The sequence below is a fragment of the Diplotaxodon limnothrissa genome, linkage group LG7, assembly GCF_057381915.1.
Source record: "Diplotaxodon limnothrissa isolate DT_005_m linkage group LG7, D_limnothrissa_male_GT1.1, whole genome shotgun sequence".
NCBI classification, from domain to species: Eukaryota; Metazoa; Chordata; class Actinopteri; order Cichliformes; family Cichlidae; genus Diplotaxodon; species Diplotaxodon limnothrissa.
Window position 1 is genome coordinate 54,645,121 of NC_140602.1, and position 70,908 is coordinate 54,716,028.

Genomic DNA, 70,908 nt, shown 5'->3' on the forward strand with positions numbered 1-70,908 from the left:
CAAATACAGGCCATTTAGTGCTCATCTTCTGTTAGTCTTTGAGAGTTGTAGCCTCAGTTTGACAGTTTGGTGTTTGACATCCTTGGCATATACTGTGAATACTGTCTGTCAACTTTTAAAAATCCAGTTTTATCCCTTGCAATACACCCATCAAATCTGATGCAATTTTTATTCTTAGCATTCTGATCATAACATAAAACGCAAGTATCTACGATCTGTGCACAGAGTTTGTGTGGCTTAGATTTTTGACTTTTGGCTTATTCTACACTGTTTGCCCATTTTACTTACCAAATTCATCACTGTGTTAAAACTAAATTCAGCTCCCTAAGTAAGGATTAATCGTATTCTTCTAAATTTATTTATTATTTTTGAGATCAGGGTGGATAATCTCAATTTATTTTAAGAGCAAGCAGTGCCATTAATCTTTCCAATAGTAGTGAGTAGAGGTCAGGATCAAGGTATTTGTGCCGGTCCAGGAAAAAGCAGCAAACCCTGCAACAGCACACTAGGAATGAGGAATGTTTAGCCTGTAGAGGGAGCTGTAATCTACACAAACTCTCACATACAAGTCTCCAGATAAGCATGTAGCTGATCATTGGTGAGCTGCCTGTCCTGCAGCACCACCATCAGGTGGAAGAAACTGCAAAGAGGCAGTCTGCACTCTTTTCAGCATATCATCGATCAGTTTTGTGGAAATTATTTGAAAGAGATGTTTTAATAAATGCTTTGGCATCACCAGCAATACAAAATACAATCCTTCTGAGGATTTTACTTACAATTTAGCCAAAAAGCATGTTCATTAAATTGCATTTTTCCTTGATTAATCAGCAAAAACAGATGATGTTGCTTAGCTCTGAGCTCTCATGTAGAACACATTGGCAATCAAAATGTGTTACATAGACTTTTAAAATAAACTGTTCTACTTTTGAGTGGATTTATTCCAGTGTCTGATTATCATGATGCAATAAATGCGGCTCTAAGTGCCCACTACGCGTGACTCATTTTTTTGGTATTGCAGATCCCATGTCTATTTTTGTTTCCCCTTCTGTTTCTCCTCTAGTTTCCATTATCACACACTGCAACATGAAAGCGGTGAACCCCTCGTGGTGGCGGTAAGCCTGATTTTCTCACTGTTCACTTCACAAGAATTTGCTTTCAGCCGGGTTCGATTCTTTAAGTTCAGCCACAGCTATCGCTGTGAGGGGGGTTAAGGCGAGGGTTAGATGAGGTGAAAAGAGAGGGGAGTGGGGGGTCAGTGTGAGGTTGCAGTAGTGCTATTTACAGTGGGATTAGAGGTTGACCCGTCTCCTCTGTTCTTCCCTCTGAAGCTCTGATGCTTTGGGGGACAGAACAACAGCACCCATGAGAAACTGGTGGGAATAAAAGAGGAGAAAGGACTTCTAATCTGTTACTAACTGGTAACAGCAAAGTTATTTTAAAACTAGTCATATATTTTTACTCTGCAAAGTTATTCTTTCTCACTTGATGGCTGTTGAGAAGGTGCCCGATTTGTCAAGCGCTGGAGTCAGTGAGGGGAAATCCTGTAGCACAGCAAACATAATGAATACAGTCATAGTTAAAGAAGCCCTATCTAAACTTGGTAAAGTGCTCTCAACCCACCTCCACCAAGGCCAGTGTGCTATTACTTTTAAAAGCATCTTAATCTAAATAGATTTGTTCAATGGAAGTAGCACAGGTTAACCTCTGGTTAATTTAGCTTGTTTAGCAATTGTTGCAGTATTAGGAGCACATTTATATCAATTTATGAAAGGCAGCCCTCTCACAGTTGACTACCTTGAAGGACGTTTGCAGCTGATCTGCAGAATCAGGGAACTCTTAGTGTTTCCTGTCAAGTTAATTGATAAAAACAAGGAAAGCAGCACAAATATATCGTTGTTACATGTTAATTTTCCAGCTGTTGTGCTGGTAAACACAAATGATCTATCCACCATAAATCCCACGTGTGGTCCAACTAGACCCCACAGTGGAGCTAGTCCTGGTTTTGCTGGTTAGTTTAACTTTTTGGGATAATTATATCATTTCTTTCTATTTTTGCCTATGCATGCACATCCCACAGTGGATTTTAAGTCATATTTTAAAATTTGTCTTAAACCAGTAAATAATTTTAGATTCAAAGGGTTTTACAGAGGTATTGCATTTACTGTTTGGGAGTTCCACTCAAAATGACGTAACTGCAGAGCTGCTTGACAGGCAGCTTCAAGGCCACGCAGGGTCTGTTTTCTCAATATTTCATCACAAGCAGATAACAGATCTGGAGAAAGATGTGGAGGTGAATCCAATTGTCAAACTGGAGGCTATCGTTCTGCTTATTTATTTATTTTTTCATCTGTTCATTATTATAAATACCCTTAATCAGTTATGTTTGCACATCTGAAAGCTGCAATAACAATAACGATTGTTAATATACCAGCAGAGTAAAAACATATTGTGACCATTTTAAAATTAAGCTGCAAAAAATGATCCAGGTTACACTCTTCCCAATCAGGCCTTGCACTAGTTGTCTTAACGTGCTAAAAAAAAGTTTATGTCAAGCTGAGGCAGGAGGCGACCTTATAGGACATGAAATTTACATTATCTGCACATTATTTAAGCAGGTAAAATCACATCACATAGTCATCACAATGCAGAAATACCAAGAATGGAATAGTGGCAAATATATGTTAGAATATATGTTTATATGATAGGAAAAAAACCCAGTAATGGTGGAAAATAGCTAGTTCACTCATGAATTTCACTTTATGTTATGACATCTAGACACATTTTTGAGACATTTAAAGATGATAAAATGGTTAGGGCTAGGAAGCACCCTAACTGTGGTCTATCTTTAGCAAGATTTGAATTCATAATTTAAGCCCATAAACATGTCCTTCTTTGCTTTGTGATTTGAGGAAACACAACATCAGGAGAAGGAAACTAAACTGACTGCTTGGAAGACGAAAAGACAAACGACTGACAGGGAAGGACAGATGAAAGTATGCAGAACAGGGGCACAGAGGTAATCCAGAACTGAGAAACAGAATAAAAGTGTAGGATATGAGAGAGAGAGAGAGAGAGAGAGAACAACGAGAGGTGTAAAAAAAAGAAAAAAGAAAACCACATTTTCCTTAAATTTCCAGAGACTTAGCTTAACTTAAAAAAAACCAACTGGCTTTAAAGTTTCATGATACGTTGTTGATTTGACCAAGTCAAAGCAGTGATGCCTCACACTGGTTTAGGATAAACTTTGAAATGGATATTTACACAGAGTGAAAGTTGCTTATATAAACTTTTATTAAAATGGATCTGGAAACCCATCTTTTAACATTTAATGTGAAGACGTGGCATCAAATTCCTTATCTTTCTGTAGTTCACTGCTCTTCCTGCTCCCAGAATAGCTAACAAGCCAATCTAAACATCTATTTAAGCAACATAATTTATATAGATAGAATCATTATTTACAGCAGAAAAAAATACTTAACTTTATTGAACATTGTCTTTCTCTCCCAGGTCCTTGTTAATAAATTATTTAATATTTATTCTATTTTGAGTGTTAATTTCTTGAAGGAAGAATATGTTGGTTTAAAAGACCCATTTCCTACTTAAAAGGAGTAGAACTGGCAACAATCCTTACTGATGAACTAACCCTAGACAGAGATGTAATTGAAGATGTAATTGATTGTCTTACCATTATTTGGGCTTTTATTTGAAATATGATCAGTTTATTTTAATGAAAAGGCCAGATAGGTTTAAATTTGTTGTAATTAGACCATTACATAGTCAACCTTTGTTTGATTCAGATGCCTTAGATGGTCATAGACCAATTTCTCACCTTTTTTTAATTGCAAAAATTCACGAGTTGTTTTGAAACAGCTTTGCGATCACATCAATGGTTTATTTGAAGACTTCCAGCCACAGTTTAACATTCTAATTACACGACTGCCTTAACACTACATTAAATTGATTAATAGACTCAACTGGCCTATCTCAAATTCTAAATGAGCCCACCCATCATCTTAATCACACTCTCAGTCTTGTCATGACACATGGTAGAGAAATGGAAATCCTTCCTTTGTCTAAGAATTTCTTAATAACCTATTATCAGACTTTTCTGAAAACTGTGTGAGATGCTTCTAGTTCATCCAAAACACCACAGCCAGAGCGCTACCCATGACTATCCAGACACTCTTTTTTTTATAAGATTGTATTTAAAACTTTCTTTTTCCATAAAGTTTTTAGTCAGGGTAGATTAGGTGACCCCTCCTTTAGTTATGTCAGATGCTGTTAAACTGTCTTCTCTCTCCTATAGTTTGTTTTTTTATTTCTATGCTCTTCTTTTTCTCCTGCCAGTCTGATCACCACGGTAGTGTGCAGATACTACCATGGTGATCAGACTGGCACTGGAGTGCAGATAGATGCTGAGTGCTCAGCTCTTTGAGGATCAGGATCAAAAAGACATCAGACTACCTTCTTCCTTAGGTCCACCTGAGGCCTTTGTTTCATTATAGCAGAACCAGAGCTGTCATATTTATACAATTAAAAATAAATATCAGTGCAAAGATTGTTGTATTGTTTCTTTTTTATTTATGTAAAATGTTATATTACGTATACATGAATAGCTTACAATTCATTTTGTAAGTGCCAGAATTAGTAAAAAAAAGAAGAAAAAAAAAGAGTTTGGATGTTAAACAGATGTTTTACTGGACAAATGGCTCTGTCAGAAGTTCAGTGAATTTTGCAATAATTTTGAATGGTCTTTCAAAACTGTCATATCCTGATTTAGTCTGCAGCTGAGGTCAGTGATTTTCCTCCATAACTGTTATGCTGTGGGAAATGTTTGTGTTTGGCAATGCTCTCCACCAAAAGACCAGCTTCACAATACACAAGACAACAAAACAATATATAGTATATATAAAATATGGCGGCCTCTCCTTGGTACCAAAACTATCCTGATTTTTGACAAGTCCAATGTGACCTGGGGATATTTGGCTTACTGTAACATATTGTAAATAAAGACCTAATGTGAAACCATGGAGGAGCTTTATGAGCACAATTCCAAAGACCACATAGTGTGGAAGAATATTGTAAAACACAAATATTTAAAATTAAAAAAAAAACAAAAGAAAAAAAGAAAGAAAAAAAAACAAAAGGAGTGCACGTCCCTGCAGGAGTCACTGACTGCAACATCCGGACCTGGGAGAGGCAGACGTCACGCGCGAATTGTCAATCCTGCCGAAAATAGATAAGGAGAAGAAGACGCAACCTCACCTTTGGACCCATGACAACCGCAGCGCCACCTTCGCCAGCTGACTGTATCGAGTTCACTCACTCCGCTCACAGGCTCCCTGCTTTTGTTTTTTCCTACTCTGTTTTATGAAGCGGTGACATTTGTGAGAAATGAAGCCGAGTACGCGGCACATCCTGCTGCTGTGGATGCTGGTGTGCTCCGGCACGACGCAGGCGATAGAGCCCATTAGCACCACCATAGCTGTCGGCATGGCTGCGGCTCTCACCGGGATTTTGGCTAGGTATCAGAACATTTTTTACTATTTCCACGAGTGCTGCCGACCAGAGTGGATTTCTTTCAACAAGACAGGTAGCATACCCACCAAACACCCCTGAACCTATTCTGAACTGCACACAAACAACACCCCAACTGTCGCTAACTGCCGCTTTAACGTTAGCTGAGCGGGGGATGTGCTACATGATAAGCTAGCGATACGACTAGTTTATTGGTATAAACATGTATAGTGCTTTTCTCTTCTTTTCTTGTCTTTTTGCATCTTTAAACTTGATAAACATTTTTTTGCCTGCTGAGCGTAGAGCGACGCATTTGTCACGTGTTCGTGACGAATAAGGAAGTTCTGCGTTGTAGAGCAAGAAGCTAGTTGGTTTACATGTTTAGCGCGGTATCACCGTGGTGCTATGACTATTTTGCCACAGAAAACGACTCATATCCGAAATTAGTTAGTTTTAACGATGAGAGCGAGACACGTATATGTTCTTTTGCATATTTTTTTGACTGTCGGCGTGCTAGTTAAAGCATTTGATCCGATCACAACAACAGTGGTTATCGGTATAGGCGCGACTCTAGGGCGGACTATCTACAATTACTTTCGCGAAAGCTGCGATTCCAAATGGATCGCCTTCAATGCGACAGGTGAGCAGGTGCCCCGTGCAGTGTAAACATAATAGCTCTGTGCACATGGTTTGTTTGACCTCGATTAAAAGTGCAGGCAGCTGTAACGTTAATTAGTTACGTTATCGTACGGCGCCGACGTTACAGTGCTATCGGTGTGGCTTATTTTAACCCTCGAAACTGAAAGCTAACTATCAGAGTAAAAGACTTTTAGATCACCTTTCAGCAGTGAACATTATGTAGACCCATCGGGTAACCTGATCTAAGCCAAAGACCGCCACTGCTGCCTCTTTAAATGTGAAAGGACTGAAGGAGCTCACTGTAGATGTGTATAAATGTGCTGTGAATGTTTACATTAACTTTTTATCAGCCTGTAAAATGATGGAAATGTTTGCTTATGTTTGACACCACTGTTCTAGGTAGTCTTAACTGCTCATCTCGTCTCCGTGCAGTGTATGATTAAGAGGGTGTTCTAAATGAAGTTCTTCTAAAAGGCACGATGTTAGCCATTTTTTATCCTCCAAGCTGGTCAGCTTGAGGATCTGGGAGCAGCTTAAAGTACTTTGGTCACATGAACCATAAACCTAGTTGCAGCTGGAGTTTGATTCAGATCTTTTATGGCCATAATACAAATTTAATTATCCATCCGCCTTCACAGATTATCCAATGGAGAATTGGAGGTTACCCAAGCTGTCAGTGCACTTAATTAAAAAATTTTAAAGTATTTATTCAAATTTTTATCCATTCTATTTTTTAACCATTTGATCAGTTACTCTTTCTTGCACACAAAGTTTGTACTGTCCTGTCAGGTACTTGTTGATATATCTTTCCACTAACTACATGAACATATGAACTTATAAATGGTTTATGATAATGAAGAAGGTGAGACTTTTAGCAGCCCTACTGCTGTGGCTAAGGAATGCAAGAAAATAGTTTTAGACTCATACATTTAGCCGTTAATTCCTTTGACATTCTGCTGTGTAGGTCTCCGAAATGACCTGGATACCAAACTCTTTGGGCAGCACATCGCTTCACGCATCCTCTTAAAAGCTGTGAGTGGATTCATGAGCAATGAGAACCCGAAGAAGCCCCTGGTGCTCTCCCTGCACGGATGGACGGGCACAGGGAAGAACTTTGTCAGTAAGCTGATTGCTGAAAACATTTACAGGGAGGGAATGGACAGCAGCTTCGTTCATGTGTTCACATCCACACTTCACTTTCCACATCAAAGTCAAAGTGCATGCTATAAGGTACGGAGAGCCACGCATTTAGCTTTTGATTGAAACCCAGTGGTCTTGCTCTGTTTGGTCCGATTTATTCTGCTGCCTCTCTCTCCTCAGTCTCAGTTACAGCAGTGGATCAAAGGCAACGTCACAAACTGCGAACGCTCCATGTTCATTTTTGACGAGATGGATAAGATGCATCCCGGCTTGATCGACAGCATCAAGCCCTACCTGGACTACTATGTCAAGCTGGACGGAGTTTCTTACCGCAAATCAATCTTCATCTTTCTCAGGTGAAAAGCTGAATGCATTTCCACAGGACTAAGTCACTTTAAGCAGGTTCTGTATCTGTGTGGGTGTTGCACAGTGCATGTGAACAGCAATGCTCCTACTCCTCAAAAACACATTTGGAAAGAGGTTTCTGAGATGGTAATGGCTAATGGGCTCTTATTGTTGTTATTAAATCAACTGAATATGAGCAGTGCTGTCCACAAAAAAAAAATCCCTAGCAGTATAAGGAGTGTGCTATACTTATTCTCAACAATGAAGTAAATAAAGGTATAAAGGCTGTGAGTGATAACAGACAGTTGAACGCTAAATCTTATGTTTCTAATCTTTGTCATAGCAATGCTGGAGGGGAGAGCATTATACAGACGGCGTTAGATTTTTGGAAACAAGGGCGAGATCGAGAAGAGATTGAGCTCAAAGACCTGGAAACATCGCTCTCTCTGTCAGTGTTCAACAACAACCAAAGTGAGTGTAAACGACACTAATATTTCTGCCTTTATCCTTTATAAATGAGTAACTGCTCCACATGGAAATCTTTGTTCCAGGTGGCTTTTATCGTACGAATTTGATAGACAAGAACCTGGTGGACTTCTTCGTCCCTTTCTTGCCTCTGGAGTACCGACACGTCGTCCAGTGCGCCATGGCCGAGATGAAAGCCAGAGACATCAAGCCAAACCAGGACGTGGCAGACATGGTGGCCAGAGATTTAGTGTATTTCCCCAAATCGGAGAGGGTTTTCTCTGTGAAAGGCTGCAAGACGATAGAGAGCAAGCTGGACTACTACACATAATGTCAGCATCTGATGGATGCCGGGCTTGGTCACTATGTGCACTTTTTTTTTCCCCTGAGGAAAACACTCAGCCAAAAGACTAAAGAGCTGACTCAAGAGGTCTTTGTGACGGTTTCTGTGTCTGGCCTTGTGGTCATGGAGATTATATCAGGAGGCCTTCTGTAGTGTTACATGTCACTCGCACTGAATGAAGGGCTGATGAAGAGCGCAGTGCCAGCTGAATGAAACATTAATAAGAATGAAATACTTTCCATTGCAACTGATCAAGGAGCTTGATGTCTGCTTTTATGTCGCAAGAATCTCAAAGAGAGATTTTCCTGAGAGCTTCTTGGTTATTAAGGGTGTCCTTCAGTCAGTGAAACTGTCACTGTGGTGCATGAATGTGTAATGCATCCATATAGATTACTGGAAAACACCTGCCTTACTACTTAATTTTAAATTCTTTTTAGTACTTTTAAAGTTAGGTTTGTTTTTGTTTTTTTACCCACTGGTCCACTGTACATGTAATTAAGTCAAGGGAGGACTTTGTAGGTGAGATCATCACAGTGAAGCTGTTATAGAAAAGGATTACTGTGCAGTCCAAAAAGTAATGACGCAGAATAGTTTTACATGTGTCATATTAAAATTAACATTTGCAAAACATGTGTGCTACTGTTAATGTCTTAAATTAGCTTCATGTGATTCATTGCAAATATATTATATATGATAATATATTATGAATGTTTGTAATGCATGAATATAATCTCACTTGAAAGGACACCACAGACTTCTCTTTTTTTTTTTTTTTTTTTTTTTTGCATCACTGGAGCTGCAATTGGGCCCTGCGTAAACTCAGGATTTTTATTACTATTGTTTTGGGTTTTTTTGATAATTCAAAAATGTGGTTGTATGTGACTGGTTATCTTATTTTGATTTAAAGAAAGTAAAAAATGATTCCCCTCATAGCACAATACTGTCTGGGAAAGATGAAAGGAAGAGCATGAGAGCATACACTTGTGTTATCGTGACACTTTCCACAGGAGGAAATGATCTGCTAGTTCCCCCAAATCTGACACTTTATTGGGTTTTGAAAGCATTTCAAGGATCTTTTTCATATTCTGCACAGCTGTTTATGGCTTCCTCTCACTCTGAGATAATTGGTGCTTATGGAAACTTACCTTACCAAGCTTCTTGGCTGCAAACACCACCAGAGTAGCAATGCACAAATAAAATATCCAGTTTTCTTTGTGGGACTGTTTTGTTTTTCCACATTTGGTTAGAACATAGGCACATAGCAGGACACAGTGGTATACAGATTGTATAAGGAGTATCTGAAAGCCATGCGGAAACCAATTAAAATAGCTAAATGTTAATTGTTACAGTACTCGTTATTAAAAAAGAAAAAATGTTAGTGGTTAAGCCGTCTACTTGCAAGGTCTTTATGAAGTCGTCATTCCTTAATGAAAGTGGTTTGACTTTTTAAAGCAGGGGGTCTAAGCCATGAGTTGCATAATAATCAAACAACTTGCAAAACCTGACTGTGCAAAGTCTAAATGAGTGAACCTGTCTGAGTGAAGAGGAGCGTAACTTGATATACATTCAAGTACGACCTTGCTCTTGTGCCAATATAAAGTCTAGTAAAATGTGAAGCTAAAAACACATTACAGAGCAAAAATCATTGTTTTATTGAAAGAATTAAGCACTGCAAAAGTAAAGTGTGATGTCAACAGTTTGAGGAATATTAACTAAGCTTTATGATGCATATGTGCAACTTTATATTGCAACAGACAAAATTTCAGAGTTCAAAGTATATGTGTCCCATTTCGTGTACTAGAGACAGACTAATAGTGAGTTTTGAAATTAATCTTTATTTATGGGCATTTTATTTCAGGATAAAACAGTATAGTTTGATTTATCTGAGAATAAAGTTGAAATGTGGAGATTAACAGTGTTAAAGTCAAACAACTTTATTCTCAAAATACAATTTTGGGTTCTTATCTCAGTCTCTACACCACCACAACAGGTTTGTAAATCAGTCGCCTTTAACTTAAATTCAAGGGATTTTACAGAAGTATTGCTGTTCTAGAATTTCAGCCATTTTTCTACAAGGTCTCTCATTTCCAGAGGCCCAAAAGCAACTGGACAACTGACTGACAGGCAGTTTCATATTCCGGTAAAGCCTGTCCCTTTGTTTGATATTTATGGAATTGATTCTATACACTGAATTTGCATTTGGCATCTTCTAGCTGGAGCTCTCAATATGAGGTCCAAAGAGATGTTAATGCAAAAGAAGGACGTCCTCATGTTTCTATGATGCTTTTCAACAGCAAAGGGATCCTGTTGCTAGTGCTTAATTATTATCTACCATACACTGCTGTAAACTAAGCAGTTTGTAAGACGTTAAAGCGTCATGAACACATAGCACTCATATGTCTGATTATAGCTGTGATCTGGCTTTATGTAACAGCCCGTCAGGATCCCACACAGTCCTCCTTTGTTGAACACAGTATCTGAACCCTCAATATTATCAGCAACAACCAGTATCCCTGTTTACCCAGTGGAAAACATCATGACTACTTTACTATTTTTTATGTGTGCACACAAGTATGCAAGAGTCAAAAAGGATCTGGTGTCATTTCAAGTTTATTTATTAAATTTCACACAGTAATTGCCACACTTTTTCCCCTCAGAGTGTCCTTTTTGTTACAAACAATGTTACCAAGCTCAGCACCAAAATCTTCATGAGTCTGCAGATTTCATTGCTTGTTGCAAATTTAGGTGGATACACAACAGCTACCAGGCACGGTCAGAAGGCAGGTCCAAAGTCTTATACCAGCAGAACTGCATTAATGCAGCCGTCGTTCTCTGGGTTATTTGTCACCTGAGCATATTTACCTAAGGAGTGAAATAGATGACATTTAAATATTTAGCATTTGTAGCCTGAAATACAGTAAATATACACACCGCTGCACTCATCCAAGAATATGTAACCATTTGTCAACACTGATATTTTGTCATCATTTACCAAGACTGGTGAGTGATCGGACTGTTGCAGCACATGTAAATGAGCTGAGTTTAAAGACTCACCCCAGATAACTTTTCCTCCTTGTGTTACCAGGCCCAGCTCACTGACATTGACTTCTATAACTGTTCCTTTTGTGATGACTCCTAGAGAGGTGTAGAGGGGTGAGGAAGGGTTCTTCTTCACTCCCAGGATCGGAAGACAGAATGTTGCTTTCAGCTCTGGGTGTGTGACGTGAGCCTTCTTAAATCTCAAACCCTGAAAACAGAACAGAAAAATGGCAATAAACAATGAGCATGTGAAAGAAAGGTGTTTCCTTCAAGTGCAGAATATAACGTGTAACACGTGCAAACATTTCAGTCTGTCATCTGCTTCCATCTTACCGTCGGTCTGATGAAACGTTCATACTTTGGAGGTTTACGGGTAAAGCCGTCGCCCACAAAGCAAACTTTTGTGACCATCCTCTTCCAGGCTTTCTTTTGTCTCTTTCCGGTTCTGATAACTTTAAGCACCTCTGTCTCTCCTTGTGCGCGCACCTTGGGCAGAGGCACTTCCCATTTGCCCTACAGAAATGAATCAAGGTGGAGTTTACAAACAGTGACAATATTTCCACACATCACACATCGCAAAATGAAAGATGGCCCTGAAAAAACAAACTAGAAAAGCTGCAGCTGATGAGCAGATATTTGCCGACACTTACGGCCTTCTCTTTCCTCTTCTGTTTGATCATGTTGGAGAGAACTTTGGCACGAGACTGTCCCTCTCTGTCCAGCAGGTAGGCTGGCACTGCTCCCTCGGGGGTCTTATCATCGTTCTTCTGCTTCGTCTTTCTCTGTTCGTGCATTTTGATGCTGCAAAGACACATTAGATATTTGGATGTTTATGGAAGTTGTATTTTTGTGTTTTGTATTTGACTTTCTTTTTTTTTTAAACTCACGTCTTCTTCATCTGGATCTTCTCTGCGTGTCTCTGTTTGTGGTACAGTTTGGCCTTCAAACCTATCATCTTCTTGGCTTTGTGAGACCGCTCGTGGGCCTCACGGCTCTCCTTCTTCCTTTTCCTTTCATGGTGATCCAAACGGTAGCCGTGCCGCTTGCGGTGTAACTCAATGTGTTCGTTCTGGGGCTACAAGAGAAACAAAACAATCATGAAAATCAATTGAACCCAATTAAAACATATAATAAGAGCATGGCTTCTCTTTGCAATTTCAAGTAAAATCTACTGCACAGGATTCAGCACACTGTAGCTCCAGCACTACTGATAACAGCCTGTTCAGTGATTTAACTCCACAACCGTCTAATTCTAAAAATAAAAATCTATAAAGAGTACCAGAGGCTGTGAAGCAGGCACATCTGAATTTACTGCTGAGCTATACGAGTTTCTCAATGAAAGCAGATCAGTCTGGTGGTATTTCTACAGCTCTCTGAACCACCCCACCAAAAATAAGATGTAGAAAGCACAAGGTTAGCAACAAAACAACAACAAAAATAAATAGGTCAGCACATATTGTCAAAATGAGTGTGTGTTTTCACAGATTCTTATTAAAGGGCAGCAGGCTGGAGATGTTGTCCCACACACCTCTGATCATGGAGGTCAACAATATTTTTCTGATTCAAAATTCATGATTTAAATAAGTTGTAAACAGCTGACTCTGTGACAGCACTGGTTCAGATGGCAGAAACAGAAATGCCAACAAAAATTCAAACCTTAATGGTTTCATCACAACACAAACGTTTCATTTAACTTAAACCTCCAAAACACTACGTTGGGCTGTGAAGTTATTTAATTTACATTAAGAAGCTTAGATCTACTTGAAATTTAATGAAATATGTTCATCAAATATTATATCAAAGAAAAGGGCCAGAAGGGTAAAAAAACAGAAAAAAAAACCTTGTAACTGATTGTTTACATGTAACGTTTACTCATTAAAGGCTAAATTATGAATTTGTTTTACACAAAACAGGCAGGTTTGTCCAGATGTAAAAAGACAAGGGGAGATTATTTCAACACAGAAACGCATAAGAGGTATGACAGTTCAAATGAACTTCAGTCAGCTTCACTGTCTAAAATATAAAAGCTCTACAAAAGCAGAGCGAAATGTTCTTTAGCTTCACCTAACATAGCTCTTCCACAGATAAATACCCGAAAATGTTCTTAATTTTAACATTAGAGGGAATATAACGCACTCGGTTAAGTAGTATCAAAATGTTTTGACAAGGTAAGAATCACAGTGCTGTTCAGAGCAGCGGAGCGCGTCACTCAGCCACATGTAATCCAAAGCTAACGCTAGCACGACATGCTAACGCGTTAAACTCCCTGATAGAAGCCAATTTGTGTATTTTAAACGATTTGATTTCTTACCATTTTGTGTGCGCGGAGTTACGTGTTACGATAAGCGTGTCGTAGAAACTAACAGTTGGTAAAGACGCAAAGTTTCGGTGTTTTTTTGCTTCAGGCTGGGGTCCTTCTGATGTTGTTTTCCCCGGAGCCGATACTTAGAGGAAGGACGTCATCGTTCTGTAACCACTTGTCCGTTCGTTTCAACTGACCGGCCTCAGTTTAATGTAACACACGGACGGATAAAGTTTACTGTACACGCTGCGAATAGAAAAACTTACAAAACCGCTATTGTAATTTATAAAAGTATATAAAATGAGCTACAGCCGCAAATATGGACGGAAACGGAATTGATTTCATAGCCGGAACTATGTTATGACCTCTAAGGTGTCCCGGGGATGCATTTTGACGTGTACCAAGCGTGAATGTTTTGAGAGGTTTTTCATTTATGTAGGGCTTCTTTCGGTTTTGGGTAAAGTTCAATAATCGGCTGATTAGAACTACAGTCTTCCCGGCTCTCCTGTTTTAAATGTTGTGCTGCATCCGTAAAGAGTCGGCTGACATTGCTTCGTTCAGTCCTCTTCTGTCTAATGTTCCTCCAGTATGGCTCAAGTCTTCTCTGACTCTGAAGAAAAGGCAGCTCGGATAATAAGCAGATATTAAAAATGTCTCTCAGGGGATTGCAGACCTTTAGCAGGATGATTCGGGTGAGACATAATTCCCCCCCCCCCCCCAAATCAGTACTGCCAGTGATTAGATATATGAACTCTTATGATTTGATAACCTGGTTTTGGTCCACAGGGGAGGCGTTTATTCGCTGCGGGGCTGCAGTGCTGCAGATGTAGACTAAGCTGTCACGTAAAGAGACATTACAGCCTTCTTCCAGGTAAGTTCTCTTATTGGATTCATTGGTTAGGTGAAGATTCGTGTTATATTTAAGATATATTTTCATATGAAGTGCCTGTCATTGTGTGTGTTTTAGTTTGAGATTGTTAAACTTAATTATTGCTCTGCATTTAAAAACAGTTTGAGACCTTCTTAAATAAATTAAATTATTTTGCAGAATGTGAAAAAAACAACTGGTTCAGAAATCTTGGGTGTATGTTTGTAAAGATATCAATAGAAAGCGAACTAGGCCTTTGCTGTTCTTTCCTGTAATACAACAGTCAGTTGCAGATAAACTAGTCAGTGATAGACTTTAATGTGGCAGCAGTGAAATCCTCATAATTGTGCTTCCTGTTCCTGTCATAGATGATGTCAAATCATTACGGGCTCTCGTCAACCCTGAAGTATCCAGGTGAGTAATTTAATTGCATTCTGCATCTGCATTAAAAAGTACCCGGCAGATTCTGCTGTGTTCTTAGAGTCCCATCAATTCGTGTGTCTACAGAATCCGAAACATCGGCATCATGGCCCACATTGATGCAGGCAAGACGACAACCACAGAGAGGATGCTTTACTACGCCGGTTACACAAGGGCATTGGGAGGTGTGCAGGAAAACAGCATGCAGCAGTGATGCAAATTCTTAATTATCCAAACCTGACTCTGATTCTTTTTTTTAAATGTTTTTTTTAAACAATTTGATTTCATGTCACTGTTGTTTTTAGATGTTGACGATGGGGATACAGTGACAGATTTTATGGCCCAAGAGCGAGAGCGTGGCATCACCATACAGTCAGCAGCAGTAACCTTTGACTGGAAAAGTCATAGAATAAATCTCATAGACACACCAGGTAAGAATAAAGAAATAAGGCAATTTCTTGTAGAAATTTAAAAAATGACTGAATGACTGCGTCACTACAGGACACGTTGACTTCACGCTTGAGGTGGAGCGGGCACTTCGTGTGCTTGATGGGGCTGTGGCGGTGTTTGACGCGTCGGCTGGCGTTGAGGTTATTTCCCCTTTTGCAAACACCTTCTTTTTTTCATTAAAAAATTGGTTTCAGGCTCTGATCATTGTGGGGGGGTTTTTTCCTTTGAAAACGCCAACAGGCTCAGACTCTGACCGTGTGGAGACAAGCAGAGAAGCACCACATCCCCTGTGTTTGTTTCCTCAATAAGATGGACAAGCCTGCAGCGAAGTGAGGGACTCAGTTTAAGTTTTCCCATTTAATGGAAGTTTTGTTTTACTTTTCTGTTGCAGTGTTAAAATAGAGACTCTTTCATTTTGTTTTCTTTCAGCTTGAGTTTCTGCATTGAGAGCATAAGGCAGAAATTGAAAGCCAATCCAGTCCTCTTGCAGGTAGGTCATCAGAAAATTTTAACAGCTCTTTACGTTCCTGAAAAGTTTTTCTGTTTTATTTTGCCAATTTTATTTACACATAGTTTTGAGTGTCCAGCCTCAACTGACATCTACACATCAGCAGCTATTTAAATACATACATACATACATACATACATTACATTTCACAGTTTAAACACTGCACCAGTGTGCATGTAAGCCTAGGATATTAAATGTGATCAAGTTTAAAACAAAATGTACTTACTGGATGAACTGAACAGAGTGTCTTTTAGTACAACAATACAACACAGCAGCGATATTTCAGTCTATAAACCCCTATGTCATAGATTCCTGTTGGCAGTGGAAAGAACTTCACAGGTGTTGTTGACTTGTTAACCAGTCAGAAGCTGATGTGGAAGATGAAATCTATGAGAGATGATGGCAGAGTGTTTGAAGTCAAAGCTCTTGACCGGTCTGATGATCCAGACCTCCTGCAGGTGGTCAGCGATGCAAGGACAGCTTTAATTGAGCAGGTACACGATCAGATTGGAGTAACGTTTTCCAGCATTACTTAAGGTGCCTCCGATTTTTTCTTCTAGTTTACACGTCTTTTCTCAAATCACAGGTCGCTGATCTGGACGATGAGTTTGCAGAACTGTTGCTAACCGATTTTAGCGAGAATTTCGATGCCATTCCCTCTAATAAAGTAAGTCTTGCGAATTGTAGTGCCCCAATATGACCTTTTAAGGTACATCAGTGCTGCTGTTAGTTCTTGTGAATATAGACTTATCAGTGTCGAACACGTCTCCAGCTTCAAGAAGCCGTGCGGCGAGTTACTCTGGCCCGTAAAGGTGTACCGGTCCTCTGTGGGAGCTCTTTGAGAAACAAAGGTGTTCAGCCTCTTTTAGATGCCATCACTGCCTACCTGCCTGCTCCTAATGAACGACACCATGATGTGGTGTAAGTGAACCTTTCATCTTACTGCTAACTTAGACTAGACCTGTTATAACACCAAGTTAAGTATGTTTTTTACCGTTCTTATCATTTTAGATCACATTGCTCTAGTTTAGATCAGATTAGGCTGGAAGGATTGGGTTTTTTTTGGGGTTTTTTCAATTTGATATTATTAATTGTAACTGAAACGATTGTTTCTTTATCTGTTGACTAGATTACAACTGAACCTAACTACAGAGAATGCTTGGTGTTGATGCTGTGAATAGCACTGATTATCTCTTCGTCATGGCTTCTGTTAGCTGGTGGGACATATTAGGCAGCAAGTGAACATTTTGCTCTCAGAGTTGATGCGTTAGAAGCAGGAAAAATGGGAGAGCGGACGGCTTTGAGCGAGACTGACAAAGGCAAAATTGTGATGGTTAGACGACTGTGTCAGAGCATCTCCTAAACTGCAGCTCTTGTGGGGTGTTCCCGAGTTGCAGCGGTCAGTAGAAAGGTGAAAGAGAGGTGTCAGAATACACCGTGTGTCCCAGTTTGTTGCATATGGGGATCCGTAATCGCAGACCCGTCAGGTTCTCCATGCTCACCTCTGTCAACCTCTGAAAGGGCCAACAATGGTCATGTTAGCATCAGGAATGGTTGACTTGGCCTCCAAATTCTGAAAATTCAATCGAGCGGCTGTGGGATGTGCTGGACAAACAAGACTGATACACGGAGGCCCTTAAGCCCTGTTCATTATCATCTCACAGGCGGTGGTACAAAGACGACCTGTGTGCACTGGCCTTCAAGGTTCTCCACGACAAGCAGCGCGGCCCTCTGGTGTTTCTCAGGATCTACTCTGGTACTCTGAAACCACAGATGGCGCTCCACAACATCAACAGGAACAGCACGTATGCAGTTTCGAACCTCTGATCTCCACAGCAGCTGCAGTGTAACGCACTTTCACAGACGTACTCCATCACAGAGTCATTATTACAACACAGCATGTCCAATCTTGTATATTTGCAGTGAGAGGATGAGCAGGCTGCTGGTGCCATTTGCTGACCAGCATGTAGAAATCCCTTCGATGACAGCGGGAAATATTGCTCTTACTGTGGGACTCAAGCAGGTAGAGCTTCTCTAAATTTCCAATATTTGCTTAAATTAAGATCCCCCCCCCACCATCAAATGTTCCTTATGGTTTCTCCTTTCATTTAAGACAGTTACAGGAGACACTATTGTGTCATCGAAGGCGTCAGCAGCAGCCGCGGCCCGTCGAGCCCAAAATGACAGCGAGGCGGGAAAGAGGAGCAGAGAGTGTGCCAGCGTGATCCTGTCAGGAGTGGAGGTCCCTGATCCCGTCTTCTTCTGCACCATAGAACCGCCATCTATGTCCAAACAGGCCGGTCAGTTATTTGAGGCGATTATGTGCAAAGTGTGTAGCTGTGCTTCACCAACTGTGCTCACTCACTTATTAATTTTTTTTTTTTTACCATGAAAGATCTTGAAAATGTGCTCAACTGCCTCCAAAGAGAAGACCCCAGTCTCAAAGTCCGAGTTGATCCAGACTCTGGTCAGGTAATGCATCGGATTAGCCGGGACTTTCTTTGTCCAGTGCTAGAATGAGTCACCGAAACCACCTTCGCTCTCCGTTCTCAGACCATTTTATGCGGAATGGGAGAGCTGCACATCGAGATCATCCACGATCGAATCAGAAGAGAGCACGGCATTGAGACTCACCTCGGGCCGCTGCAGGTTGCTTACAGAGAGACAATTCTCCACGAGGCTTCGGCTTCAGGTACAAACACTTTTCACTTGTTACATTTGGAGGAACAGTTTTCGTCAGCTTCGCGCAGCAGCCGTCAAATTCTTTTTATGAATTTGGTGCAGACACGCTGGACCGGACAGTAGGGGAGAGAAGACATGTCGTAACAGTGGAGCTGGCTGTCAGGCCTGTGGATGTCGCCTCAGTGGGTGGTTCATGCGAACTGGCTTTCACGGAAGAATTAGAGGGACAGCTTTCAGCAGAAATGAAAGAGGCAGTGGAGAATGGAGTGCACAGCTCATTTCTTCAAGGTAAATGGACCAAACTCATTTTTTCCCTCTTTCAGGGAAACACACAAAGCACTGGAACGTCCCTTATTTTAGTTAAATATTTTTTTAATTATATGCTGTATATTTATTACAATTTCCCCCCCTTAATTGCAATAACTCCTTCATTCAGGGCCACTGCTAGGTTACCCATTGCAGAGTGTGTCTACACTGATGCAGCGTGTTACCATAGAACCTGGGACTTCACCTGCCATGGTGTCTGCCTGCGTGTCTCGCTGCATGCTGAAGGTAAAAGCATTATTGATAAGCTCTAATTGGTTAGTGCTGGAACTATAAGGCTGAGCCGTGGTTCCATTTCTTTGGATGCAGGCCCTGCGGCTCGCGGGCGGACAGGTCCTCGAGCCAGTCATGTCGTTAGAAGTGACTGTCGGCGATGACCACCTCAGCTCGGTGCTGGGAGACTTGGCTCAAAGACGAGGAACGGTCAGAGACATCCAGAGCCGTCATGACAACAAGGTGCTCTTAGCAACCGTGCCCCTGGCTGAGATGATGGTGAGAGGACACTCAGACGTTAACAGATTGCTTTTTTGGAGGGTTTAATTTGCTAGTGAGAATTATTTCTGATTTAAAAATTTGTGTCCACGTAAAGGGTTATTCCACCGTTCTACGAACACTGACATCTGGCAACGCCACATTCTCCCTGGAGCTGGATACCTACGAGGCCATGAACCCTCAGGAGCAGAACACACTCCTCAAAAGACTCTCTGGCCTGCTGTGATCCCAGTTCAGTAATGTGACCAGAAGCCTTCTCAAACAGAGAGATGATTTTTTTCCTCCCCCTCAGACAATAATAATTAGTCTGGATCAAATATTTATTCTGTGAATATCTACAGCTGGTTAACAGAGACAAGAAGTTGTGTATGATGTTCTAAAATAAACGTGAAACCAGTCACTTTAAATCCTTGGTTTTTATTTTGTAAACAACCAGAAAAATCTTCTGAACTTTTAACTTTTTATTGACAATGAATTCTAGAAACATTCATAAAAAAAGTGCAATCATAACAGTAACACCCTCGACATTAAATGTGATTTAAAAGTTCTGTGGAGCAAATCTAAAAAAAGGACGATGTGTTTCAGAGCTCATCGGTACAGTGATCTAGGAAGTTCAGCATTTTAGTTTCATATAGTTGAAGAATAGTCAAAAGAATATGAATTTCTTCCCTTTCCATTTCATTTGCTGGGTCCGGTCTTCGTTTTCAGACACCCTTGTACTCATGTGGACAGTAGCTGGAAAACAGCGGCTCAGCTGGGATGCCGCGCCTAATGTAGGACAAAATTATTTAGTAGTGGAACAACACCTTAATGCAAAATACCTAAATGAATCTCCTCTTAACAGAAAGGCACCTGCTAACTGATAAAATTAGCAGGTAGATACAAATTAGTGGTACAAAGGCTCCTCTGATACTTACTCTACCATACGGCAGCGGTGCAGCGACAGTCTGTTGAAGGCATCGCCGATGTCGGTCACGTCTTTGGCGCTCCACAGCCGCTCTGCCACAGCACTGGCACGAGGCCTGGAAGTAATAACAAGAAGCAGAAGTTTTGGTTGTCTGGAGTATTCAGGTTAACTCAATGAGGGAGGAAAGCAATCAGCAGTGATCTTAGAGAAGCAATTGTTGCTGCCCATCAATTTGGGAGGGCTTATATGGACATTTTGAAAGTCTCACATCAGAAAAAGACTGAACAAGTATGGGTTTGTTTGGAAGACTTGCCAGGAGAAAGCCTCTCCTCTAAAACATGGCAGCACAGATTAGGTTTCGGGGATAATATCCTTTGAACAGATGAGACTAAAACAGAAGTCTTTGGCCAAATTGGTGGAAATCGAACACAGCATTGGCACAAACACCTCGTAACAACTGCCAAGCACAGTGGTGGAGGGGTGATGATTCAGGTTGTACCGAGTCAACCATGAACTCCTCTGAATACTAAAGTATTGTAGAAGCAAATGTGAGATTTCAGAAAATTCAGAAAACCTATAACAGAATGGCTGAAAGAGAAAAAAGTAATGCTGTATTGGCACAGTCAAAGTCCAGACCACGCTCTCGACCTCAAACCTGATTGAAATATACTCCACAGCATTAGATAAATACTTCAAGAGAGCTGTGTTCATGCAAATAGCTCTCAAAGGTTCCTGAAAACCTCAATAAATTGAACATTGTAAACCAGAGGTCTCCAACCTTTTTTGCGCCATGGACCGGTTTATGCCCGACAATATTTTCACGGACCGGCCTTTAAGGTGTCGCGGATAAATACAACAAAATAAAACTAGTACCGGTACCGAAAAAAAAGAAGATTTATTCATAACACACGTGAAAAGACCCAGGAAAACAGAGTTAACAATAAAAACGATAACAAAATAACGCTGAAAACCGATAAAAACCCTGAAAACCATACATTTCACACCTGAGCCTCAACTCTCGCGGCCCAGTAGCAAACGACTCACAGACCGGTACCGGTCCGAGGCCCGGGGGTTGGGGACCGCGGTTGTAAACAATAGAGGGCCAAAATTCCTCCACAATGTTGTGAGAGAAAACAATTACTGAATGATAAAGTGCACCTCGTTTTCTATACACTGCTTCTGCATTTTTGCTTAGTTATTGAATAAAAGAGTGTAATATGTCATGTGTTGTTGAGCTCAGGTAGCATTTACCTCATTTAGAACTGAATAATATGCATATTGTCTGTTAATCGCCTATTAAAATGCACCTATATCAGGCTTACCAAAGTCTGGGTGTGAGGTTTGTGGCGTCCACATACTCTCCCCACAAGCAGGCCTCTCCACCAATCACCAGCTTTTTCTGCTCATCAGTTCCTGTTTTAAAATTTAGCATTTGATCGGGTCAGGGAAATTCAACAATGACACATTCGAAAAACTGAAAAGGGACAAGTGATGAATAAAATAATTTAATTATTTAAATTATATATTCTCCCGAATGACAGTAAAATATTAATTTATTGTTCTGCTCGTTACTGAACAGGCTTACACCAATTTACACAGGAGTGACCTTCCTGAAACTTGAGATCTAGGCCAAAAGTTGACTACAGTGTGACCCTGACAACAACAAAGCAATAAAATATTATCACATGAACGTGGTCAAGTTCTGACAGGTTGTAAATATGAATCGGAAATGACCTTAAATAAATAAATAAATAAATAAATATATATATATATATATATATATATATATATATATATATATATATATATATATATATATATATATATATATATATATATATATATATATATATATATATATATATATATATGAATCATTAATGCAGACACAAACCCTTAAAGTCCTGTGGGTCGGCCTTGTAAAAACCCTGCCAGTCCTGCCCGTAGGAGATACGGTTCAGGTACCAGGGAGTGGACAGCAGGGTCTGGTACCCTGATGCAGTAACGCTTGCCATCTCATTCTGGTATTGTTCCTGGTTTCCCTTCCAAACGTGGATTAGTGTGTCTGCTTTCAGCTACACAGCACACACATACACAGACATCTCAGTAATGAGAACATAAGAGAAAAGTACAGAGAGGAACTAGGACAAAAGCTTTTTCTAGCTTTATAGAGAACCAGTCATGCACAAATGTACCCAACATTGTTTACTCATGACTTCCTTCTCATTTTTTTCAGTATCATTTCAAATATGCGATTGGTCCCCCATAGTGGTGAAAACAGCAGCACATTAAAAGGAACAACATCTGAAACCACCAACCACAATGCCCCATGTTCAGTCTGTTGGCCTTTTGTCACAACTGTGCAATTTTCAAGTGTACAAGTGTAAGCCTGTTGGAAGTAACAAAAAAATTGAGTTCATATCAATATATATTCAAAATATGACCAATTCTTGTTTAAAACTGACCTTCAAAGTTGAGTGGTTCAACTTTGTAGTACTTCTGCCAATCCTGCCCGTAGCTAATATAATCTAGGTACCATGGAGCAGAGAGGATGGTGGTGTAGCCTGCTGCCGTGACATTGCTCATCTCCTTATCACTTCCGCCACCAATCCACACATGCACTACCGTGTCAGGCTTTAGCTGGAATGGTTACAAATCAAACTCGTGCACTTGAGTTAAATCGTTACATGAAGGTTGACTGTGACTAAAGAAATGATTAGAGGACATGACTGGTGTAACATCGTTTTGCTTTGTTGTCAAGAGTTAGATGAGAATCTCAAGACTAATTTCATGTCTGTCTCTAAGTTAGCATAAAAAGCTAGTAAGCTAAGCTTACTACAAAGTCTTGAAATGGGTAAATTGCTGTTACGGCCTACATCATAAAATCCCAAAGTCTAATAAGCAGACTTTAAATCTTTTAAGCCATTGACTCTCAAACTTTAGTAGCCAGGACCCCATACAGGCAAGACAAGCTTCTTAATGATGCAAATTGAGCTAGTTTGGACTTAGCATCATTTCACAGTATTGATTATTTGAATATTTCTCTATGATTGTCAGCTAGCTAATATTAACAAGCTTCCTGAGAAAAGTGACTAATTTCATGACAGTTTAACACAATTATACAGTACTGTGCAGAAGTCTGGAGTCACCTTTCCTTTCAGGCTCATGAGAAATATATATATGTATCATGGTAACTATAGCCCCAGTAACCGGCTACTAGTGCGAGCCTATAATTTAGCATTTAGACAATTGAGTATTTATCCAACTTTCAGCAAGAAAGTAAAAAAAGCATAATTTTTCCAATTAGTCCTTCACTAACTAAATGAAAAACTTCAAATTAAATCAAAGTTAAATTGATGATAAAGCATTCAACATTCAAATTGATTTAGCTAATGTTTCAAGAACTTACCTTAACACCATTGTCAAAGACCTCCTGCCAGATCAGGTAGCCCTTCTTGGTAGAGGTCACAATATCCAAGAGTCTGTTGGATCAAGAAAGCATCAAAGGAAACTTTTTTTTTTTTTTCATTTCAACTATTAAATAGCAAACAGAGGTTTGGTGGGAAACACACTTTTGGATGTAGAATGATTCCAGTTTTCTGTAGTCGTCTCCAAAATGTTGCTGCTCCATGAACTTCTGAATGTCTGGGTTGGACTTCCTGCAGGACAAAGCCAGCAGCTAATATCTGTTGCCTGACCTCTGAGGCGAAAAGTAATTTTTCTGACTATGCGTGCACAGTCTCACCAGCATGTGAAGTCCACCTCATCACCTCCCAGGTGAACGTAGCCATCGGGGAACACGGTGCTGATCTCCGTGAAGAACTGAGCCATGAAGTCGTACGTGGTGTTCAGGATGGGATTCACTGGCCCGAAAGAGCCAGAGGGTTTGGACCCAGAGTAACAGGGTGTGAGAAGATCTTTTTGGCCTGATGGGAAATGATAGAGTAAAGATCAAGACATCTTCAAAAACAAAAAAAAATTGTTAAAACTAAAAAGTTGTCTAAAAACCTCACCTTTGCCCCAAGACTGTGTGTGTCCTGGAGTGTCAAACTCCGGTATGACGCGAATGCCTCTTAGACGAGCAAACTCGATTACCATCTTCACATCGGCTGGTGTATACACGTGGGTGTATGGGTGGTAAGCTCCCTGCGAACAGTGGATCACAGCACTCTTAATAAAAAGCACCCTGCTCCTCTCTGGTGAAGTTTAAAACCAACAAACTTTGTACCGACTTGCTCGCTGAGCTGTGGGAAGGTTCGGCTTAAGTAAGGGAAGGACTGATCATCAACAATGTGCCAGTGGAAAACATTGAATTTGTTCATTGCCATTGTTTCCTGTATGAATGAACCAGGAGAGAAAGTAATTTAGAAAGTCTGTTAAATGATTGAAAGGTAAAAAAAATTTTTTTTAATGGTTTTACTCGCACCAAATTGGCCAAAATGACTTTAATGGGAAGGAAGTGCCGAGAGCTGTCCAGTAAGATGCCTCTGTGTTGAAACCTGGGGAAGTCATTGATTATTGCTGCATTGATACTTTTCTGAAAAAGATGCAAAGTTGGGGGACAAAAATTCAATTCAAATCTAGCTCACAAAAAGTTCTTTAAGGATTAACATGGTAGAAACAAAAAACAGAACCAGCCAAATGTCTTCAACTTACAGCTCCATATTCATCTTCAAACACCAACTGGCTAAAGGTTTCCAGGCCTAGAAAAAAATATAGCAATCCAAAATAAACACATGATACAGTTCTTGGAAAACATTACACACCCATAAAACTAAATGTAATCTGAAAACAGCAAAGGATAATATGACCAAAGTTCAACAACAACAAGTCGTGTTGAGGTGTGTCCTGTGTAAAAGCTCTTTGGCATTAACATCAGCACAAAAACTGCACTAGGAACTTCGTGGTCTGGGTTTCCAAGGCTGAGCAGCACCTGTAGGTGGCCCAGTACTTTTGGACAAAGAGTCTATGAAGCTACAACTATAGTTAGCTTAGCATTAAAGCTATAAACAGGAAGCTGTGGCACGTCTACCAATTGGAAGGTTGTGGTTTGATCCCGGCTCCTTCAGCTTACATGTTCCCAGTGTGTTCATAGGATTTTGAGTGTGTGTAGGATGTGTAGGACTTTGGGTGAGTGCAGTAAAAAGCACTTTGAGGGCTCAATTAGAGCAGAAAAGCACCATACAAGTATGAGTCCATTTAGCATTTGCAAACACGGAAGACCTGAGCAGACTATTACTGTACACAAATAAATGAGGTGCAACATGATCATTTATAAGCCTGAGAGCTGCTGGATGACTTTGTTCACCCCGTTTCTAGCTAATCAGGGCCTTGATTTGATAGCTATCATCTCGTCTCTCAGCCAGTAATCGAATAAGGAAATTTCTCAAAAAACAAACAAGATAAACAAAAACTATTCATATGAGCTATTTAATTTAAAAAAAAAAAAAGACAAAGAAATCTTTATAGAATTTCTTGTTTTCTTACTACTAAACAGAAAAGGGGAAATAAGAAATTATTTGACAAAGAAAATAAATGCTGTAAATCCTACCGTGCAGAGCTCCCCAGACCTTAGGTGCCTTCAGGACAGCAACTGGCTGATTCACTGTCAGTTCATCTGTAAGAAACCACCACCTGTTTACTGCATATTCAGCGTGTCAAAACTTGGCCGATTGTTGTAGAGGTGTTCAGGTCAGGGTACGGAAATGGTCAAGTCACGGCCTTAAGGAAGGATTTGAACATTTGGTGTAGATTAAGGTTAGGGTTAATTCTAGTATTTTATCTCCAGGTGATCACTAATTCCACTGCAAAGTCTTCAGTGTGACCACGGAAACCAGCCAAAAATGCTCTAGTGCACTGAAATTACCCTGCATTTCCAATGTAAATAAATGTATCATCAATGAAATATTAGTCAGAGCATTCACAGAAAAATGAATGTTATAACTTTCTCTGAATGAAAACAATTTCATTTGTAAATCAAATAAAATGCAAGTTGGTGGTACTAAAGTCAATACTGACGTTTTGTAAGAAGTCACATGTCAAAAATGTAATTAAACTCTGTAATTTAATGAAATTTTAATCTCTTTAAAACGTCACAATATAAACCTGTTTTTTTTCTTCATTTCAGTCTGATTTCTAAATGTACTTCTAAGTTATGTGTTAAAGTCTAAGAAAACAGGACAGAAACCACAAGCAAGAGTAGATAAATATCATGCTCATCATGCAGAGGCAGATAACAGTTTGCAATATTCATTTCTGCATAGTCACAGATGGACGAAGTGTTAAGATCATTTATATACGCTTGTGAAAACGACCTTGTCTACAGGACTACGCAGTCCTGTTAAAAACTACGTACACCCCTTGATTCAGCAGCAGAATGCCTCAAACTATTGTTTGCTTATTGTAGTATTGTACTGTTGTAGTGTTCTCTGTATGACTGGAATAGTCTCTCGTTGGTGTAGAGGCATTTTGGCCCAAAAGCCATGGCTGACAGTTGGTATGAGGTATTTGTGCTGATTAACTGCGTTCGAAATTTGGAGTTGTAAATTATGACCAAACATCACCCCTTGGGCATTGTTCCAGAAGTGTTGTGATTCATTCTTATGCACATAAAAAAAAAACAACATAAAAAACCTCTCTAAACAACCCATTTGGAGAGGCTGTTTGTAATTGTACTATCATGGATTTTAACCTTTAACATGCTAACTGAGGCCTGTAGTGTCTGAAATGCTTTTGCTCTGACCTTGGGGTGAATTTCCTGGGATGTTAAATGCCCAAACTTGTGCCTTTAGAGAGGTGCCCACAGTGGCCAATGATCAATTAATCAAGCTGGCACCTGGCTGCCACTTAACCTTTTAATTCCTATGGGAGCTGTAAGCGTGTACTTAGTTTTTCCACATGGTTGCATAGTATGAAAATTTGTTTTCAGGTGGCAATAGTTACAATCAAGTTAGGAACACTTCATAATCAATATAAAACAGCTGTACAAATTTGCTCCATATTTTCATTCATTCGGTTTCACTTTCATTGCACATCTTTTTCGTTTGGTTTGCTTTGTAAAATCAGAAAGTGGGAAGTACCCTGAAAAGCTGGAACATACATGTAATAGAGTAAAAAGTACACAATTTCCCCTCTGTGACGCAAGGCAGTTTAGTAACAGTAGTTACAGCTTGTTACATGGAATAGCTGAGGAAGAGGCGCCTGATTGGATACCGCCGTAAAACATGACATGAACGAGGAAGGGAAGGTACTCACATGACTCGTCAGAAGTCACACTGGGGTATCCGTCACATTCAGAGTCAGGTGATGTGATCCACACCTGCAGCTCGGACAGATCAGAGGGATCTGATTGCCTGTTGTTTTTGCTCCACCACTGCTTTTTAGCGCTGCCGAACATGTACTCATAATACCTGCAGAGAGAGACCGCACGAGGGTGGAAACTGGCCCCTGAACGCAACACGGGCTGCGGTGTTGAGATTTCGCCACATATATAAATAATGTGCAGCGATTTAAATAAATAAATATAAAAACAGCTTATAAACACAGCTGCTCACCTCCTGTATGCGCTCTGTAGGAGACTGCAGCTCGGTCCAGCGGACGATGCTTTGGCATCAACAATCCTGAAGCTGCTACTGGTTAACTTGAATGAAACCTCTGAAATCTGCACTTTCTGCGGCAGAGGCCACAGGGAGCCGTACTTTGACGCCTCGAAAACGGGCTCGGCCTCAACATAGTCGTCGATGTTGTTGTGCTGCAGGCCCTGGCAGAAACTAAGGGCCAGCAATAGCGACACGAACTTCAGCATTACTGTTTTGTTGACAAGTTACAGTCAAGTCACAAGACCTTGCGACAGCAGCACTTTTATTTTGCGAGAGGGGGCGGGACTTCCATGCGGAAGTCAAATTTAACAGAAATTTAAAGAGAAACCACAAACCTGCCTACTCTCTTGAAAAGTACAATGTATCGTATATTTACTCACCCAAATCATCGAGTCGGGTCCAGTATGAATGAAATGTTATTGAAGTAAGCTGATTTACTAATGCTAAACTATTACAAAGTACGCAGAACAATCAGCATGAAGCTTGGTGAGAAAATGATAGCTGTTTGTGTGATTATTCAGAAATGGAAGACATACAAAATGACAATGAATCACCTTTGGTGTGGAGCTCCATGCAAGATCTTGCTTCATGCGGTGAAGATCATCATGAGAAAGGTGGGGGATCAGCCCAAAATTACAAGGGAGGAGTTTGTTAATGATCTGAACAATCACAGAGAACACCATTGGTAACTCAGTAAGGACTGAATGGATGTAATCGATTGAAATCCTGCAGTGATCATATGGTCCCTGTACATGAAGACAGGTGTACAGGCCCATCTTAAGTTTGCCAATGATCATTAAATGATTCAGTGAAGGATTGTGAGGAAACGCTGTGGTCACTCGACCCGCCATGTTTAGAGGAAGAGAAATGCTGAGTATAATCTAAAGAACACCCTTCCCACAGTCAAGCATGGAGGTAGAAGCATCATGCTTTTGGGTTGTTTTTCTAATAAGGATACAGGATGACTTCACCATTCAGCCAGAACACTGAAGCTGGATCACGGATATGTCTTCCAGCACGACGGTGACCCAAAACATGTCATAAAATCAACAAAGGATCGGCTAAAGAAGAAGCACATTGATGTTATCAGTTTAGTTTCCAGAAGATTCTAGTTTATTCTGCCACAATAGGCAGGCCGTCATGGCAGCTGCGTTTTTAATAGTTTCTCTGCTTTTACTTTTGTATTGTGTAAGTCAAAAGCACACTACATTATTGTGACATCAGGTTTCTGACTTGGCCTTTTAACAATATTCCGTTTTTTTCTTTCTTTGACTTAAAAAGAAGGTTTTTTCACACTATGTTTTGGGATAGCACCTAAATGTACAGTATGCTTTGCATCACGAACCTACCTTTCTGTTTAAAAAGAAAGACACCAAACTTTGACCAGTATGTAAATTATACCTTATTATTCTATTATCTAGATTATGTGAATGTGTTTACAGCCTAAAGTGAAGTGTGTGAATTTACATACAACTTGCCATCGGGTATATTTGCTTACTCATTTCTAACTGACGTGCTTGGCCGCTAAAGTTAGTGCTAAACAAGAACAACAGGTTTTACTGTGTATCTTTGACAGCCCACATGACAGGGTAATCTAAAAAACCGTAACATAACTAGCTCTTTGCATGCTTATTCGTCCATTAATTACTTTTAAACACAAGAACCCCAAACTGAAAGAATAATATGCAGATTGGAGCATTTATTTAACTCACAAATGATAAAAATATAGGCAGACACTTTGGGTAAAACAGTATTTGCATTGTCATTTGGTCATTTTAACTCATCACTGATGCTTCCTTTCAACATCTACTAACCACAGTGTTATTCAGCTGTGTGAGGCCAATGTTTTTTTGTTTCTCATGTCATATAAAGTATTTTATGCCATTGGATTGATGGCTTTGCTCCTAAATATGGCACATCATTTTGTTATCTATATATGAATCGACAAATAACAGTATGATCCCTGCTTTAAAGAAATTGGTGTATAGTATTCAGAATACCATTTTACTACAATTAGAATAGACAAATAAATCTACCAAACACCACATGGACTTGATCAATACACTATGTAGTTGAATATCTACCACTTGTAACCACTTGTATAATGGCATACCAATAATTAGAGGTATGCCATCATACAACATAGCATACCACTTTATCTATCCATGAAGCCAGATAGGACACAACAATTAGTTAAACTGCAGTTGTCTTAAAGACATAAACACCATGGATGGCCTCTAATTTTCTGCTTCTAAATTCACATAAAACTGAGGTTATTGTACTCAGCCCTAAAAATTGTAGAAATATGGTATTTAACCGGATACTTATTCTGGATGGCATTACGGTGGCCTCCAGTAACACTGTGAGGAACCTTGGCGTCATTTTTGACCAGGACATGTTCTTTAATGGACATATTAAACAAATATGTGGTACTGCTTTTTTGTATTACCGTTATATCTTTGAAATTATGAATATCCCGTCTCAGGATGACGCTGAAAAACTAGTTCATGCATTTATTGCTTCTAGGCTGGACTATTGTAATTCATTATTATCAGGATGTCCGAAAAACTCCATGAAAAGCCTTCAGTTGATCCAAAATCAAGAGTACTGGCAGGGACTAGAAAGAGAAAGCATATTTTGCCTATATTGGCTTCCCTTCATTGGCTCCCTGTTAAATCCAGAATCAAATTCAAAATCCTGCTCCACATATAAAGTCTTGAATAATCAGGCCCCATCTTATCTGAATGACCTCATAGGGCTGTATCACCTCATTGGGGCACTTTGCTCTCAGACTGCAGGCTTACTTGTGGTTCCTAGAGTATTTAAAAGTAGAACGGGAGTCAGAGCCTTCAGCTTTCAGGGCTCTCTTCTGTGGAACCAGCTTCCAATTTTGTATTAGGGAGACAGACATCCTCTCTACTTTGAAAATGTTAGGGCAGGATCAGGTGAGCCTGAATCCTCCCATAGTTACGCTGCAATAGCTGCTGGGGGATTCCCATGATGCACCTTTTCCACTCACCATGTCTTTATACACCTCTCTGCATTGAATCATTAGTTATTATTAATCTCTCACAGCAAGAGGATTCTGTGTTGGAATCCGCTGGAGTACCAGGAGTTCTCTCCAGGTCCTCCAGTTTCCATCCATGCTAGCATATGTGTGCAGGGTGTACCCACCTTTCACTCTATGGCATCTGGGACAGGCTCCACCTTGAAGCTTCATGTAAAGTAGTATTACCTAATGGTGATTTGTTAGTGTATGTATTATCAACTTATAGAAAGTACAGTAAAGGGATATCACGTTAGCTTGGACCTCTGACCTCTTCTTCAAGGTCATATAAGGTCAAATTTTCATAAAAGTGTTGAGAATGAGCTGCTTAGTTAGGAATATACTGTAATATAAAGTTATTCAGTTATCCATTGTCTACTCCTATATAATGTTTGTATAATAAAGAAAACATATGTCATGCTACATTTACCTGATTTTTACTGCACTACAAACTTCTTACAAGTGAGCAAAGAAACAATACAAAAACCTGTTTGTCTGCTAGTCTGCTGTTGACAATAATTAATTATTTGACAATAATAATTATTGGCAAATATATTAAATTGTCATTATTTGGCGACAATTATGCTGCCAAATAAAGTAGCATCCTGCACATAACAGGCCTACTTGCATGACTTTGCCCACTAGGTGTCTCTCTTGCCATACACAAAGTCCATGTTAGAGCGCAAAGACGTTTCTCTTCAACACTTTTCAGAGTGTACTTCCCTGGTGAACAGTATGCTGCGTTATCCTCAGCATAAACCGATTGTTCGGTTTTCATCAACAGTCGATGGGAAAGGGAACTGGGCGTGAGTTCTCAACAGCTCTGTGGCCACCACACTGCACATCAAAAACAAACAAACCAAACAGCAACATCACAGCCTCGAGGATCCTCTGAAGAGTTTAGTCACAGCCAAATGCACCGTCAACGAGCACCGCAGATGTGACTCACACAAGATGCTCACAGATAAAATTGGACTTCCCGTTCCCAGCTCTCCCCCCTTTTACTAAAAACCACAGAGACCTTTGTAATCCTATAGGACCTGACACTGGCTCAATGTGACTCAGTCAGACTTTGTGGCATTTCCTATATGTTATTGTTTCACAATGTCTTGGAGTGGCTGTTTAAAGTCTTGAGTCCACAAAGCACAACACCGGAACAATACCTTTAATTTTCTCTTGACTCTTCTGTCACAATGCTGGGTGGATCCTGTTTGGTCTTCTGAGGAACCACTAAACCATTACGTGGACTGCTGCGACGCAGATCCTGCACACTGTATCAGAATTTTACTAAAGCATTTGCCTTTCAAACCAAGTTAAGCACCGCTCCTATCCACGCAGCCTGCTTAGTAGTTACTTTGTAGAAAGATTTAGAGACATATATATATATACAGATACGTTAATCATATTAATGATTACGTTAATCATGCATTAGACTCCTCTAATGCATACTTTATTAAGAGTCTGAACGGTCAGAAAGTCCTTAAAAAAGAAAAAAGAAAACTTTAACTGAACTCATCTTTAGCGATTACTTGGTCATTATCTTACACAGTGGGATGGTATGGTACATGTTCTCTTTCCTTCGCTCGGTTTCGGACACACCCACTTGTTTCAGTGAGAGAGAAGTGGGAGCGCAGGAGAAGGAGGAGGACACATAGGATTCAGTCACACAGCAGCAGCAGCTTTAGAGGAGCTCATCCAAACATCTCCGCTCATCCTTCACATCACAGCTACCATCTATTGATACCCGGCTGCCCAGAGGTCCATTGAAGCCTCGGTAAACTACCTGTAACTCACAATCGGCGTGGATCTCGACTTAGTATTCCGTGACCTTTCGGATATAAATCCCACGGAGTTGCACTCCCCGAGCGTAAGGCTTGCATCGTGGCTCTTGTAGAAGTGGCATGTTCGAGGGAAACTCCGGGCACAATTGAACTCCTGCTTTCACCCAAAGAGGTAAAACAAAACAAAGCATAATAATAATACTGATTATAATAATGATGATACTAATAATGCTAAACCACCTCACTGCATCATGTTAAAGCGTGTGGCTCGATTGTTACATAGTAACTACGAATGCATCCCCCTTCTGCTCCAGGATGGAGCATTAGGAAGCGCAACAATGTTTACATTCGCTGATCACGTTCAGGTTCATTTTATTGATTTATTGATTTATCGATAGCTGATCTCCCCTCGGTCGTCTGCGTTCATGTCCTCAGCTGTTTCCTTGCACATTCGTGCATGCTGGGGATGTTTTGCTTGTTTAAAATGCGACGTCAGGTGTGACACGCTCTTCTCGACGTTACAAAGCCATGATTTTAATTTATTTAATTAGGTTTTTTTGTTTGTTTTTTTCAATTGTACGGCGTTTGTTTGTGCATTTAGACTTGAGATCGTACATTTCGATCTTCAACACTGAAGAAGCAGGCGAACACATCTATAGCTCATTGCTCTTTCCTCTTGTTTTGCATCTTGCTTCAATTACCGCCCCCACTCACCGAGTGGCAGATGTACAGAACGAGGTCCACATAAGCTCCGGTGTTTACTTTTGAAGTGACTCCCCTCCCATCCCTCTTCCTGAGTCCATGGTTGACTGTGAACACCTGGCAATGATTTTTAAACAGGCTGTAGTCAGCCAGGCCCTGGCTCGAGTCCAGTGGCTGCATGTGCATGTCCTTTAACTGTGTGCTTTCTGAGTGAGGCGTGTAGTGTGGGCTTTCTGGGCTGTGTGCTCGGTGTGTGGATCTGATTTCTGTGAGGGGTGGGATGAGGAAGACATCTCTCCCTCTCTCAGCCACTGAGCCAACCACACATCTTGGCACTGCTGGCATTTCTTCCTGTCTGGACCCTTTGGTGTACTGACTGTGGTATTATAATAGAGGGAAGTCCTCCAGAGCAGCGTGGAAACCTCAATGCTGATAAGCTGTCACAAATTATTATTTTAGTCTAGTTGTTTGTATTAACTTGTGCAACAGAGATATTTGCTTTATTATACCACAAGCTGTCACATATTGTAATGGTCATCAAAGGGTTTGTGTTTGAAATTAGGCTGCATTATCTGCACATTTGCGGTAAATTGGGCACCACCTTTGCAACTGTGAGTCTTTCTCTCCACTGTCCTTAAAAATAAACTATAAAAATGACCACTTTGTAAAAGAAATAGAAATATTAATGGCACAGCAGAACTTCTCAGTACTCACAGCAATGTCTTTTGTTCTTTCTGACCAACAGTACAAAACCTTCAGGAATTTTCTCACCAATTTGGTTTGAATGGAGGCAGGGCGGGGACTTAAACTACTTGAGGTTGAACCTCTTTGTAGGTTATGTTAATAAAGTTTCATTAACCTAAAAATCTTTGCTACTTTGCTTTGTCATGAAGCTATGAATAAGTAGGAGGAAGAATGTTGCGCAAAGAAAAAAGAGTCAGAAACATCAGATAATCAGATAAATTATGGTATGAAAAACTTGAGTCACCAAAGAGGGAAGTGCATGTTTCCCAACATGTTATGTAAATGTTGTCATTTGCTTATTATTATTATTATTTTTACTTTGAAATTGATTATATTTTCCTATATTCTCATGGAAAATGATTGCGTCTGCAGATGTGAAGATGTGTCCAGGAGTTTGTTCTCATTTAGAGCAGGAGTAAGACAGCCTGCATTAGTTCATAGCCGAAAAGGGTTTGTCAGTTTAATCCTAGCTTTGAAATAGTTTTCCTTTTGTAACTTCCATGTAATTTACAGTTTCCAGACAGCTGTCAGGAATTTTTACAGACTTGTCACACTCGTGATGTTTGAATGCGCTCTGTGCCTGTGCCCTGTGGATGATGAGATTAAGCAAATTTAAACAGTGATACGAGTTATCTAATTTCCTCTGTAATCAGTGCTTAAGATCAAAACAAGAGAAACGTGCTTATGTTTCAGAGGTTAGTCTAAGTTTAAGCTTATAATCAGGAAGCAAATCCAACACTTTTAAGCGTAAGTGCAGTCTTCAATTATTCTTTCTCGTTGCATTATCTAAGATTTGTATAAAACTTTTTTTGTTTTGTTTTATTTATTTCTATTTTGAATCTAGCCGTGCTTGTATATGTCACAGACGGGTTTCGGGACCAGCTGCTTGAGCTGGTAATCCAGGCTTTACCCTTTAATATGCAAATAGTTGAGGCACGTGGTTTACTGATCTTTTCATTGTTCACCTTTCCCGCACTCCCCAGTATGCGGGCGTGAGTGAGCACTTTCGTTTGACAACAGGGAAAATGAAGATTGTGCAAACAGATTACCTTTGGTAATTGTGCTGGCCACCAGTGTTGTTTGGAGGAATGAGTGCATTGCAGTGAGATTAAATGGAAAAGATGTGTTATGCTTTGCTATTTTATTGCCACTAAATGATTTGTTTGGCAAAAGAACAGAGACGGTTAGCAGCTCTATCATTTACTGGTAGACTATAATTAGCTTGTAATCATTTTGCTACCTAGTATGAAGCTAAATTATTGGACTAACTGAAGTGTTTATCTGCCAGCTCCAGTGCCTGAGAGTACCAATGGTTCTATTTATTAATATGCCAATGATTAACAAGTGTGAAACCTCTTCATTTTAGCGCCTGACTTATAAGGATCACATATTTAAATCGAGTCACTTACAACCTCCAGTTAGAAACCCTGAGCTGCAATGTGTCCGTGTGTGTGTGTAGCATGTGACGTGTGCAAGGAGATTAGGTGAGGATGTTCTCCTTACAGATGAGCCAGAGGCCAGGAGTTGACAGGTTGCCAGTTTTGTCACTGCAGGAATGCAGTAAATCCTGTTCAACCGGTGGCGGTTGGTTTTGGGTTTCATTAACTTGTGATAAATAAGATTCTTCCTCTTTATACAAAGACGTGGAATGGCTGTCCTTTGAGCTGTGCGCTGACATCCCTGTGCGAACATGTTCAAAGGGACAAAGCCCAGAATCATTAGGATTCATCCTCTGAGCACCCTGAATGCCAAAAAAATAAAATCAAAATTCATAGCTGTTCATTCAGTATGCATTGAGATATTAAGCCCAAGGTATGAGTGCCACTGCTCACCAGAAATCCCCACTGGACTTGCATTTATACCTGCAGGGATTGGGCTTGATTTCCTATTCATGAGACTGCATTCTGAGGATTTTGGAACAGATGATGCAACTTAGCGAAAATGGAAACTGTCCTTAGCTCTCTGTAGCTTTCTGTTTTTTGAAGAGGAGTCATTTATGACAGCAAGGAACTTTTGAACTCTTTCACTCTTGAAGTGAAAATCCTATCATTCGAACATCAAATGCTCGCCACCTCAGAATCAGAATCAGAATCAGAATACTTTATTGATCCCTGGGGGAAATTATTTTTTGTTACAGTGCTCCATTTTAAACCAACATTAAGACAAGACAGACAATACGCTAACTAAGAATAGTACAATATATACATATATATACATACATACATACATACATAAGTCACTTATAAATAAATAGTTGGAAAAGAAACATGTGTAGCTGTAGCAGCAAACAGTGTGTTAAGTGGATGCGTTGTACAGGGAGATGGCCACAGGCAGGAATGATTTCCTGTGTCGTTCAGTGGTGCTTTTCGGTAATCTCAGTCTCTCACTGAACGAGCTCCTGTGACTGACCAACATGTCATGGAGTGGGTGGGAGGTGTTATCCAACATTGTCTTTATCTTGGACAGCATCCGCCTCTCCGACACCACCTTGAGGGAGGTGTTTTACAAACCTGTAGGTTTGTAAAACATTTGCTTGCTGACAGAGCTTGACCCCTTTCAGCTACAATAGATTTCACTTCAGGAGAGCCTTTGAAATGCAGAAAAGTGTGTGTATATATATATATATATATATATATATATATATATATATATATATATATATATATATATATATATATATATATATACATCTGTTTTATACCTAGCATATAAATGGAAGTCTGTTCCTTCTTCTGAAGCATTTTATTGATGTTTTTTTTTTCTTATTGAGCCATCAGAACTTTTTAATCATTATAATTTACAGCAGCTGTCAGGTTGTGGAGCTATTTGCAGTCAAGAATGAAATTACAAAACCATTAGAAACAAGCCCAGTCCTGTTTTTGTACTAAAACCTACCCTTACTACTAGGATTAACCAGCCTTCTATCAAATTCTATCAAGACCGATAGACTTAGGGGCAGGCTGACAACTTAAAATGTCTGTCAGCTGTGGATTTACTGGGTCAGACAGAGACTTGGTCCCTCTGTAAATAGAGTGCAGAAGGCACTAGACATGTCTAGAAATTGGTTGGAATAAAAGCGAGCTGTGAGCGAGCACAGGGCGAAGACAGTGAAGATGGGAGCTGTGATTTTCTGGAAGGAGAGTGCATTTCTCAGAGGCTTAAAAGAGCCCCACTGTCTCTTTCTTTTTCCCTTTTCATGAAGAATCCTCTGCAAAGGGAAACTTCATTGTTAATCGTGGCATCTCTGAAAGAGGAGGATTAGCATTGCTCAGAGCTGCAAGGCCTTGCAGTCTCTGCAAGAACACAATTGTTATCTACTCGACCTTCAGAACCCTCAGATTTATGCTGTTTTGTAATTTGTAATCACTTGATCTCTTTCTGAATATCTTGATCTCTTGGGAATGATTGAGATTCCTCCTCCAAAAATACATTTTACGTTTTTGTTTTTTTTTATCTCATTGTGGATATCAGTGCCCAACAATGTAATATATCAGCATCAACATCACCACATAGTGCATCCACTGTATTCACTTCACTAAACCTACATTTTTATGACTAATTGTACAGGACAAACAGTTTGTTTGCACTGTAAAGCTCCTGATTAATAGCTACTACATGCCCCATTTTTCAACATAAATTGCATCTAGCTTTAAATTTTAGTGGATGTGTTTAAAAGGTTAAGATACACCATATTACAGACTATTTGAAGACGGAAGATACACGTTGTGGGAAATGTTGAATTGGTGAATAATAATTATGTGTAGTGGGCTTCAAATGTGCAGTGCATTGATGAGAGATTTTTCTTTATCTCTTTCATTTTAGGATTCAATGAAAATGTCCGTGTGCGTCCATGAGAACCGAAAATCGCGAGCCAGCACCGGCTCCATGAACATCTACCTTTTTCACAAGTCCTCCTATGCCGACAGCGTCCTTATGCACCTCAACTCGCTGCGGCAGCAAAGGCTTTTCACCGACGTCTTGCTCCATGCTGGCAGCCGCTCCTTTCCCTGCCACCGCGCAGTGCTGGCTGCCTGCAGTCGCTACTTTGAGGCCATGTTCAGCGGTGGCCTGAGGGAAAGTCAGGCCAGTGAGGTTGACTTCCATGATTCGATCCACCCGGAGGTTTTGGAGCTCCTGCTGGATTACGCTTATTCATCACGGGTGGTCATCAATGAGGAGAATGCAGAGTCGTTGTTGGAGGCTGGGGACATGTTGGAATTTCAGGACATCCGGGATGCCTGCGCAGAATTCTTAGAGAGAAACCTTCACCCATCCAACTGCCTTGGCATGCTTCTGTTGTCAGATGCCCATCAGTGTACCAAGCTGTCAGAGCTCTCCTGGGGCATGTGCCTCAGCAACTTTCCTGCTATTTGCAAGACGGAGGACTTCCTCCAACTGCCCAAAGATATGGTGGTGCAGCTTTTATCACATGAGGAGCTAGAGACAGAAGACGAGAGACTGGTTTACGAAGCTGCTCTTAACTGGATCAACTACGACTTGGAAAGGAGGCACTGCCATCTCCCGGAGCTCCTGAGAACGGTTCGCCTTGCGCTATTGCCTGCCATCTTTTTAATGGAGAACGTCTCTACCGAAGAGCTAATTAACTCCCAGGCCAAGAGCAAGGAGCTGGTGGATGAAGCTATTCACTGTAAGCTGAAAATCCTGCAGAACGATGGCGTTGTTAACAGCCCATGTGCTCGACCCAGAAAAACCAGCCATGCCCTGTTTCTTCTGGGTGGCCAGACTTTCATGTGTGACAAGTTGTACCTTGTGGACCAGAAAGCCAAAGAGATCATCCCAAAGGCTGACATCCCCAGTCCACGGAAGGAGTTTAGTGCCTGTGCAATTGGATGTAAGGTGTACATCACTGGTGGCAGAGGCTCAGAAAATGGCGTGTCCAAAGATGTTTGGGTCTATGACACTGTCCACGAGGAATGGTCAAAGGCGGCACCCATGCTGATTGCCAGGTTCGGCCACGGGTCTGCAGAGCTGAAACACTGTCTCTACGTCGTAGGTGGTCACACCGCAGCGACAGGCTGCCTTCCAGCTTCTCCATCAGTGTCTCTCAAACAGGTGGAGCAGTTTGACCCCGTGGCAAACAAGTGGACAATGGTAGCTCCTCTGAGAGAGGGTGTGAGCAACGCAGCAGTTGTTAGCGTCAAACTCAAACTCTTTGCTTTCGGAGGAACCAGCGTCACCCACGACAAGCTGCCCAAGGTGCAGTGCTACGATCCGCAGGAGAACCGATGGACCGTGCCTGCATCCTGCCCTCAGCCATGGCGCTACACAGCCGCCGCTGTCCTGGGAAACCAGATCTTCGTCATGGGCGGAGACACAGAGTTCTCAGCATGCTCAGCATACAAGTTCAGCAGCGAGAGCTACCAGTGGACAAAAGTGGGTGATGTGACTGCCAAGAGGATGAGCTGCCAGGCTGTGGCATCAGGGAACAAACTCTATGTGGTGGGTGGGTACTTTGGCACACAGAGGTGTAAAACTCTGGACTGCTATGACCCCACACTGGATGCATGGAACAGCATAACTACAGTGCCATACTCACTCATTCCTACTGCTTTTGTCAGCACCTGGAAACATCTACCTGCTTGAGTTCAGAACCCTCTACATGCACCCTTTCCATTAGGTAAGATCGTGCTCCTGATGCCTTTGATTTTACGTGCCTTGTGGAGTACTGGTATTATGCGATATATGAGAACAGTTGTATGAAGCAGGTTTTTTTTGTTTCAGTTGGAGCTGTAAAAAAATCCAATAAATTGCCTGAAGTAACTGGAAATTTAACTAGAAATACGAAAAAAAAAAAAAAACCCACCTCAGCAGTACACTTCCCTTCTGTTTGAGACTAGCACCTCGAGGCTATGTTAGCCACTGCTATAAGACACCTGACTCTTTGACAGCTCTGTCAGCATTCGTGTTTGATCTAGGGCAGTCCAAGAGTCGGGTTTTCCCAAGGGAAATCATACAATTTGATCCTTTTTTAAGAACCCTCTATCACAAATCTGACAGTGCTACACTAGATTAGATTAGATTAGATTAGATTAGATTAGATTAGATTAGATAGAACTTTATTAATCCCTCGGGTGGGTTCCTCTGGGAAATTCGATTTCCAAAAAAGCACAGCACCGACAGAAGTTACAGAGTTACAGAATATTATATATATAGAGCGATTCTTTGAAGCAACCTTTGAAGGGTTTGACAGTTTTTGGTAGTATAAACACTCAGTATTGAATTGCATTATTAATGTTTTACCCCCGTATAGATGTATGTCTATGTGAATTGCATTTAGAGTTTGAAGTATCATGATTTTAAAGTTAAAAAGAATTCAGGCCTGTAACATGATGCAATTTTTCACTCTGTTAGGCTTTTAGATTTTCACAATAAGAGTTATACTGGCACGATAAGTGGAGTGGAGGGCAGACCAGTGGGGGATTGATAGGGCTTGTGTGCTTTAGTTAAGTGAGTTATGCGGCTGCGGGGATGGGCCGAAGGACAGAGAGGGTAATTGAAAGAGAATAGGATACTTTTATTGCTCCTGTGGGGGAAATCTCTCTAAGAGGGAAAAAGGGGTCTGCCAATTAGACAAGCTCCACACCAGCAGGCTGCAACACCCCAGCGCGGATAATCCACTCTCAGTTGCCTTCCTTTGATGAGGTTATGGTCTTTACACTGGGTGAGAGGGAGGTGGCCGGCGACTCACGCAGTGTCGGAAACCATTCATCATCAGCTACAAGATGAGGCGACTGCGAGAAGTGGCAGCGAGGGACATGAGGAGGCGTTGTAAAGCTAGACGGCGTGAGACCTACCCCTCAGCCCACTCAAACACACACCATCCTTCATAGTAGTGGCCTCGCTCTGAAAATTTACGGTCTCTTCCGGTTCCGTCTGTGCCTTCCTGGTCTTATTTTTAACTACGGTCTCCGGCTCTGATGGTAAATAGGCTGGACGTATGTGGAGCATGGGTAGTGAGCTGGCAAACCTGATCTTTCTGCGCACTGCAGGCTGGAGGGTCATGATCACATCACATCAGACAATCACTGCAACCTACTCCGATGCCCACGCACACATAGCCTTGCAGACAGTCTTTCATTTTTCTCTATTTTTTTCTGAAATGGCTAGCAGGTATGAATGCAAAGTACTGACACACACAAACGGTGTCCCACTTGATAATCCCAGGAAACTGCTCGGAGTGGCATCACTGCTATAAGGCTGTGATGTTCCTCTTCTTTACTGGATGAAATATTTTGCATTGTTTCTTTTTTTGTGTGTGACTTGTCTCTGAAAGAGAGACTGAAGGCCTGAACTATCTGTAAGCCAGCGCAATAAAATGCTCAGTGAAGTGAATAATCCTGCCACTAATTTAATAGAGAATTTGTTTTTTTTCTGTGTCTGCCTGTCATGGCAACTGACAGTCTACTCAATGAACGCGGTGAAAAGATGAAATGTGGAGGAATGGAAAAGAAGGCTGACTGTTTAGGAATAAAAGGAGAATGAAGGATGTTAGACCTCACAGGAGGAGATTGTAGCTGTGAGGGGAAAAAACGAAGTTTGCAGTCTTTTTCTCCCAGGGGAAAATTCCTAACTCCTCTTTGAGTTCTCCTTTTTTATTTTCTCAGAAAGCTGTTAGCAGGGGAAAATGGTTGAAGAATTACCACCAAAATGCCTAATGTGAGCCATAACAGAATCATTTTAGGCCTCAGTCTTTGTATGGGTGAAGCGAATATAATGGTTGATGGCTTTTGTTAGCGTCAGATGAAGCCACGCTAGCTTTTTCTCAATTTTCCACAGTTAGCTGCTAAGCTAAACTAAGATAAAATAAGCTAAGCTAATAATCCCATCTTTTAGAACATGTCAGAGTAATCAGGCTTCAAACAACAAACTATTGACATAAAAGTAAACAAATGGAGATCACACAGTATCCACTGCTTTAAATACTCTAGCAAATCTGTGTTAATCTCTGGACTAAAACAAAACTCAGGACTCCAGTTTTCAGACTACTAATAATTTTGAACAGAAATCCAGTACTTAAATAGGTTTCTGGATCTGAAGGTACACAACAGCACTACTCATACGGGGAGAGTGTAACACAGACATATACTCATATGCACTTCACTCATCTCTTTTCACTCTCTATGTGTTTATGCACTACTTTGCATTTAGTCACGAGTTATTATTATTAGTTTCTTCCTGTTAAAAGGGGGAGTTTTTCCTTCCCACTGTTGCCAAGTGCTTGCTCATAGAGGGTTGTCTGACTGTTGTGGTTTTCTCTGTATTATTGTAGTGTCTTTACCTTACAGTATATAGCACCTCGAGATGACTATTGTTGTGGTTTGGCGCAATGTATACACAAAATGGAATTTAATTAAACTGAATATACTGCTAACAGAAGGAAACTTGTAACCAACATGTGAGGCACGCTCACCCAAATGACACCAAACACTACACTTCTCTCACTGTGGTTCCCAGCAATACATTCACTGAGTTTGAATTAGATTCACTGATTCTGCAGTAAAACACAACCTGTGGACTGTTCATACTCCTAAATTGTTGTTTAGATCATGTGCATCACTCATGTCTGTCATGATTATTAAGTGAATTAAACACAATCCAATACTGCTCATGTAAAGACAAATACACGTCTCCAAAAAGCTGACTCAACAGCAGGGATACAGTCCACTAGGCAGGAGTTTGGTTTTATTTTGTGCACCCTGACTCTTTAGACAGAAAAAAAATCTTTTATTCCTAATCCATCTTCTGTACTGTTTTGATTAATTAAAAGGTCACCTTTAAACTGTTTAGCACTGTTTGCTTTCAGGCATTTTCACCTTATTAGCCTGCCTAATGAGTCTTTCTTTTCTCTCTCCCTTAGATTTCCCTGTTTTGCATCATCTACTGGTCTCCCAACTGTGAAGAAGCACACATTCTTTTTCTCCAAAAGAGACACTGAGCAGTGATGTACAGACGCCCGCATTCATTTTGATGTTGCAAAGAGGCAAAAAAAGAAAGAAGAAAAAAAATCAGAGGCATGGACAGATGGACGCTTTCACTAGAACGATGCCATCTCTCGTTTTGTGAGATGGAAGCTGAGGCGTACAGTAAAAAGAAGTTCACGCAAACAAACCAAACAAACTGCTGCTTGGCACAAACTCCCACTCTGCGTGGGGCATTTTACACTTGTGCTTTCATGCTGCCACTGGCGTGCTGAAAACATATCACACTACCTGCATTTCTTTCCCCCCGTTCAGTCATGAAATGCTTGTTAGGACTTTATTGTTGTTTTTAAATATTAAGAGAAAAAGAAGAAAAAAATGTATAGCATGACAGATGCCCTGTTTAGATTGCTGGAGGTGGAACACGAGGATAGGTTAAAGTTTGACTGAACATAGATGATTTATAAAAGGCAGAATGAAGGAGCAAACACCCCCTCAGTCCTCTAATAAGCTCTTCCGTTTGTATCTTCTTTTGCGTCGTTTCAAGCTTGTGCGTCTAACAGCTGTGACACAGAAACAAACCAGGCAGTGACAGGGCACTGCCTGGTTTGTGAGGTTTTGATGGCCAACACAAGCTGAGTTGGAAGAGGTTGGAGGGGTAGATCTGTGCATGGCCAAGGAGTGGGATGGGGTGAAGGTGCCTTGAGGTCATGACCTTACATGTTTGCATGTGACGCTCGCTGAACCAACCCACTGTACACAGGGCTGGGCGGATTTCGGCAGGCTCGGAAGGAACGCCGTAACACTTCATGCTGTAAAAGACTGGCTTTGCTTCTGACAAACGCAGCGGCTCGCTCGCCTGAGTCGTAGCTGAACCCTTTTTTGAGCATGTTTGTGGTGATTCGCTAAGAAAACAAACAAAAGATAACAAAAAAACTGGCATGGACTCTCGTCACCTTAAACGCAAACTGAGAAGTTATCAGTTTCTTCTTAAACTTGCTGCAATGTAGTCTTAATTTATATGGCAATGAATACTCTTGTTATGTTAAGATGTTTTAATCGTATTTATTTTCTTCTCTGCCTGTGTTCATTATGTGAATGTATGTTTGGGTTATGTTGTGCATGGCCGGTTGTTGTGTTTTAATTTCATCGCAGTTGGGGCGGGCGGCTGTATTTTGGACAGTCCAGTTTTTTGCGTGAGGTACTTGGTTCTTTTAAGAGAAACCTCTCCCAGGGTTTCATGGATGCAAGAGGCAGAATGACTCACACTACGGATAATGTAAAGCAGTCATTAGCAAGACTATAGAGTCCCTTACACTATAGAAGACTGAACGGCTTTGAAAGAAATGTTGTTTTAATTCTCTTTAAGCTCTAATCTGGGTCCAAACTTGCCTTAAATCAGCCTAAATAGGAGACCAAATGAAGTGGGTTAGATGAACCATAAAACAGAAAAGGCTGGCAGATCGGTGCAGTATATGACCCAGTACCAACAAGGGAGAGTAACCCTGACATGGCTAAGATTGTGACAGCTGGACGACTGTCACATGTGCTAACTTGGCTTCTCGTGAGTCTTTGTAATCATTAGGTTAAGAACTCCAGTAAGCTGTGCATTGTTAAGGGCAGACACCACAGTGCTTTTCACCATAGTGTCATTCATACACATTAAAAAAAAGAAGAAAAAAAAAAAGAGGTATCCGAAGACCAAAACATGTGTCATTAAACACTTTCATATGAAACACTTGGCAACATTAATCAGCGTTTTTCATCTGTGTGTCTGTCTGTGTGACCTGAACATTGGCGTTTTACATTTGAATATTAATGGTATCATTGAATTTCAATGTAAGAGGTAATGTTTTGGTGGAATATGTATGTAATTTTTTTAAAACTTCTATGTGCACTCAAATTAAATCAACAGGGGATTAACAGCCCAGTAAATTCTGCTTCAGCGCCCCAAGCCACCCAAAAGTTCCCTTTTATTGTCAATTTCAGGACAAACCATTGTGGCTCCATAAGTTTGACCTCATCCAACCACGGAACACGGAGCCTCCGGCCCCGCCAATCAGACGGGAGTACTTCTTTCCCTGTAGAACACAAGTTTCCCTGGCAACAAGAGAGTAATGAATGCCCCTTCAATTTGCACCTAATTGCTGAGTGGCATTTCCCATTTCAGCTCTTTGCCCTCCTTTATCCTCTTGTTTTATCTGGAAATCCAGCCGGCTCAGAATCGGATGCAGTATCTTGCTTTCATGTGTTGATGTAAATTAAGCCACCGTCGGTGTGCATCGGTTCCTTTCGTCATGTAAGAGTTTTAATTTCTATTTTTATGGCATTATTTTGTACATGTGATTTTTTTCACAATGTGAAATTCATGGCTAAATAAACATGAGAGTTTTTTCCTCTTGACTGTAAAGTGTTGTGTCTTTCTTCTCAGTGCCAAAAACCATTTGTCCATTGGCTTGTTTTAACGCGGTGGTGGTGGTGGTGGTGGTGTGTATTTTAAAGGGCGCAAGGCAGCTTCAGCACAGCATAGGAGACTTTCTGCACTGCTGCATGTTTCACATATTTCGGCAGCTTTGGGGTGAACGCAGCAGCCAGAGCGTCCTGAGGTATTTAAGGCAGTATATCATGCGTACGGCTTTTGTTCTGTGGAGGAGGGACTGAAATCATCTTATCTGTGCCCCTGGCTTCTGAGCTTCCTGCACAAGAACAGCCAGATACTTTCCCTTTCTCTGTCAAGTCACCTTGGCAACAGCAACCTTTTTTTTCCCCTGCCAACTGTGGGGGCTGGAAGACATCATGAAATCTTAAAAAGCACCTCCCCAGCCCTGACTCCCCCTCTCACTTTTTACACCCCCTCCCCCTCCTCTATCTTCCAATGAAATGCATTGCAAAGCAGCACGCTAGTAGTGAAGTCCTTGCTGCTTTAGGACGTCCCCAGGTTTTAACAAGTAACAAGTTTTAACATCCCATCAGCCCGCGACCGCAGAGCGCACCGCCACCGGCTGAGTTCCTCCAGCTCCAGCTCTGCTGACTCTGTTTACATTCTTCGCCCTGACACAACTCCTGACCGGTGACATGTGGTTGAGAAACACCAGTTCTACTGGATCCCCGACCCTCATGCAAGCAAAAACACGCTGGAGGGGAGGGGATGGTGGCTTGAGAAATAAACAAGTGTTTTTTCTGACTGTGTCAGCATGTGCTGAGATGTTGTGAAAAAACAAAAAAAGCTGTGAAAAATCGTACCGGCACCATTTTCACTTTTCTTACAAGAATGTTTTTCTCAAGCACTCTGAGATCCGGGGGAAAAAAACAACATCAAGCTGACACTGAAGGTTAAATGCGAGGGCTTTGTGTGTGGGAGGCCCCTCTGTGCCTCAACAGTCCCTTCATTAATCAAGACAGGAAGTTGGGCTTCCTGTCCGCCAGGATGTCGGCCTTACCCCCACCTCCCTGCGCCTCCCAGACCATACCGAGGGTGGCTCGACCCTTTAACACTGTGAATCCTTTGGGTGCTGTAAGCTTATGCAGAACTTGGCTTGAACAGACTAAAAGTCTAGGATTTTGTGTGGGCAGTCTGTATGTGTGGCCGAGTGTGATAAAAACAATGTACCTACATGTCACCGTCGCCTGGCAACGCAGGCATTAGGCTTGACTCAGTAATGTGCACACACGCACACGCGCACACAGACAAAAACATTTCAGATGTTTTTCCAGTAAAATATAAAAACTGCACATTTGTTGTGTCTTTACCACCACTCTGTGTTTTGTAAATGTCAGCAGATGATCTGGAACATGAATGAAAGATGAATGAAAAAGTATCAAAGGTCTTATTGATTTATTTATACAAATTTTGAGATGGGGCACAAAAATGTTCCTGAACAATTAAATATAATTACGTGGCTATATGGTATCATTATATTTTATTCATCTTGCATTAGAAGGCCAAAACAAACAGTGCATAAGTCTCAGTGCTGGTTTGTCTGGGGTACTGAACTCCAAGATCTTTGGTTCCTATAGAAAATACAAATACATATACAGATATTTAGTTTCATTTTATTTGTAGATTCTTCCATTTCTCAAAACTGATGGGCACTGTAGTTTTTAACTTTACTGCTACTCAAGCATGAGTCAGAGTGCATTTTATGTCGGTGACTTTTTACAGTTGTTTACGAGTACACATGTGATGCACTGATGAGTACTTCCAGCATTGGCACTGTGTATGTGAGATGGCCCCAGAATGAGGGCGAACATTTGGCAAATGATGTTTTTAATTGCCTTTGGAAACAATAAAGCTCCATGGTACAAAGAAATTACAGCATACAATATCAGATTAGTACTATGCTCACAGTAGGGGGAAGGCTTCTGAGAGTTAAATGTGCATATTCTCTTCAACCTAAAGCCATAAATTCAATATCAGGATGACATGCCACAGAGCGGCAGTGTCAGACATGAGGCCTAGGGGGCCAGTATCGACCCGGCAAAGACTCAATTAGCCCAGTGGATGGCTTTGGAAAATAGGAAGGATTTCTATACTACATGAAAGCAATAAATTGATCTAAAATTTATTATTAGCACAGAGGAAGCATACTAAAAAAGAGGACGTTTTCTGTAAATTAACGAAACCCTAATATTTGTTTGATTTTATAACTACAGGACACTCTGTGCTACCAGAACTTTGTGTGCAATTTTACACACATTATCATGTCATTTCACTGGTCAAGCCCACAGTACATTTGCATAATGACTGAAACCAGCCCACTGAAGGAGCAATGGGCTGGGAGGTCAGTTCCTTAATCTTAATTATGCAAATTCTCATGACCATTGATCAACACCACTGACCAAAATCCACTGATCAAAGCCCCCCCAAGGATCGGGTCCCCTGACACAAACAGAGTAACGTAGTGTTTGCTGTCAAGTGCCAGGAGGATTGCCAGGATTTATACATCGGGGAAACCAAACAACCTCTGGCGAAGCGGATGGAACAACACAGAAGAGCCACCTCATCAGGCCAGGACTCTGCAGTCTATTTACACCTACAGGCCAGTGGATACTCTTTCAAGGATGAGGATGTGCACATCTTGGACATGGAGGAATGCTGGTTTGAGCGCGGAGTCAAGGAGGTCATTTATGTGAAAAGGGAAAGACCATCAATGAATCGAGGAGGGGGCCTAAGGGTACATCTTTCGCCATCTTACAATGCTGTGATTGCAGCCATTGCCCAACTCTCTGTGAATGGTACTCATGGCCATTGATCAGTGGGTTTTAGTCAGTGGTTGCTGATCAATGGTCATGAGAATTTGCATAATTAAGATTAAGGAACTGACCTCCCAGCCCATTGTTCCTTCAGTGGGCTGGTTTCAGCCATTATGCAAATGTACTGTTTATAAGATTGGGGAAACCTGCAGTCAGCTGAGACTGAAGAAGTCACTTGGATGAGTGACGAAACGTTTCTCCCACAAAACGCTACGTCCAGATGAACAGAATCAACTTTTGGAGACAGCTGTGCAGAGGTTCAGGTACATGGACACAAAGCTGGAAGCTTCTTTGGTTTTGCCCAACCACGAAATTTTCATGCCATTCAGGGTGGAGCTGGTTCAAACCACCCCAGACAGACACTGTGATCATGCCAGGAATGTTTTCGAAATGAGAGAGCCTTCCACTGGGCTGTGCTCGCTCTGACCTATGAGTTACATCAGCATTCAGGCAGGCAGCTGAAAACCAATCTGCCTCAGGCAAGGGTACTGTGTCAGGGGCCAGTGTGCCACTGTCACATGTCCCAAAATGAAGCTTATAGCAGAAAAAAAATCCACATGATAAAGTTAATCTTTCACTTAAAAATTTAAAAAGTTTTCAAAGTACTCTCTAAAATAACTTCATAGCACAAGTACACCAGGTTTCCCTTTGAAATATTATATTACATTTTCTAGATTGCTTGAAAATGCAATGGTGACATTGAAATGTTTTGGTATTTCTTTTGAACCTTGTTGTTTTCTGTGTCCTTCAGTGAAGTTTAATTTACTTTCAAAAGCCCTTCAGCATATGCTGCTTATCTAGACCACAAAGCAGACTCAGGAGATAACATAACGGGCAGGAAAAAAAGAAAAATGATAAACTGCTAAAGAAAAGGCCATGCAAGGCTCAGGTCACAGAAGACTTTCAAAACCTTCCTCTAACCTTTATCAAGGCTTCCTTTTAACTGCAGACAGGAATGTCTGCAGAGATGTTCTATGGTTTTGGCTTATTGCTGTTTGTCTCTACCAATTTAAATTTCCATTACATGTTTGTTTTTGCTTCTTTCTTTTTTTTAAACGAGTTTATTCCAGTTCATTTAAAACACCTTTGTTCGTTTTATTTATCCTCCACAGCACGGCTCTTGCATTGTTGTGAGAAAGCTGAATGAAAATGGATGGGCAGAAAATAAGTCTGAGGAAGTCTCTCCTGATCCACAATGACTCTGTTTCTTATTCTTTTATTTATCTTTGCCCTGTGCTTTTGTCTCTTGCTTGTGTCATTAATGTAGCCTCCCCCAAGGATAATCCTACTGACCCTGTCCTTCAAATTTTGTGGGTATCCCTGGAAAGACATCCTGCTGATTATGGTGCTTTGCAGCCACAAGCTAATTTACTGCTTTACATCACCTGAAGGGAGATGAGGACATTAAGAAAAGTGCTTTAATTAAAAGAACACAAGGGAGCTACTAATGCATGACTGACCTTGGTTTTGTTCACCTCTCAGTCCAAGTGCAAATTTAGACAGCAAACTTAGTTTGTTAAAGTTTTGCTTCATAAAAAAAGAAGGGAAGGTGCCTGTTGTTGTTGTGCCTGTCGATAAACACGTGAGGTGAGCACCATGACTCACAGGAAGAAGAAGTTGTTGTTAATGACTTGTTCAATAAAGTAGTGTTCAGCAAGAGCTTTCCTGCTCCTGGTTTTGTTTGATTTTGGAAGACTTTAGAACTAGGTTACTATTAAATGTGTTAATTAGTGGGCTTCAGAGGTGCTGTCTGTGTTTTTATTTTATTTTATTTTATTTTATGGACAGAGGCAGGCTAGCATTTTCATCTTGTTTTCTATCTTTTTGCTAAGTTCAGTTACTGACTACCAGCTAGCTTATCTTATCTTAGCACAGCACAACACAGCACAGCGCAGCACATCCATTCATCCATTCATCCATCCATTGTCTTAGCCCCAGAAATGGTTAATGGATTGTCACTTATATATATGAGGACTCAAAGCATGTTCTTCACATAAGTGTGCACCTTGACTAGTAGTCGCACTTACACTCTGATGGCTGCATCTGGAGAAACTCGTCCCAAACTGGTTGAGGATGGAACCATTGGTAGAGACAGTGAGCCCCACCTTCCTATAGTGTCTCTCCGTGTAAAAACTGACACAGACAGCCACTCGCCCACCACATTTGCGCCTGTAGCCATTTCAGAATCAACAATTAGTTCCGATACCTGACTTGAAGGATGCCCCATTTATACACTGATTTATACACAATACACACAATTATTAATCAGGTTTATGGTTATGCCTGGTTTATAGTTTTGCCTACACATTCATATGACTTTCAGTGGTTTTAAATCCCTACTGTTGGCTGCTTAGTGAAAATGCACATAACTTACACCGAGTCTTTAGACAAATTGTTACGGCTGGTACGTTGAATGACAATGTTAACATATAGCAGGTTTAATATTTCCAGTCATTTGACCATAAATCACTGGACAGAAAATAAGAATTCACCTGGAGGGGGCATACACTCAATAACATAAATGTCAACCTCGTGGTGCTGCAAAGGGAAAGGTCAGGGGATCCATTCATCCATTTTTTTAACCGCTTATCCAATTTCGGGGTCATGAGGTGTCAGTTGCCGGAGCTTATTTGAGTGCAAAAGGCTGGACATGAAAGGGCCAGCACAGAGAGAACAACGACCGCACGCTCACCCATCCACACCTACAGCCTATTAGAATCACTTATTAACTTAACATGCACATCTTTGAACTGTGGAGGGAAAGGCCAAACCTTCTGTTCTGTGACACGACAATGCTAAGCAGTCCTTTTGGATCCCCTAAATGGCACATATACATTTTGATTCAGGAGTTGCTAGGGTTTTTTAGTGTGGACACACCACCTAATCAATATTTGGCACGGTCTTAACAGGACCTATCCTCCGTACAATATCATTTTCCAGTCCAAGACTTCCACCAGCTAACATTCCTGCACGTGATGAAATAAAATCACCTTTTCTAGACTTTCCAAATGTTATTGGATCGAGTGGTTTGTGATGCTACACAAGATTCATCATTGCACAGCTGCTGCTGTTCCAATGACTGTGTATGGGAGAAAATGCCTTCTGGGACAGAGCACATGTATCATGTGTAATGACACACTCACTTGCATCTCCCATAGGAGCTTGAGAACAACTGAGCAACCAATCTACGGGAATCTTATCTGAATTGTCACTGAGACACCATACCTCTTGACAGAAGCACCCGTGACCCTTCTTAAATTCTCCTCTGCTGGATTTTAAACACTTCACGCTGCTTCAAAGCTGTGAGACAGAAGCAATTTAGATGGCGTAGATGGTGAAAACACAAGGCTTTTTAGTTATGGTTTAATGGTTTTGAAAAGGACACAATCAGGAGATGAAGTTGTACTTAGGTGAGGCCGTAGATAAGACTGTGTTTCTACCACAGCTCAATAACTGCATGTTGCAAGTGTCATGAATACCTACACTCCTTTTTTTCTGACAGCTGCAGATTTACGAGCCTACGAATCAAAACACCACTTCACCCTCTGGTTATGCTGGCGCTTTATCAGGCCTTTTTATGTTGATAAGATGTGTTTGGGAGTCATTAGTACATACTTATTAACCGCTCAGGGATGCTTTTAAGGCCACTTAGCTTACCTCAGCTTTCTCAGGCTTATCTCAGTGCTGAAAACCACAGAAAGATGAAATGCCGAACTACTTCATAAGATGTAATAACAGTGGGGTGAGTTACTGCAGGCAGCGTGCTCCTAACATTGTTTATGTCGTCTTTGAAATGGGGTTGGTGGGTCTTTTAATCAGTGTGGCTCAAAGGCATTTGCCCTGCAATTTCTGCTGTTATATGGATTTTCACTCGGGTGTGGTTTGAGGTTGGGAAAGGAAGGGGTGGGGGGGAGTAGTTGAAGAAGGGCCTGGTGGTTTAGGTGGGTTGATGGGGTAAAAGCGCTTAACTTTAAAGTAGCATAGCTCAGGCTGAAGTCTGTAAACATTATTCCCTTGTGACGTGAATGAGAAGCCAAAACAATCAATTAACTCTTGCCTTCTAATTAAGGGAGGGAACAGGGGCGGTGGGGTCTAAATGTGCCCTGTTTGCATCTTCCACTCCTCGTCAGCTGCCCTTTTCAAACAGACAACATTAGGAACAAGTATGGTGGCATGTCACTGTTGACCTATATCAATCTGACAAGATGTATAGCTGCAGAAATCATTCAGAATAATCAGTTATGGGGGCGCTTCATGGCTTAATGGTAAAGAGCACATGTCACAAAACCACTAGCTTGACCTTTGCTGTATGTCTCTATCCTTTCCTACAGTTCCTGTCTGTACCTCCAGTATCACTGTCAATACAGGGACAAGCTAAAAAAAGCTACTTTGAAAGCAGACTTTGAATGTGGCATGGTTGTTGGTGCAGGAAGGGTTCATCTGAGTGTTTCAGGAACTGTTTAGTGTAGTGACAGGAAAGCTACAGTAACTCAATTAACCACTCTTTACTACAAAAGTATGCAGAATACCATCTCTGAATGCTCTTCAGTAGCAGAAGACCCACAGGTGCCACTCCTGTCAGCTTACAACAAGGCTGTGTGGTGCCAGGCGAATGGCACCATTAGACAAAGTTACACCAAATGAACGTCACATCCACTGTCGCAAGATGCCATTTGTGCCGGTCGTGCATCTTTCAACCATGTCAGTTTTTAACACAGTTTCAATGGCACATCAGCACAGAGATTCACAGATTATACAGAGGGAGATGATGTGGAGGAATGTTTTAACTTGCAACACCTACTGTTCAGGAGAATATTGCAGTGGCTAGTTAACGCCAAGCATGAATGAATGTTACTGTGTTGACATTACTGGCATGCAAAGTGACTACTGTGGTATACTGTGGCCTTAAAACTATTGCATGATGCTATCACAAGGAATTATTTCAAGACCTTGCTGAATCTGTCCACCTGGTACCAGCAAGATGTATGTTGCAAAGTAGCTGGTGAGTGAACGTCATACTTTAAATAAATCACTTGCATCCTCTTTTAGGGACAAAAGCAACACCCCATGACATAATTGATTACATTTTAGTATGAAGATTGAGTATAAGGTAATTAGGGGTGCAACGATACACAAAATTCACGGTTCGGTTCGGTTCGATACTTTGGTGTCACGGTTCGATATTTTTTCGATACAAAAAAAATGTTCATGCACTTTTAATTTGTCATTTATTAAAATTATAAATATATATTTTAACTCAAAAGTACAGTTTTTAAATTTAACCCTAACCCTTGTGCGTGTTTTTTTATTTTGACAGCGAATGCGCACCTGCGGACCACTTATGTGCAGCCCTGGTTATTTAGCTCGTCATATTGCAGCCACAGAAATTATTTTGTCCAAAGCTGCACTTTCTTTTTGCCTTATAGTCTGATTTGTCATAACTTCTCCGTTTTGTGGTAAGCTTTTCTTTGGCTGTCACTTCTTCACCCTGACCTGTCTTATTTGGCTCAGCAGAACTGAAATGCTTTTACACACGCACTCACATAAGCTCAGCGATTCTCTGCGCGATCAACCTCTCACATGTTTAAGCTTGCTGCGGGAGATTTCACTTGTCATGTTTGCATAGTAAGCTAACGATTAATAAGACGATGTCAGAGGAATTGGTGCACAAATTATCATCACTCACAGATCAGTGCTGTCGCTCTCTATACACAGTTCGCACGATTGCAAAGTGAAAGCAAAAAAACAAGCGCAAATTCAAACGCGACTTCAATATGTCACATATTGACAGTGGCTCACCGATGCCAATGACATAATTACCCAGCTACATTTCTGAAAGAATGCAAAAGCATTGACATATATTTTTCCTACAATAGCCCGACGGGCAGGGCAGAGATAGATTTTGGTAGCCTGACTGAAAAAATTGCTAGCCCCGGGACGTCAGGCTAGCGATATTGCAAGCCCTGTATCTGATTGAGGAATCACTCATCTTTGGAAAAGAGAGTTTATTACAGAGAAATGTCTCTTTCCAAAATAAAAGCTATACTATCCGCTTCTTCTGGGCTATATTCTCAGCAGCATAAGGAGAATCATGTGCTAACAGCTGTCTAAATGACTCGGCTAAAGTTAGTAGCATGCTTGCTTTTTTTTGTCTGCTTCCACTTGTCTTTGCACTAGGATGATGTCGGCGTAAATGTGCAGTCATATTCGTTGTGTTCCTACTAGTGCTTTCAGGTTAATCTCGTTGAAATGACCTTAACGCCACAACACGGCAAATCTCCGTTAACGAGCTACCGCCGATCGCTCCGTGCATGGGGCTAGACGGCCAACACGTTAACGAGCTAACTGCGCTAACACACTAGTTCCCACCCATGTAATTGAGCATTGCGTGGCACATCCAACATACTGTTTTACTTTAGTCCATGACTCGCTTACCTTCAGGGTCATACGTCACATGAAAACCAAAATAATTCCAAACGCCAGATCTGAATGAGGTTCAATTTGCCTGTTGCAAGGAGAGCTTAACTTCTGTCTCGCTAGCTTGCCCTGCGCTCTTCCTTCTGACTATGCTGTCTGTGTTGAGCGCTCAGTGGATCTGCGCTCGACAGTGCAGCCTAGGCGGAGTAGTCGAACACAGATTCACTGAGCGCTCAACACAGACAGCATCGTCAGAAGGAAAATTGATAAAATAAATTACAAATGTTGTATTGTTCGATACATATGCGTACCGAACCGAAAGCACTGTATCGAATGGTTCAATATCGATACGAATATCGTTGCACCCCTAAAGGTAATATATGGTTAGGTTTGGGTTAAGAGGTTAGGGTACAATGGCATGTTTAGAGGTAAAATTAATTAACTCTTTAATTTAGGCCCCTCAATCCAAAATGGTGCAAATCCCTCGTTTCACTTTTAAGAATATTTTGAATTTTCTGTTTACCTCTGCAATTAAAGTGAAGTAAGTTTTGCATAAAATTGAAAAGTAGCTCAAAACTGTTTACTCTCAGGGACTTAAAACAGTGCACCTCTAGCTTTCCTGATTAACCAAACGACTGGAATTCTGCAATCTTCAAGGACGGACATGATGTGAACTCATTATTACCCACCGTTCTCTGGGGACAGACTTTCCCTGATCCTTTGAAACTACCTGTCAGATAAAGGTCAGCGCTGCTTTTACTCTGACAGACATGTCGGTACAAACAACTCCGGGCTAAGACCTTAATCTGCAAACCAAAACAACCTGACTAAGAGGGAAAAATACATATATATCAAGACAACAATGAAAAGAAAACATAGCTGAAGGAAAAGAAAACAGTGTTTACTGAGGTTTGCTCACAATGAGCTTGATAAATGAATGTTTGCTGATGTAAGGTAGCTTAGCCGCAGCTAATGAATGAGTGTGAGCGGTGTGCAGAGCTGCAATTTCTCAGGCATTTTTATAAGCACTTGAAGTCAGACTGCAGGTTTGAAGCATTTCTCATTAATTAGGAAAGTCTCCTTAATTAAATGCCACGCTTACAGATGGAGCAGAGGTGAGGCTGGGACAGCCGAGGGTGTTGGAGGTGGTCGCAGGGGGGGGATCTGGAAACCCACAGAGTTTGTAATTAGCAGAGTAATGCAGGACGTCTGACAGCTGGTTAGGATTTTGACTGTTTTATCCGTTGCTTGGCTTCCATCATGGCAGGTTGTTATCTGAGCCTTAGAGGGATTTCATTGGCTTCCACTGGCTTCCCTGATGAGGCTATGAAGCTTTATCTCAGGGCCCCAACAGTGGGGGACACCTAAACTTTTAGTCTTAATCGCACAAAGGATTCCTCGCTTGACTCGGGCATGTGGTCCCCATTGGGGTATCAACAAGCACGCGAGAAGATGAAAGCCTGCCTCTCTTTCCCGTTCCGAATGTGCTCTGCGCACGCCAACCCCGCCGATGAGTGTCCGCTTTTGTTCTGCACCGGACCACACACGCACACATGAACATAAACACTGCAAGCCGCACATGCGCCCGAGCACACTTCCAAACACCCACAGACACACTCTGCTGGCCGCAGTCGCTCACACACCCAGTCCCCAATGCCCCAATGTGCAGTGAAAACTTTTCAAAACACCCAAAGCTCTGCGTCAGAAACGATGAAAAGCGTCTGGCATTTCGGAGGAGCTTTATCACACGGCTTTACTGACAGCTTTAGTGGCCACATCAAACTTTACTTTGGGTCGGCTCCTTAAACATGTTTCCCTCTCCAGCATTTTGCTTCATTTAGTCTAAGCAAAGGAGATAAAGACGGGCAGAAAAGGACCAACATGAAAAAGCCATCTTTTCAGAGCAGATCAATGGCAACAACATAAACTTAAAGCACTGGATTGATCTTTAGAGGACTAAGTGTCCCATTTTCATCACAATTTTTTTTTAAATCCCACTTTTAAACGCGCACACTGGATGTATTTGACAATATATGTGTGATCGGGCTTAATCACATTGGCCGAGCAGAATGTGTATTTCAGCAAAGTAGATCAACATATGGAATATGTTAGGAAAAATTACTGGCTTAAGCAGGGTAAGCTGCTCTTTGCCAGCAACCTGTTTATAGTCTGGAAGCGTGGCCACAACAATGCACGACGGCAAACAGAACCATAAGGCTGAAAGGAGCAAGATGAAACATTTAGTTAGCATAACCTTGCAGAAAATGTCACACTCTGAATACAACCCATCTCGAATCCTTTCACAGGATTTAATCGCTGCGCCTTTATGAATAATGAGCCTGTGCTGTTTTTAGAAGATTTCGGCAGTTGGGAGAGACATGGACAGCGGTGCTGTGGTCCATGTGGAGCTTTTAAGGTACAGTCGCTGGCAAAATTATGAGCTAAATAACAATTTTGGAGCAGAGCAGATCCAAACACGAGCCCTCTATGGATTAGCCACAGTCCACTTTTTGTTCAAACAGTAATTATAATTGGCCTATGCCAGCTACCACTCAATCCTCAGACCTTGTCATCTTAATCTCCACTAATCCTCCTTTGTGTTTGCAGAAATTAGTTCTTGAAGTGGCCTCAATCTAGGTCAATCCTTTGGGCACTTTGGAAAGAGTCTGATGGGGGTTTTGTAGATGTGTGTGTGTGTGTGTGTGTGTGTGTGTGTGTGTGTCCCTGTGACAGATTTGATGTGAGGTTGGAAGAAGGGAGGATGGAGCTGGGGTGCAGTGGTGAGCACTGAGTTGGGCAAACACCTATTATCGCCATTTTAATTGGAGATTAGTGTGAGGATTTAGCTGTAGTCTGTAGGGAGGCAGACAGCAACGGGTGCTGGCAGCACTCTCTGTGGGCATGACTTTGCACTCTCTACATAAGCCTGCAAATCTGTTTATGCTCAATGTGGAGGGAAATGTCTCTTTGGGGAATAGTGAGAAGACTCTTCCTTGCTTTTTTGTCTTCCCTCGTTCTTTCCTCTGAGAAGAAAAATAACTTAAATGTGATGGAGTGAAGTGACAATTTCAATTATAGTGCCAAATGAGTTTGCCCTTCGACAACGAGAGAAGCAATATTCTTTCAGTGGATTCCCGAGACAGTAATGGAAATGGGTCATGCTGTATCATGAGTAGAAAAATAACACTGAATGTAAAATGGACGACACAATGAGGTTAGAATAGTTTGTAAGTGGTAACACATGATAGGAGTACAACCTAATATATTCTGGCTTTTGATTAATAATTTAAGATATAAATTATTGTCTCCAACACCTCACCCCAACCTGTCGCGACAGAGGTTTCTTCCTGTTAAAACCGAGTTTTTCTTTCCCACTGTCTCCAAGTGCTTGCTCACAGGGGGTCATCTGATTGTTGGAGTTTTCTCTATATCATTGTAGGGTCTTTACCTTACAGTATAAAGCACCTTGAAGCAACTTTTGTTGCGGTTTGGAGTGGCTGTAGCTCAGGCGGTAGAGCAGGTCATCACCTATCGAAAGGTTGGTGGTTCGATTCCTAGTCTGCGTGCCAAATATCCTTGGGCAAGATACTTAACCCCAAATTGCTCTCCAATGCATCCATCGGAGTGTGAATGTTAGTTAGAAAGCACTAAGAAAATGTGCTTATGCGAATGGGTGAAAGTACAAGCTGTGTAAAGCGCTTTGAGTGCTCAGAAGAGTAGAAAAGCTCTATATAAGAACCAGTCCATTTACCCTTTACTATAAAACTGAATTGAATTGAATGTGTATCATCAATAGATGGCTAGGCATCAATCAGTGTGCTTATCCATCATTCCATATTGGATTCTAGTCAATGGATGTTGACCTATGGATATGGATAGATGGAGGATATCCATACTCATTAATAGATTCTTGATTGAGCCACATTTAAAATCTGCATAAATGTTGGAAGAAGACTGTGTATCAAACATTAAAAAAAAAGAGTTGTGTTTGTGCGATGTGTTATGTATGACGGTTGTTCTGTGGAGAGCTCTTTTGGCCAACACTATTTTATGGTTTCAGGTTTCAAAACTATGCTATGATTAAAGCAACAAGAATGATCTTAAGATTAATATAAAGCTAGATTTGGTGTGCAAAGGTGGACACATGGTACCATGGTTGTGTTGGGTTGTTTGTATTTGGCTATGCGGAGTGAAGAATTATGGAATGCAACCTAAGCAGATGTGGTTGCGTGTAGTCCCCCCAAAAAGCCACAGAGCCTGACAGGGGTGACACAACCTGAATGCTGACTGGTTAAAAACGGGCCTCAAAAGGAAAGGGAGCATCAGCGGAGTTCACCACAGCATGAAAAGCGCAGATAATGCAAAGGGTAGTTTGCATTGTTTCAAACAACCTGTGCCACTTTAGCTCTTTGTATGTTATAACTTACCTTCTCTTCTGACTGATGAACCAACAACAGCACATGGAAAAAGAGTCCACACACCATTTGTTCCACATATTTCTGACACTGCAACTTGCTTGTAGACAACAGTGCAAAGAATGTATGCATAGGGTCTTTGTAAGAGCAACAGGTCCATAATTGTAAAACAGGCTTTATAAAGAATGTTATTTTCATTCTGCATAGATACTATTATATGAAATCCAAACATATTGAAAGTCTCAAGAAAGTAATACTACACCATCTCCTGTTGGAGCATTCACTGATTGACTCTGTGTGACTACATAATAGTACCTTACATTTAACTCCGTGTTAGAAGCAGCCCTGCAAACCCCTACTGAAGTTATTTACTGACCTGTCGACCGGCCCAGTGAGAGGAGCTAAGCCTTAATTATACTCTTTTAAACCTTGATCATACTCTGTTGCGGACACGGACAGCTGGAGACACCATGGTCGAGTAATCATTCCTGTTATACTTCTTTTAAGTTGGTTTGAAGTCAGCCGCCTGAGGTGCATGCATAGTTGGTGTTTAATTACATGAAATTTCCATGGACAAGTCTGCACGGTAGCGAAAAACTAGCAGATGAAAAAAACTGGACAGATGCTCACACTCTGAAATGAAATCTGTGTTACTTGGACCTAAGTAAACTTGGAGATACGGAAAGGCAAGGCCTCGGGAAGGGTTCACATTTAGGTGTTGCTTCAGTGACAGGTGTGCTTGACATTTGAAGATATTATCACAGCGATAACAGTCACTGTAATGCTGAAATCATCATTCAGCAGTGATAGTGTGCTGGGAGTCCATGGGCAGCCCATCTACTTGAGAGCGTCTGTTAACGATGGTACAAAGTATGCAGTACAATCGGTGTATGATCTACTCTTGCTTACACTGCGACCAGCTGTGAACCGTTATAACATACAAGTGTTATAAACAATGAACACTGCAATCAGTCACTTGTTTTCATGCTATATCCTTTGATTTTTGATGTTGGTTCATTCGATCTCAAATCAACATGGGCCTTTTGCTCAAGCCTTTTGCTTCATACTTTAAAGTATGAAAAAAAAAGCCCAGTACTCCTGCAAAGTCCTATATTTGAGTGTAAACTAATAAGAAACTGCATTCTATTACTACATAATTGTATTGCCACTAGCTGTCTTTTGCAATGTGAAGTTTCTCATTAGTGTAAAATACTGGATTCTGTAGGACAGCATGAATTCTTTTTTGATCTGTCCAAAATTACAGATTCTGGTTTAATTTGATGACGAGAACCACCAGTGAAAAATTTAGGCTTTCATCTTTTAATAGTTTTTGAGACATTCCTGTTAAAACATTACCTCATCCACATCTAGTAACGTGCACCTACAGCGAACGTCTGCTGTCTGTATGGAAATCTGCATGCAAATGTACACACATCAGTTTGCATGTTCAGGTAACACAGGATAATTACTCAACATAGTGATCAACTTCTCCTTTATTTGATGTCAGATTACGGGCTGAAATAATAATATGATTAGACTGACTAGTGGCAGCAGTGGATCACTTAAATAAATGTGGTTTTATTGACTTCCAAATATAAGCGTTTCTCAGCTCTTCAGCACAAACAAACTGAAGGAGCAGATTGGTCCAATACAACAACACATGACGTCACCTTTTTTTCAAGGTAAACAGGATGGAAGATCGCTGAAACCTGAAAGGTGTGCCTCGGAATGTGGCGTTGCTGAAATACAACACACTTCACACTGAAATCAGGTACATTAGGTCAAAAAAGGCGAGGGGCAAATAAGCAAATTTTCCTTTTTAAAAAAATAAACATTTCAAACAATAATGCCGTAGTAAATGAGTTTAAAAGAGTTTAAAAGCAAAGGGTGCAAAAGCACAGCCTCTTTTAAAGTCAAGTCAGCATATTCAGATTGGTGAAAGGACACGACAGATCGGAAATGTCCTCAGGGGTTTCCCTGTGCTGAGCCTGATGAGTAATAACCACAATTTTAGATTTAATTCTAAATTCTGCTGGCAGCCAGAGCTAGAATAATGGCTTCCTGTACTTTATTATTTGTGTCTTGTCATGTTTCAAAAGCATGGCATAATTGCCCTCGATTTTTTTCATGCCAACAGAGAAATCCAGAGACGAGTCAAATGTGACAAAGTGCAAGGAGCGGATTTGTTTTGTGACTCAAAACAAATCCATTTGCACAGCAAATGATTAATATATTTGGTGATAAAACATGAGCGTGAAAAGCCTTTGCACAAGAAATCTTTGAGGGAGAAGAGAACTGTCACTATCAAGGTGAGTTTTGGAAACAAGATTGCCATCGCTATTAAGATTACAATGCTGAGAGAAACTGCAGTGTATTTCTACTTACATTTCATTTAAGGCACAATTAAATTTTACTACCTCTTGGATTCACACCTTCAGATTTATCACCAAGTTCTATATCTATACAACAAACAAGCTGTAGGTTGTAGTCAAGTTACTTTTAGTCAGCATCAGATTAAACTGTCATTCAGAAGACTCAATCACACATTTGTAAACCATAAACTCTTCAATATTTAAAAAACCACACCTCCAACAAACAAAGGATCAAGATTTAAGTAGCTCGAAACGGTCAATAGTGCTGAGACTGAGCACAAACAGGCTGAATCAGCAGCCATAGTGCAGGTGCTCATTGATAAGAGTTTTACGATTACGGTTATCTCACACAGCACAGCACCTTCAGGTGTTACCTTCTGACTACTGTCATATGTCTCCACAGAAAAGTGGACTGTGTTTAATCTTGGGTGTTTAAACTGCAGGAAAATGTGCTGCCATAAAATATGCAGGGGTATAACCTTGGCCAGAGTGTGTTGGGGTGTGATAACACATATGGCCCTCAGCGCTAATAGGCAGAAGAGCTGAGGGGGATCTAACATGATATACTGCAGCTTAACGCTTGAAAGAATGTCTTGTTATCTTGCTTATTTTGCTTGTTTCCCACAAATTTATCTTCTCCGGCGCTGTATCCGCCACTCTGCCTCTCATTTCTCACTGTCCGCCCAACCATTTCTTCCTCAGCTGTAATTTTCCTCATGTGCGATATATTTAAGCTGGTTGAAGATCACAGAATGAGAAAACCCTCCACTCCACCTTCACACCCCACTTTAGACGGCCAAATTAAAGACTATTGTACATTTGTTTAATTAATAACACTCTTGTATGTGTGCTATAAAAATGTAGCTACAGCTAGCTTAGCTAATTAGCTTAGTTAGCATCAAGGGAATAAAGTGGGGAGGTTCAGCTAGCTTGCTGGATAAGCTATTGGAGATAAAACAGAGAGTTAAAAACTTCAAATTTCTCCCAGGATGCAAAGCTGCTTAAAAATGTTCTTTACAAAAAGATTTTGTAAACTCATGTGAAAATCTCCTTAGCTGTTTCATGCTTTGACTTTTTCGTGTCTCCCTGCAGTCACTGTTTAGCAGTTCACAGTGAGACTAAATATGGGTAAATGATGAGCAAATATCTGTATTTTACCCTATCCTCCTCAGATTCAGATGTGATCCCTATTTCTTTCTGCACTTAAATCTCAAGAGACACTGGCCCACTTTTCAACTTTAAACTCATCTCGACTTTTCTGTGAAAGCAGCAGCAGTAAATCTCCATCTATTACATTACATGCAGGGAGCACAACCCCCCTACTCCCTTATGACTAATCAGCTGGAACAATTCTTCCCAAAGCACTGCATACCATCCTCTCCCACACAGACTGTAAACTCTTGACCTCACCTCACACCATTTGCAAATCACCAGTTTTACCCTGAAAAAATAAATGAAAAAAACAAAACAAGCAAACAAAAAACTATCATGCTGAAATAATTACTGGGCTAATTAAATACCTCAGTCTTTCAGAAAAAGAAATGAAGTGTTAACTGAATGTATTTTCAAACTGATAGAAACTGACATGAATAATAAAAAGTATTGCAAGGTTGTTTTTTCAGGTATAAGGTCAATTAAAATGAAAAATTAATATAAAAAAAGTAGACAAAACACCTGTTTTTAATTCCATTATATTTTGCTAGGATAATGGGAAATAAGTGCAAAGATTTATTGTAACATGTGCAAACATACTTGGTTGTATGTTTGCACATAAAATCTGTTTCCAAGTATTTTCATTGCAGTCTTCTGTAATTTGGCACACCTCAGCCTGTTCTTCCTGTTACCCTTCCATAAGAATACCTTCTTGACAGCTACCCTTCCACTAAGACCATTTCTGATGAGCTTCAGTGAGGAGTAGATGTATCAGCTGAAGGGGCCGATGCATCTCTCAGGTCCTGTGTCACGCCTTTGATGGATATTTTCCTGTTTCTTAAGGACATGTCTTTCAGACCCTAACCCTACCATACAGCTCATCTGCTGTAGATGGGTAGCCTATAACACATGGGAAAAACATGACAGAAAGGATGACAAAATACCTTATTACTGTAATCATAATAGCCAGTCACAATCTAAGCTCTCCTCTCCTCTCCTCTCCATTAGCAAACTTTAAGTAATGCTGACCTGCTAATAAGTCACCACTTTGGTCCTCTTTGGCACTGGCTATGCAGTGGACCATTAGTGATAGAGCTGCTTCACTGTCTTCCAGATCACTCAAGGTCACTGTTCAATACTTATATGGCTGTTCCCTCAGGCAGCTCATTTACTGTGAGGTTTTTCCTTTCCTGTATATCTGAGCACAGAGAGAAATTATTTTTTTGTGTCATCGGATGTCCTGGAGCCAAAACCTGAAGGCTGTAATCCTCATAGGTTTTTATCATCAGGTTGTGAAACCATTTTAAAAAACCATGGCTGGTATGTTACACCAAAATGAAAGCCACTTCCTGTGAAGCCACACTGGAATTTTAATTGACCTTGAAATCAGAGCCTTTCCTATTTTGCTTCTGCTGCAGAAATGAACACATTACGCTGTACACAGTACATTTCATCTGACCAGCTTACCTTTATTCAGGCATGAACTAAAACTGAAGCTCATGGAAGCTAATATAAACTAAAATATTGCTTCACTTAGAATCAACACATTTCATCACAAATATGTTGAATGTAATGCATTTAGGCACATAACAATAAATACATTTAGGTCCTGTCAGAAATGCTGAAACCTGAAAAAATATTTAGCAGTATTTTAAGTATTAACATATCGATGGTTGCATTAAAAACCACAAATATCTTTGTTAAAGCCCTCTTTCTAGTGTCACAAAGCAGGTCACATATCAAGATTTAACGCTACTTTTTTGGCATACGATTAATCAGACCAGGCCACCTTCTTCCATTACTGTGGTCTAGTTCTGATGCTCATGGGCCCATTGTTGGCACCTTTGGTGATTGACAGAGGCCTGCGTGACACCCTGACTTGTCTGCAGCTATTCAGCCCAATACGCAACATACTGCAATGCTCTGTGTATTCTGACCTTTACCTCTACCTCACTATGTTATAAGAGTAAAATTTATACAATTAAAATGATTCTGAATTATTTATAATTACATAGTAACTATCCTTTCTGCGGATGGCTCTTGTACTGGCTGATAGTATAAGCAGTTGTTTCTACTTTCCAGGCTCTTAAGCTGGATCTAGCATGGCACACTTTCTCTACCACACTTCGATTACAGTCACTTTGTTGTTTGAGCTACCAGCTAACTGGCCTGACGGATTTAAATATGCATCACGTTCAGGATAGTTTCCTGAACATGTTGGACAAATCACAGGAATGATGGTACACAACTGACCCAAATATAAATCAGTGTTTATCTGTTACACACAGTCACCTGCCAATGTGCCTCAGGCTGCTGGCTTGTCCAGTCTTGGAAATACCAGCAGTCATGTCTAATGCAAATCAGCTTGTGTAGTTGCATCTGAAAGGGCCACGTAAGACCACAGGTTACAGTTTAACCCTGCTTGTTAAAGCAGTCAGGTAGCGGCACTACTGTTTGCCAACCTATTTCTCCTCCCACCCCACCCCCGCGCTCGATTTCCACACTAAAATCCTAACAAGCCTATTGTGATTCAGGAGAAGGCGTTTAATTTGCCCCGGAGCCAACATTTTTTCCAGCATGTGTACACTGTAATGAGATTTCCACTGCATTTCCCTGAGCTTTGAAACCATTCTCACCACATTTGAATACAGAGAAACTACTGCAATTCTCCCCAGAAATAAAAACTCAACGGTGAATAACAATAAGCACAGTTGGTTTTTGCATCACTCTGCTGTGCCTGGGACTCAAGCCTCTGAGAAAAGACCCAGTAACATAATGCCTTGTTTACTCATTACTGGAAGTCTTCTGCTGAGAAGAAATAATGGTCTAAAATGACTCATCCTGCAGCACTGTGGGTTGAGCAGCTTATTGTCATTTGTTTTTAATTCGTTGTTTGGTGTTGAAATTATTACTAATTTCTGCTCGCAATTACAAAAAATACAGGATACCAAGTGAAATTAAATAAAAGTGTACTGCAGTGCACGAGTACGGGAGGATCATTTATAACACAAATTAAATGGTATTACTATGAAAAGTTTGCAAACATATATGAAGATAATATCACATCAACAGTGTCGTACAGCATGTGGTTATTTATCAAACTGACTGCAAAAGGAAAAGTGCCGCTGCTGGGCAGACAATCAATACTGGAACAAAGAGAGCCACAAATTGGCATTGTATACAAATTCATACGCGTCAACAGTTTATGAGTTATAATAGAATACAATGTTTATTCAGTTTAGAAAGACAAACTTGTCATGCCACGAGTCTACTCAGAGACAAATGTGCGATTTGCATTTCCCCCCCTGCAAAATGTTGGCCAAGTTGTCAAAAGTTTTGATGTGAGACGAGCCCGAACTCATCATCGTTTCTGTGAAAAATTCAAATTGATGACATTTTTTTTTATCTGCAGGAGGTTAAAAAAACAAACAAACCCATTAGGTGTAAATCAAGAGGAACAAATGCAGACATTAAATCAAACACAGGAACATTTTGTGGTGGTGGTGGAGCGGTGGGGGGGTGTGTGTGAATAAAATCACAAGAAATCCATCCATACATAAACAGTGAGAAAATACCGAAATGCAGACGTGGAGATGTGATCTTATGCTAAGCTAACCATCAGAAGACTGCCAGCTGTTCTTTTTCCTGTTGGCTAAGAGTAAAAAAAACAAATCTCTTGGCTGCAGCCAATTCATATTACAGAACCAGATATCTCATTTACACTCTTAGCTAATAAATGTATTTTCATACATTACCGCGCTTCTCATTTAAAGTAGTAATACTGTCACTGTCACAGTGAGGAAGATTCTGTTGGGATATTTTAATCAGATAATCACAAAAAAAAAAACCCTGAGAATTACAGATAACAATGGTTCTGAACAGTGTTTCAGCAGGAATGTGTTTACTTGTAAAGATTCATAGATCACTGATGTTAAAAAACAAACAAACAAACAAACATCTGTGTCTCGCAGAAACGCCTATAAGTAGGACTGTAAAGCATAACAAAGATAGCATGGGGGCGACTAAGAGAGAAATACACTGTAAGAGCTGATCTGTTATCAACAAAATAGACTCCCAGAACTGAATTAGTCACACCAATACATCAGCTACAAAACATTATGAATCATATTTGAACCAGCTTCTCTACAACCTGACTTCACTGCACTACATCATTTTTCTCCAATCCCCATGCGTTGCCCCGTCTGACAAAAATCAGTTACATATGTCTGAAAGGCTTTAGGGCTGTCTTCCAAAAGGCACCAAAACATACGCAACCTCTTCAGATAAGCCGCCATACAAGAGTCACAAGAGGCCTACCATGATGCGTCATGGCTTAAAGAAACAGAGCCTGAAGGGACAAAGGGTGGATCTGACTGTGAAGGGACTGACTGATGACTTGTGTTTGAGGAATTTACTGATTAGTTACCTGGTGAGCAACTACCTATCAATCAAGCTCGGCCCACCCATAACAATGCATAATCAATTTAACTGTGTGAATTCTAAAAATAAAAAAAAGATCCCACGCAGAGCCAGGTCATCAGAGTCATCAGAGGTCACAGAGCAAGAGAGCCAAGGGTTGTTTTTCCATGGACTTCTATGCAATCATAAGTCTATTGCAACCAGAGGAGTTGGCTTTAACAAGAATACAGATTTAAGACAGAAGGTAGTGTGTCCTTGGCAGTGTTGGGGAGTAACGGAATACATGTACCGCCGTTACGTATTTAAAATACAAAATATGAGTAACTGTATTCCGTTACAGTTACCGTTTAAAAAGGTGGTATTCAGAATACAGTTACTTTGTTGAAATAAATGGATTACACTGCGGTACTTTCCTGTTTCATTTTGTCGCGGGTCAGGACTGTTTGGGTTTTGTTTGACAGCTACGTTCTGTTGTTCCAGGCGGCAGCGCTACGGTTGCCATGGTTACAGGGCGACGCTCTCTCTCTCTCTCTCTCTGCGACTGTGTGTTTCCTGGGTGAGAGAGCGCCTTTTCGTTGTTGTTGTTGTTGTTGTTGTGCTAAGCTAACAGGCAGAATGCTACAAGCATAGCTCTAAAGAATGTAGCATCATGGCCAGTGTAGTCCGTGCTGCAGGGAGAATGGACTGCCATACACATTATGGGTCTGTGAGCGCGAGGAGGGAGAGAGAAAAAGGGGAGTGGAAAGGTACGAGTTGTCATCGAGGAAAAACGGGAGCTGGAAGCATGTAAATATAATAATAACCACTTCAGCCAAGAAGAGTGCCTGACGAGCCCAGTTGTAAGTAAGCTATTAAGACTCGACTGTACACCGTGTTCGTGTTTTCCTCCGAAAACAATAAGTTCCGTTGGAGCAGTCTTTCAACGTCTCTCTCTGTCTCTCGCAAGAAAAGTTGACCCACACAACAAAGTAAAGCTATTTTTCGGCTATGAGCCGACAGGGACCCCGCCGTATTAGTCAGAGGTCCCTTTACTACAGCTCGGAGTCGCGGACCTTCAGTAATAGTAATAAATCACACAGCAATAGTACATTCACGTTGTTGTAAAAAGCATGATAATATATTAAGTAATCCAAAGTATTCAGAATACGTTACTGTCATTGAGTAACGTAACGGAATACGTTACAGAATACATTTTGGGGCATGTATTCTGTATTCTGTAACGGAATACATTTTAAAAGTAACCTTCCCAACACTGGTCCTTGGGCAAGACACTTGACCCGTTGCCTACTGGTGGTGGTCAGAGGGTCCGTCAGTCTCGCCTCTGTCAGTGCGCCCAGGGTGGCTGTGGCTACAATGTAGCTTGCCATCACCAGTGTGTGAATGGGTGGATGACTGGATGTGTAAAGCGCTTTGGGGTTCTTAGGGACTAGTAAAGCGCTATACAAAATACAGGCCATGTCCATCTGTTTTATTGTCTTTGGGACTGATGTAATTTTGGGACCAAACTATAGCGGATATTTGGGAACTGAGATTTTTGCTCTTTTTTACTCAAAACTTTCCATTTGCCTCAAAATGTGTTATATTCATAAAAATGGAAGGTCAACAAGTATGTTCTATATAGAGATAGATTCAATTCAATTAAATTCAATTTTATTTATATAGCGCCAAATCACAACAAAAGTCGCCTCAAGGTGCTTCATAGATGCAGAGAAAAACCCAACAATCATATGACCCCCTATGAGCAAGCACTTTGGTGACAGTGGGAAGGAAAAACTCCCTTTTAACAGGAAGAAACCTCCAGCAGAACCAGGCTCAGGGAGGGGCGGGGCCATCTGCTGCGACCGGTTGGGGTGAGAGAAGGAAAACAGGATAAAAGACATGCTGTGGAAGAGAGACAGAGGTTAATAACAGATATGATTCAATGCAGAGAGGTCTGTTAATACATAGTGAGTGAGAAAGGTGACTGGAAAGGAAAAACTCAATGCATCATGGGAATCCCCCGGCAGCCTACGTCTATTGCAGCATAACTAAGGGAGGATTCAGGGTCACCTGGTCCAGCCCTAACTATATGCTTTAGCAAAAAGGAAAGTTTTAAGCCTAATCTTAAAAGTAGAGATAGTGTCTGTCTCCTGAATCCAAACTGGAAGCTGGTTCCACAGAAGAGGGGCCTGAAAACTGAAGGATCTCCCTCCCATTCTACTTTTAAATACTCTAGGAACAACAAGTAGGCCTGCAGTGTGAGAGCGAAGTGCTCTAATAGGGTGATATGGTACTACAAGGTCATTAAGATAAGATGGGGCCTGATTATTTAAGACCTTGTATGTGAGGAGCAGGATTTTGAATTCAATTCTGGATTTAACAGGAAGCCAATGAAGGGAAGCCAAAACAGGAGAAATATGCTCTCTCTTTCTAGTCCCTGTCAGCACTCTTGCTGCAACATTTTGGATCAACTGAAGGCTTTTCAGTGAGTTTTTTGGACATCCTGATAATAATGAGTTACAGTAGTCCAGCCTGGAAGTAATAAATACATGAACTAGTTTTTCAGCGTCACTCTGAGACAGGATATTTCTAACTTTAGAGATGTTGTGCAAATGGAAGAAAGCAGTCTTACATATTTGTTTAATATGTGCGTTGAAGGACATATTCTGGTCAAAAATGACTCCAAGGTTCCTCACAGCGTTACTGGAGGCCAAGGTAATGCCATCCAGAGTAAGAATCTGCTTAGATACCATATTTCTAAGATTTTCAGGGCCGAGTACAATAACCTCAGTTTTATCTGAATTAAGAAGCAGAAAGTTAGCGGCCATCCAGGTCTTTATGTCTTTAAGGCATTCCTGCAGTTTAACTAATTGGTGTGTGTTAGATAAATTTCACATTTCAGCTTTGTGTATGCACAGTTTTCCAGATTCTTGGAGTATCATTTTATATTATCCAATGCGATGCACGAAGATTAAGCTGAACTGAAACGAAAAAAAAGAAGATGAAAAAAACCTGCTGACTGTATATTTGTATGAAACAACCAGCTACTTCAGAGAGGTCCCTGGCAACTGCTGCCACTTAATTGGAAGTGGTTGAGTGTTTTGTTTGCGGTGCTCACACCCTAGCACTCTCCCACCTCTTCTCTCCCTGATATATCTCTCCCCTTAACTTCTTCACCCATTCGCCTTTGTTACTGCTGGTGTCACCTGCTGGGACAGAGTGTCATCTACTTGTTAGCTTCTCACCAGGTTGCCCATTTGGAGGAGTAAAGAAAAAAAAAAACCCTAAAGTGTGGGGGGGATGGTACGCTGAGGTAGCTTTTTCCAATTTAGAAAGCTCTTCAAGGGGTTGGATGAGTGTGATTTGAGGTGAGAACCTCACATCTCTGTCTTTGTCTGTAGTGAGGCGAAATACCACACCCATAGAGACCACTGTTTTCCTTTATCTCTGTGTCCTGTGAATTTCTATAGCAGAATTATTTGGGATGTGGAGAGTAGTTCTACACACACATGTATCTGCACCTATCTACACAGATATGTCCTACAGTTTAACATGGGTGCAAAGAGTTTACTGCTTGGCAATCTGTTTAATTAGCATTCAGCCCAGTAACAGGTAGACTGTACATGGAAATACGAGGACTTTTTAGTTGC

The 70,908-nt window shown here is 40.9% G+C and overlaps 5 protein-coding genes across 6 annotated transcripts; 3 read left to right on the forward strand and 2 right to left on the reverse strand.

The window, feature by feature from the left end:
- Positions 1–5,279: 5,279 nt before the first annotated feature.
- On the forward strand, positions 5,280–9,067 carry tor1 (torsin family 1). Its single transcript, XM_085358450.1, has 5 exons — positions 5,280–5,593; positions 7,121–7,386; positions 7,477–7,652; positions 7,985–8,112; positions 8,193–9,067. Exons 1-5 carry the CDS (start codon positions 5,395–5,397, stop codon positions 8,435–8,437), a joined length of 1,014 nt encoding a protein of 337 aa, XP_085214576.1. The 5' UTR covers positions 5,280–5,394; the 3' UTR covers positions 8,438–9,067.
- A 1,980-nt stretch (positions 9,068–11,047) lies between these two features.
- Positions 11,048–13,941, reverse strand: nsa2 (NSA2 ribosome biogenesis homolog (S. cerevisiae)). Its single transcript, XM_085358448.1, has 6 exons — positions 13,800–13,941; positions 12,376–12,563; positions 12,139–12,289; positions 11,822–12,001; positions 11,504–11,696; positions 11,048–11,311 (listed from the first exon to the last, which is right to left on the reverse strand). Exons 1-6 carry the CDS (start codon positions 13,800–13,802, stop codon positions 11,244–11,246), a joined length of 783 nt encoding a protein of 260 aa, XP_085214574.1. The 5' UTR covers positions 13,803–13,941; the 3' UTR covers positions 11,048–11,243.
- Positions 13,942–14,199: 258 nt separating this feature from the next.
- On the forward strand, positions 14,200–19,915 carry gfm2 (GTP dependent ribosome recycling factor mitochondrial 2). The gene is made up of 20 exons (XM_085358449.1): positions 14,200–14,482; positions 14,577–14,661; positions 15,027–15,072; positions 15,166–15,263; positions 15,384–15,509; positions 15,580–15,668; positions 15,769–15,857; positions 15,958–16,018; positions 16,345–16,530; positions 16,623–16,703; positions 16,809–16,957; positions 17,701–17,841; positions 17,960–18,059; positions 18,150–18,336; positions 18,432–18,508; positions 18,590–18,728; positions 18,821–19,006; positions 19,155–19,270; positions 19,352–19,534; positions 19,632–19,915. Exons 1-20 carry the CDS (start codon positions 14,441–14,443, stop codon positions 19,758–19,760), a joined length of 2,310 nt encoding a protein of 769 aa, XP_085214575.1. The 5' UTR covers positions 14,200–14,440; the 3' UTR covers positions 19,761–19,915.
- Positions 19,916–20,040: 125 nt separating this feature from the next.
- hexb (hexosaminidase B (beta polypeptide)) lies at positions 20,041–28,274 on the reverse strand. Of its 2 annotated transcripts, none has more exons than XM_085358451.1 (14): positions 27,995–28,274; positions 27,696–27,850; positions 25,993–26,058; positions 25,098–25,144; positions 24,868–24,978; positions 24,674–24,775; positions 24,455–24,587; positions 24,187–24,367; positions 24,014–24,100; positions 23,851–23,923; positions 22,336–22,516; positions 21,764–21,854; positions 20,452–20,556; positions 20,041–20,302 (listed from the first exon to the last, which is right to left on the reverse strand). In XM_085358451.1, exons 1-14 carry the CDS (start codon positions 28,243–28,245, stop codon positions 20,239–20,241), a joined length of 1,647 nt encoding a protein of 548 aa, XP_085214577.1. In that variant the 5' UTR covers positions 28,246–28,274; the 3' UTR covers positions 20,041–20,238. The 2 variants fall into 2 exon arrangements, with proteins under 2 accessions (XP_085214577.1, XP_085214578.1); XM_085358452.1 differs by lacking the exon at positions 22,336–22,516 and adding an exon at positions 22,907–23,081.
- A 4,645-nt stretch (positions 28,275–32,919) lies between these two features.
- Positions 32,920–43,717, forward strand: enc1 (ectodermal-neural cortex 1). The gene is made up of 3 exons (XM_085358453.1): positions 32,920–33,038; positions 38,135–39,950; positions 43,191–43,717. Exon 2 carries the CDS (start codon positions 38,141–38,143, stop codon positions 39,914–39,916), a length of 1,776 nt encoding a protein of 591 aa, XP_085214579.1. The 5' UTR covers positions 32,920–33,038; positions 38,135–38,140; the 3' UTR covers positions 39,917–39,950; positions 43,191–43,717.
- The last annotated feature ends 27,191 nt before the right edge of the window (positions 43,718–70,908 follow it).

Bases quoted from the DNA above. Each gene is read 5' to 3' on its own strand.
- tor1 (XM_085358450.1), top strand. From the start codon at position 5,395: ATGAAGCCGAGTACGCGGCACATCCTGCTGCTGTGGATGCTGGTGTGC. The intron at 5,594-7,120 runs GTAGCATACCCA...TCTGCTGTGTAG, and splicing joins GATTTCTTTCAACAAGACAG to GTCTCCGAAATGACCTGGAT. The intron at 8,113-8,192 runs GTGAGTGTAAAC...TCTTTGTTCCAG, and splicing joins AGTGTTCAACAACAACCAAA to GTGGCTTTTATCGTACGAAT.
- nsa2 (XM_085358448.1), bottom strand. The intron at 12,002-12,138 runs GTAAGTGTCGGC...TCATTTCTGTAG, and splicing joins AGAAGAGGAAAGAGAAGGCC to GGCAAATGGGAAGTGCCTCT. The intron at 11,312-11,503 runs GTGAGTCTTTAA...TTCACTCCTTAG, and splicing joins AGGAGGAAAAGTTATCTGGG to GTAAATATGCTCAGGTGACA.
- gfm2 (XM_085358449.1), top strand. From the start codon at position 14,441: ATGTCTCTCAGGGGATTGCAGACCTTTAGCAGGATGATTCGG. The intron at 15,510-15,579 runs GTAAGAATAAAG...GCGTCACTACAG, and splicing joins AAATCTCATAGACACACCAG to GACACGTTGACTTCACGCTT. The intron at 19,535-19,631 runs GTGAGAGGACAC...GTCCACGTAAAG, and splicing joins TGCCCCTGGCTGAGATGATG to GGTTATTCCACCGTTCTACG.
- hexb (XM_085358451.1), bottom strand. From the start codon at position 28,245: ATGCTGAAGTTCGTGTCGCTATTGCTGGCCCTTAGTTTCTGCCAGGGC. The intron at 24,101-24,186 runs GTGAGACTGTGC...TTTGTCCTGCAG, and splicing joins GAGGTGGACTTCACATGCTG to GAAGTCCAACCCAGACATTC. The intron at 22,517-23,850 runs GTAAGTTCTTGA...TGTGCTGTGTAG, and splicing joins TCTTTGACAATGGTGTTAAG to CTGAAAGCAGACACACTAAT.
- enc1 (XM_085358453.1), top strand. From the start codon at position 38,141: ATGAAAATGTCCGTGTGCGTCCATGAGAACCGAAAATCGCGAGCCAGC.